Consider the following 72,089-nt stretch of genomic DNA (forward strand, 5'->3'; position numbering starts at 1 on the left):
ATATCTACTCGTTATAACGACCAAGCCAATTATTCCGGGACTTCAAGTTTGAATTATATCATTGTTTCATTATGACGAATAACCGCTTGTGCTGAAATAACGGGTCTATCTCGTCAGATTTTCATACTTTTAACACTATTTAGGGGCTGAATTTTAGGAATCGTAAGATGAAGAGATCCAACAGCCGTAACGTGTTCTACCAGTTCGTTTAACACTGAACCGAGTGTTACTGTATTAGTTTGCAAGCATGGACTAAAGACCTCTTGGAGCAAACACTGCTGAACTTTAGGGGAAACATATAAATACTTTGAAAGTTAAGAAACGCTAAAGCATCCATAATGTGCATAAATAACTAATATTAAATAAAATACCATGCATCAGAAGTAATAAAATGATTTTATACGGGTAGCGATAGCTGCTTTCTCGACGTATTGAACGAGATGCTTTACAGCACGAAATAATTATCACATTTTATTTCACCGTTCACATTTTACGCTGATTACAAGCGACAAAATTTAATTTCATAACCTACCATTCCATTTAAAAAGAACCATAGAAAAAATTAATTGAGGATAGGAGCACGATCTTGAGAAAATAAAGTGGGTTATCTTTATCTTTTTTTTAACGTTGCTGATAACTTTAGGGTTCATTATGTGAAACCATTTCGACTGTTGAATATAATAGTAAGGTTCACATGATGATTTGTAATATCATGTCTTTTGAACGCCACAAACTCGTAAAATGTGTGAAATCTCACTGAAAAAAGAAATGATTAGCCTTGTCCGAGATTCGAACCCGGATCACCGAATCCCGGATTGCTCGCGACTCCGTAAAGTTATCACCGTGAGTAGTCCCGGTGCCCTAGAATCGTACAAAGTATGGTTATTCTATTTTAATTGATTGCTTGCAATCCAATTTTATAAACTTTGTGATTCAGCATTTAAACAGAAATTAGTGAATATGCTTTTATTTGGTCCCAAAAACTGGTTTCAATTCACTTTACATTATCTTGAGGTCTTTCAGAATCACGAAGCGAATTGTTCATTGGGCGAAGTTCATTGGGCGAATCGCCAGCCAAAACGTTGGAAACAGCAGAAATTCTAGCATAGTGTAAGGCACGAATAGATCAAAGTGGGAATCATCTGGGTGAAATCATCTATTTTTTTCATGGATTTGGAAATTATACGTATTTTTTCGAATAATCAGCTTTATTTGAGATTATTTCAATCGCGCGATATCGGATAAACATCTATCAAATTCACAACTGAGTTCAATGCTCTATCCTTAATTCAAAATTCAAGTTCATAACCTGGAGATGCTCATATCTAGGAACCTTACTCTGCGTATGCACTTGTATTGATTTTGCAATATCTTTTACAAATTATTTATACTAAAAAAATTGGATTAAGTTTCCTTTGGTAAAGTCAATTGGATGGTCAAAATGTTGATGGATTCTGAAATTATTGAAATCTATTTCATGGAAATTATATGAAGTCTTTTACACAACAATATCCATTGTTTGCAATTTATGACGTTAGTGAAATTGTTATTTTATATAATGCATGGAATGCTTTTCCAAGTACCTATCAGTATTCAAGTCGTTATTTGGGATGTCAAAAATGTTTAAGTTACTTCAATTTCTAATGTTGCGATCTAAACTTCCTTTTGTCTGCATGAAAATACCCGCGAAAGGTTTTATATGTTTATATTCTTTCTCCTAATGTGTTCGGTAATGTTTTCTTGGATTCTTGTCCAAATATTGATTCTTACGTTTCAAATGTATCTTAATTTTAACTATCATTTACAAAAGTCTGTTTGTGGTTATATGATATGCATGCAGTGTTACTTACCGATGGTTAAGATATACTCGAATCAGGCTTTTATTCAATAAGAAAGTTGCACAAACAGATGGAAATATTGCAATTTTCCACAGATCTGACGCTTACCAGTTCTATATGCACGTTTATTTTAAAGATTCATGGAGGAATCTTCGATTTTACTTTCAAAGTGTCTGCTACAATACTTTAAACTAGAATAAATAGAATGCCTTGCTGTTTATAGACGATAACTCCAAAATATCTATAAAAACTAGTCATGAACCTAAAATCGGTATTTAAATTTGATCATAATAGCATGCTTATGCAGATGACTTATTACAGAAACATACCTTAGGAGTATGCCTTGGAGAAGTAACCGAGGCTTTGAAGGCCTGAAGGATTTCATTTATTCCTTCGGCAAAATGGGGATTTTGAGGGAAAATTGATATGGTAGCTAAAAAGTAAGAGGATATTTTCTTACATCTTTGCAATCCTTGTACAAAAAAGGAACCCTTGAGGAGTTGTGAATCATTAAGGTTTTCTAATAGATAACCTTGGCCTCTAGCTTGATAAGTTTATGGCCCGTATCGCGAAAAACATATGCTCCATTAGTTAGAGAATACATTGATATCTTGGAATAAAGACAGCTTAAAAGTTTCAACGTCACGATCAGGTGAGGGTAGAGCTTACCGCACACGAAGCCACAAATATGCGAATCCCATAAATTCACGGCAAGGGGGGCCAGGTCATTTGGCTGGACCTCCTCGCATGGCGAGTTTTGTTGCTGAGGACTCAGGACCCATTGGTCATCAGGCAAACGCCCTAACCACTAGGCTATCATGCCCCAATAGAATTGGATATGGATGACAGGAGGAGATATGAATTAGGAAGCTTTGGTGCATAATTTGATTTTGATTCAACAACAGCACAAGTTGCGCAGTGTAATGAATGGGTTATTTGCAAATTATCGCAGCAAATAATTCTTAGTAATTTTCATTAAAAAGAAGACGCGATATATTTTAAGCAAGCTAATTTCATATACCTCAACGGTATCGTTTTGAAATGAAAAGAAGAACTACTCGTATTTTTTTATTGCAAACATTCTCGGCGACTTAGACTTTGAAGATGATCATTTTAGTGCTCTTTGTAACCTAGGTCTCAGTGAATTTTTGCAATACACGCTTAAGAAAAAACTAAGTATAGTCTGAGGTTTCAGGCGAGATGGAGTGGAAACGTGACATAATGAAAATGAAAAAGCAGGAGCAATTTCCACAATTTTACATTTATTAATACTACCGGTTTCGCTTTTCAGCATCATCAGGTAACCGGTAGTATTAATAAATGTAAAATTGTGGAAATTGCTCCTGCTTTTTCATTTTCAAAAAACTAAGTTTTTATTATTATTTCAGAATAATTAGTTATTACGAGATTTTCGTGTCCAAAACAATACCCATTTTCACTAATGCACAGCTGAAATAGATCTTCTATCCGTAACTCAAAATTCAAATACATTATCTGGTAATGTTCTTGGAACACTTTTTTTACGTTCTTATTTTGAATTTGAAATAGCTTTATGCTTGTCTGTAAATATATATTACACCCTTACCACTTGGAAATCATGCTCCAAACGAAATTTATTTGAGTAGAGAGAGAACGACGAACCTTTTAGGAAAATTTGGATTTGTGTACAGCAAAAGTAAAGCATGACATTGCGAAATTACGTTGTCATTTCAATCGTTGCGTTATAAGCCAAGTAACAATGTAACTTCTTGCTTTTTGTTTACATGGGAAACGATCCCTAGGTCAGAGAATTAAAAACGGAAGCAACCAGCGTCGGGGCTTTCCCAATCCATTAGCAGACTATTTTTCCATATGTATATCCGGGCTCCTTAATTATCATCGCAGCCAAGTAATATTGATAGTAGTTATCTTATCCGTCTGTTTTGAGAGCGAGGAAGCCAAAGTATGAGGTTTCATTTTCGGTCTAGGTTTTTTTTTCCATTGGAAATTAATCTGAATTTCACCGTTGTCCACGCAGTTACCTCAGAATACCAGAAGCGCAGAAATTCTACGAATTTCAAAATATCAAGCACACTCGGCAGATATTTAAGTTTTCATGCTTATATTTGCGGAAATAATTCGTTTTCTTTTCTTTGATTGGATGATTTATAAATTAATATTCATCACATCTTCAACAGCGGTCAAAAATCCTGTGATCGGTAGTATGTAGTAGACCTCCCATCAGTTCCCGTATCAGCAAATCTTGTAAAATCTAAATGATTCTTATGATTTACTTCTATAATCATCTTCCCCAAGTATCTCATGCAGTGGCGTAACTATGAATAGGCTTTGGGAGGCATGGGATGTCCTGGGGTGGCGACCCTAGGCAACGAGGGGTCTGGGAAAGTTTTTGAAAATTACATGCCTGGAAATCCATTTGGCATCATTTTGGCACTTACAATTTTACGTTAAGCAGGTGCAGTTATTATATGCCAAAACTAGACAATAGTTTTTATTATTCCTTTGAGGCTTTGGGTGGGGAAATATCTCCATATCGCCACTGATCTCATGTGTGAACGAGAGTTTTCATTAGGCCATCGTGTCGTACGAAGTGGACGATGAGGTTGTGCTGTATTCTAACTAAGGATTTCAAAGGACACACCTTCTCTCCCACTCTTCTTACAAAGTAATATGACACATTGAAAAGCCGAGGTAATGGCTACAGTAGCTTTTAAGATGTGGAGAGAAAATCGTCTCTGCATTTCGATACCCAAGCAGCAATCATATCCCAACAACATTAAGACAACATTGTCGGTGTTAACGCAAGTTATCCTTGCAATATACATGTTAATCCAATTAATTTTGTATGGATATCTGTCTAATATCCAAAAGAACCGCCAAAAAACGTTGCAGCGATGTCCAACAGTGGGCATGTAGTTCCATATTACAACATCTTTTAGATATCTTCACAACATACAATGAATAGATAATGGGTGTGCTTATTATGGTTTTTGATAATCCCCAGACATACATACTAAAAATTTGTACTCTTTAACTCTTTACAGAGCAAATGCTACCTATGGATACTATTTGGAATAGCTATTTTATAATATCACGGATAATACAACTTGCATATCTATGTAGCATTATTTTTACAACTCGTCGTGGGTGTTACATAAAGGATATTAATGTAACGTTGTCAGAATGCCCATCATGTGATTACAACGTGTTTTTGGATATATCGACCTTATTTACATATTCGATTGATATTTTCTGATGCTTGGGTAAGTGTTCGCATTTTTGAATTCGCAGCTTCTATTGAATGAGTGTTTTACAAACATATGTAGTGTAGTTAAAACGAAAGAGGAAATGTTGCTTTAAACTTGAATTCGTTAAATAATCGGTGTTTCCAGGATCTTATGTGTTTAACACCGGCGTATACCATCAATGGAAGCAGTATTGTTGAGTATTGCACGGAAATATACCAATTATGCATCTCTTTAAAATTCTTAGCTGAAGGGGAAACTCATATTATTTTATCTTCATGCGATGCAGTTTTTGCAGAAGTAATATCTAATCATAGAGAGACAGTATGGGTTTATTTTTTTTTGTATCTCAGTAATCAAATGGTGATTCCTTTTAGCCTTTGAATGGAATTTCCCATTTGGGGTGCTCTTGTTTTATTTTCTGGGTCACATAAAAGTCTCCATGATATGTGAAAATTACCTTTCCCGTATACGTGACTGTAACTCGATTGCCTGTGGTAAAATTGAGGTGATCAGATAAATATCCTTAAGCTTCCCTTGGGAAATTAGACCGAGGTTCAGGCGTTTAAACCGATGAGAATTCATATGTCTATTCGTATATATTTATTTGGAAGTCTCATATCTTTCAAGGTAGAAGGTACACTAAAGGTTCAATTGAAGAGATATTAAGATTAATTATACCTACCTGGATAAATAGTAATTACAGTATTACAACTTGTACCGATGCTTTTTGATTAGAGTACCTTCTCGTATTACCCGGATAAATCCAATGCTTATCATGCTCACACTTAGATTATCATCAGCTAAACGATCTATTTTCCTCTTTTTTTCGCCCAAACAAATTCTATTTCTGACTGTGTGGTCTTTTTTGCTCTCGTGTAAGCTTCTGCTGTAGTTAAACACTTTTCTTTATCCACATTATCGTACGGAATTGGCGACAGTTCATATTTTGAAAAATATTAACGCAATAAAATCGATTATCAGTATATAACCATCAAAATTATTTCTTCTGTTACTCTTAGATATCTTTGTAGTTATCATATTTCATTTTTTATTTTTAGAAGTAAACTCTAAATTGATGGTATGTCAGTATGTGCATCACTTTATTTAATAATAAATGTATGTGCTTATAATGAAATTGAGTGTTTAACTCATCACTAATACACTTCATCTAAAAGATTCAATATTATTTTTTCGAAGCGTGAAAATGACGAATTAATGGCTATTTATGGTATCTATTAATTGCCTATTATAAAATCTCTAAAGCTTCTGTAGAAATGGCTACATTATAGGATAAATCTGAAAGCCCATTCTGCTCTGCGGAATATACTTTCAATAACCCTTACGGACAAGTTTACGAGGGTTACGGAGACCTATTATTCGAGGAATTCGTTTTTGTACAGATAATTTTTATTCTTCGAAGGTTATTGATGTACTGATTCTTATAGCTGCCTGGTACAATCCCTATTTCCAGTGCTCAAATGAATAAATCGAATTATAGTTGGAAATATGATTTATGATAGTTTATTTGAGGGTTTCGTGGGGGGGTCTGTAATGAGCAGATTGATGAAGATGTGCTAGAAAAACTCATGAATATATACGTTGACTTCCTCAGTCCATTAATACTCTCTCTCTTTCGATCTTCAGATCTTTTCCCTTTTTGCTTCTAAGCCATTAATCCTCGTTCCCATCTTGCTATTCCTTCACTTTCGCACGGGTATTCATCGTTCGCTTCAAAAACAAAGATACTTTCTTTCCTATCTTAAATTATCAAGTGCGAGTGATGTCCTATATCAAGTCACATCAAACTATATTGTGTATAATTAACGGTCGAAACTATAATCTTAGTGTACTATGAAATTTCAATGAGTGTTAATCACACCAAAGTATCTCCTTTAGTGAAATTTACCAAATTTCTTCTCAATTATGGTCATGTTACGACATCATGCAGTTTCCAGTATTTTGGCCACGATTCATTTATATAATAGTTTTACATTATTTATACTCTGCGCGATTGCTTATCGTTCAATTCAATACTCAGTAAACCTTAACATTTCTTCATTGACTCAGTAAACTAAGATATATAGCGGCATTGAGTCATATTTCTTAAATTTAAAATATGCCGTATCAATAGTCAATTTGATGCTGTTTAATCATTTAAGCAGTCTTAGCTTTAATTTTCAGACTATGTAATTGTGAATTGATGAATGGTAGTTATAGTTTAAAGGTTAAGCGTGTGAATGCTCTTTACGATAGATATGAAATAAAAGTTAAGTGTCCCAATTTTAGTTAAGACAACGAGCTATAATTGAAGTTATGCAGTGTTCTATTTGAAGTAGTATTCTGATGATATGATGACGTTTATTTATTTTTCCATTTATCGATTCCTGTCAAAAGTATTTAAAAACTAGGGTTTAAGCGGGCTGTATTGTGTAGAGGCGGCTAGTCAACCGTCTAAGTTGGGATCCTGTATTTTTGTGGATGGAATCATTGAAGCACGTATGGGTTGCTAGTTTAACACTCATTTGACCCAAAATTAAAATTTTACATGAATCATTTCTCATAGGTACTCGTATGCTATTTATTATTTGGTATGATTATGATTTATGTTCTTTGTTTTGTCTAAATACTCGTATAAGCTATCTTTCTGTCTTATTTTCGGATTGTTTCATAATATTTTTAAGGAGGCTAGGGAGAAAAATGAATATTGTAGGAGTCATCTGAGAAAGCAAAATTTTAACAGATGAGAGTAGCAGGGTAACACTATCTCATCATATAAGGAAATAATATCTGGTATATTGTGTCTCGATCACTACTTCATATCTCCTTTTTAATGAAAAATGTTGCGTCGACGTATACCTAGCGCGTATACATTCAATTTTGTGTGAAATTTACTCTTAATTCTTGCTTCTTAAGATCTAAATAAAATTCGTTCAAAACGTTACGCTTTCTCTACTCAGTAACAATCAATGTATTGGTCACTGACAGAAGCACACCAACGGCGTGATACATTTTTGTATATGTTTCTTCTATTTTTTTTGTAATTCATGTATTTGGTTATTAAATTGGATATTAAAAGTAGCAATGTTTTATCAGTTTTCGTTTCCGGTAAAAGTTTCATTGTTTTCTCAGCGTCAATCTGCTTGATAAATCTGTCCAGGAAAATGACATTTTGATGCAATGTGTGAATTTTTTTCATTCAGCAGGTAGCACACAAGCAAATGTTTGTATGATCCACAGATTTTTACCAATTAATCTATGTTTCATATGTGTAATCATCAATGCGGAAGGGGTCCAATAATTGTATAAATTATCTCGCATCATGTGTTGTTTCACCTTTACAATGGCAAAATTTGCGTAAACCTTGGTCAGTTGAGGAGAATCTATGAGAAACACAAACGTTGGTCTGTGATTATGCTACCTGTTGCATAGTTCCACAAAACATCGCTATATACGCTGTCATTTGGTTTACTTCTGCTATCTAGTATCTGTTATGGATACCAGTCATCGTTTGTGTGAAATTCACTCTGTAATTATTACTCTGTACACTGAAATTTACTCTGTACACATAAGTATTGCCTTGAATAACGGCGCGCTCGGAAAGGTTTCGTGAGATCATAAACTTACCTGCGATAGAGGTTATTTTTCGTCGATTTTTATCCACAATTATCTGGAGAACTAAACAACAAATCTAGAAACTTGATGGCATTATATGTTCTAAAAAAAACTCAATAATAAATAGTAATTTAAGGAAACGGTGAAAGAGCATATTTTTTATCAATCTAGTGTCGGTTATGGATACAAGTTTTGGTTTAAGTTTTGCCTCGATGCACGGGGTAGAGGAGGAGATGGTATTGTTTTGGTGTCGTAATGGCGATATGGCACCAGCAGTCTAGAGGTTGTCGTCGCCGGGCGTACGAACGGCCGCTGTTTGCTCTGGCTCGCATGTCACCCACTTGGATGTGTGGGGAGGGAGATTATTCTTCGGCGACGACGGGAAAAGATAAAGAGAATTTTGACCAACTGGCATCCTTTGCCCTCGCAGCTATAAACTATCGGATGAGGTGTCGCTTTCCAGGTTCACGGCCAGTCATCGAGGAGAATTATCTGCAAGAGAATGTTCTAATATTTAGTAGATAGAATGAGGTGACTCGAGAGAATGCAAACATATCCGTTATGGGATCGCTTTACATTTTTAAAATTTAATTGTTTATTTTCACTACCCCAGAAACAGCTAATTGGAGCCTATTACATCAAGTTCACAAATAGCAAAGTGCGATCACAATCATCCATGCCCTGGGAGGGTCCGTCAATCCAGATGGGACTCGAACCCATGACCTTCGAATTTTCGGGAAAGAACTTTATTTGTAGATAGGCACATTAAAAAAACCATAATCTTTAGAACATTTTGATCGCTTCCAAAAAGTTTTTCAATCGAAATGAAAAAAGAAGTAATATTTAAAAATTAAATTAGTCTGATTTTTTTCTGTTGAGGCACAATCGTGATTTGTCAATTTCGATTTTAAATTTAAAATGCTTTAAATGTCCTATTCTTGCTACTTGTTCACTTATATGAACTCCTGGAAAACCCCATTCACATGAATTAAATTCCCATATTTTTATAAACCCTATGATTTGCAATGCAAGGAAATCGTCACCACATCTTATCCTATATGTAAAGATGCCCTTGAATTATTATTTAAAAATGGTATCTACAAAATCTTGCTACTCTTAAACTTTTTCATTCTGATGTAATTTTCAAGGTGTAGGTACTCAAAATCCACAATTTGACTGTGTGTCATAATTTTTATGATGCTAAAATATATGGATATAAGGTTGTTTAGAATTTTACACGCTTTTCTCATTACTGTCTTCCTATAACAAGCAATTTCTCTACGCCACAAATATATCTTTAAGTTTCAAGCAAGCCTATACATAGATTGACTATTATAGTGGCATATCATTGAAACTGCCAATTCATCACTTACGAAGTGACGTTCCATTTGTTGAGGTTTCATTTAATGCTGATATTGAAATTGTCTTGAAAGTAGTAATTTGAATCTTTGTTTTAAAAGAGCATCGGTATTTCGATCACTTCTCTCGCTGGAACTTCCTTGTTCTCGATTTCAAATATTTTAGTTCGCTTTTTTCCGAATTGTGTTTATAGAATTTATAGTGAGAGTTTTCTTTTTGGGACACTTGGTGTAGTAAGGTTACGTGGCGAACATAAATTGATATCTTTGCTCTCTAACGGATAAAAAAATTCTATTATTCTTGATGTGCTCCTTAGTGTTAACATGCGGTCGGCGTGGTGCTCCAAGGGGAGAGATTTTGAACTACAAGGGCTTCCTTTTGTCTGAAAGTTCGGCGTGAACTCGGGTAAGCCGACTTTTTGGAAGTAGGTTTAGGAGCCTTCTTATTCCCTCAAAAGATTTTCGTTTTGAGTTTAAGCGGAAGATTTCCGTGAAAGAGATTAAACTTGGCCTAACACTTCCACTTCTAATCCAAGATAATGCGATTGTTTAACACAATTTTTATTGTTTGTACAGATTTAAATTCTTATTTCGGATTCATTAAGAGTTTAAATGAATTGATTGCTGTTTTATGTTGAAATTACTAATGACTAAACATATATTTAATGCTTAATAAGTGCCAGGATTTTGTTTCCTCGGATATATAGCTGACAAGATACAGGTGTAAGGTTGGTTAATATTATTGCTATAATTTCCTGAGACAGAAAAAGCAAATACACCATTCAGGGAAAAGATATGTCTAAAGAGTGTGTTTTCAGGTTTACTCTGGGTGAAGTCTTGCATATTAAAGCAACAGGCTGTCTTTTTTCCGCAAATAGTTTTCGATTATTATGGGTGTCGATTCAGGTATTATCAAACCTGACGATGATACGAGTTAATTGAAACCATTATTGCTTCGTTAAAACTTTTGTGTGGAAAATTCCCTGTCCGTTGTTTAATTACAAAAATCTTTGCCTCCGTTATTGATCTAAAAATTTTTCGAATGTTTGAAAATAAAATTAGTATTTTCAGCCCACCTCGAGCATGGTGAGAGACAAAAATACGGCTATTTTTAAGCTTGATGACCTCTTGACTTTACTTGACAGATTTCATGTGAATTAGTTTATCTTTAGTGTAAATTATTACCTACATTAGATATTTTTCTCTAAGCCAAATCCTCCGTTGCCTGAGATTGATTTTGCGTGATTATTTATTATAGCTCCGTGCTCTTTGTGCGTAATGAGGTGATGAAAAATACGTATTTTGGGTCATCAATGAATAGTATTTTTGGTATTTCAAATTCCCTATCCCTATTAACATTCCTTTTTCATGAATCACTGTGCCAAATTATTTAACTATATGTGTTCAAACGTGCTTGCTTTGCATCAAAATATTTTATGCCATGCTGTGTTCAAAGTCTTCCATAATATCCGGTCAGTAATTTCTGGAGATAAATCAGTTATAATTGATTTATATACAGAAATTATATTTTATCTGCATAAGTGATTTATCTGAATAAATTTTCGTACTTGAGGTAACTGCTATTGCAGTCAAGTGTATGTGCCGTGAAAGAAAGGATTGTTGGATCCATGTTAAATATATTGCCGGTGACGTAGAATGTAGTAAAATGCAGTATTTAAGTATGCTTTTACGGTTGTGGCGTTTCAGTGCAAAGTGCTACCATTGCGTTTCGTTTGTTACAATATATTGTTTCGCCTATCGCTCGTTACGCGCCAAATCACCTGTAATCTTATATGTTTCTGCTAGATTGGGTTAACAGATCCTAACCAAGTCACGCATTGAGAAATGAGAAAACTTCTGGCACCATCTCAATATTCGGGGACATTTGATAATTTTGCATTATAATCAAGGACTTTTTATTATAATAATTACTTTTATGTCCACATTATAATAATAATTTGGACATAAAAATTTTCAAGTTGGGAACTAGATGTGAATCAAATATTTTCATGCCATGTGGGATGATTGCGCCCAAGATTGCCTACTGGCGGCAAATTGGTTTACATTTATTTCTTCTCCTAGTACAGGCTATAATTGCAGGCCATGGATGCAGACGTTAACTGCAAAGTTTTAATCAAATTCTTACCAGGTAAAAAAATCATTGTAGACTCAAAAATGCCAGTGGAATCACAAAATAAAATATCTATTTTTTTCGTTCATGGAGAGTTTGCAGCTATATTTCACAAAAAAATTATCGTACTAAATATTTGTTGGTGCTTTACGGAGTACGGCTTAGTCGCTAGTCAAAAGTAAAGACTGTATAGAATGAAATCATTAAAACTATTTGCAGGTTAAGAATAATTTTGATTAGTTTGTGCTAGATCTTAGAGAACGGCGGCGTTGTTGGACTCTTTTAATTAACAGTTTAACTGTTTTCTCAGTCCACTGTTATTTATCTTTCGAATTTTTTCTTGTTAGTGAAGGAGTTATCTTTTATTGTTTTCGACAACTGATTCCTGCGCGTGTATGATACTAGAGTGGAACAGGGATTTGAAAAAATAACGTCTCAGAACAAATTTTATCCCTTGTCCAAGCAAATGCTTCGCGTTTGAGGCCGATCCATGGACACCTTGATAAACAGAAATCGATCTTGGAAAATTTTGGGAGTAGATTTAAAAAACCAGGGAAATTTAGCTGGGTATTGAAGTAGCCACACTGGTTTCAGGGCCTGATTCAGTATGAAATTTGGGGGGAAGGTTCATGACCTTGGTCCGTGAAGTATGGAATATCCTCGGGAGAGAGGGGCATTTAATCAAAAGGGAATGCTAAACTCTGCAATAAATGCAATTAAAGTTTCTATTACGTTTGGAAATTGTATCCATTCATTCGCATATGCACTCCTTTTACTCCTATACAAGGATAAGAACTAGTAAACTGATCAAAATGAAAAATATTTGATAAAATTTGGGTGGGGAGTGTCATAACCCTTTTTACATTCCTGCGCGCTCACAACATTTTATAAGATGAGCAGCCCACATTGAGTGATGCATGGATAGGAGTAAAGAGCCAATAGTACAGTTAAGGTGTTGTTTAATGTTGTTTAAACTAAAAAATTAAGTCTAGTTTTTATTTTTTCCGCCTAATATGATGTGTTTTGGACTTTGGACTGAATCCGAATCTAAGGTTTTATAATTGTATCGAAACATTGCAAAAATGGCAAAAAATACTAAAATGTCACCTACTGGTCCTGTCCTTACTGTTAAAAAGCGCTCCTCTCTGGCGTAAGGATGGGCAGGAGTCTCCTTTTTTAGTCCTGCCTGGGGTGGTATCGCAAATCTCCGCCAGCCTGGTAGGCCATCCCCTTTCATCGACTATTCATCCTAGCCATATTCCCCGTCATCATCCATCCCCCTTAAGGCTGGGACACAATCAACGCTAACGTGAGACGCGAGCCGTTAACGGGAGTCGGTAAAAAGATGGCGGAAGGGAAAGCTTATGGAAGGGACACAACCACCGTTTACGGGGGTACGTAAACGCGAGAGATGGGCAACTTTCATCTCTTCCCGTGTCCCGTACACGGAAAGCCAATCAGAAGAGCCGGAGGAACCCGAAAATGGGAGCCACCTGTTGGCAGAGAAAGGTATCTACGGCATCACACAGCGATACAGCATTTTCAACACTATGCTATGCGTTTTTTTATAATTAAAAAATAAACTTCCAGCATTGCTGGGTGCCTGTATGGCAATATGCTTGCCGTCAATAGCACCAACGCAATTGGGGAGGTTCCATTTTGAATGAAAGCCGTCTGCAATGCGTCGCCAGTCTTCCTCCTGAGGTCTCTTCAAATACTTTGGAGAGAGAGCTCTCCAAATGGCTTGGCATGTCTCCTTCAGCACCTTTTGTGCAGTCGACTTAGCCACGTAGTACTCCCACCCCAGTGCACTTGTGCTACCTCCATGTGCCAAGTATCTGTCAATGTTAAAATTAACACGGTATAAATATAAACATCACAATTATAGGTACGAGAAGACTGCCACGTAATAACGCAAATACTTACTTAAGAGTCATCGCCAGTCTCTGACCAACGGAAAGAGCTTTCCTCTGGCTTCTTTTCTTGAGCAACGGAGTCAAGAGTTTCACTAATGTGTCGAATTGCCTTCGACTCATCCTTGTGTATTTAAAAAACTCCTCCTCGTCCATGGTCCGCATAGCCGCGAAAATGTTGGAATATGCCCCTCGTTGCTCCCGATCTTGATTAATCGGCCTAACCCACCACCTCCTGTTGTACCACCGTTTTCTTCTTTTGTACAGCATGTACCCTGATGTCATTAACATGATACCAAGGTACATGGCCGTATCCTCGTCAATTTCGAACATTCTTCAAAAACTCTTCCTACACACAAACGAAAAGACTGAAGACCACAAACAAAACCACTGCGCGGGCGTTAGTCAATTTTCTTTCCGGCCACGGGAACGTCAATTGTGACCGCTCAGTGGCGTTCCCCGTCTCACGTTCTCCCGGTTCCCGTAACCGTTTCACGTTAGCGTTGATTGTGTCCCAGCCTTTAGAGCCCCAATCGACATTCACGGGACCCCACACGATTCTCCACCCGCAAGGTGTCCCCACTTGCCCTTTCCACACAACGCCGCCCACCGGGGGCGCTGGCACCTAGGCAGCCATTGGCGAATGGACCAAGGGTCTTCGAAAGGCCGTCTATCCCGCTTCATATATTTTTCTCCTCTTTCTCAAGGGGCGCAAAGGGGGCGTCGCGAGGTGAAAGTTGGCTTCATCGCGTTCCGCGGTGGGTTCGAAGAACGTTTGGATTGGCAGGGCTCACGAAAATGAATCACGGTTAGAGTAAAACTAGCAGTGTTCCCACTCAACCGTGAAAACCTTAACACCATGAATAAGCCGTGAATTTCTCCTACTGTGAAAAAACTTGGAAATAGCCGTGAATTTCTTCATAAAACCTTAAAAAATCTCTCAAACTTGATTGTAGAACTAGGATTGACAGAACAAAAGAAAAATCGATACGTCGATAATGTTTTAAAGTCAGTCACGCGCAGACACTGTCCACTAGGCCGGCCATTATTTTTCAGAATTGCGAAAAGTTATGTTTTCCTGGTCTCAAAATGATCCAAATGAGGTTCATATTCACGTGTTAAAATTTGGTTACTTTAAAATAACGGCAACCCGTGCCCCAAGGGCCCTAAGTGCTGAGGGGAAGTGTCCAGTAAATGGCGCGGGCCGTACCTCAGCGGAGCCGCGGTGCGGGGTGGCGCCCTGGGGGGTGGATTGCATTACGACGGACGATATCTCGTAAACGCTTAGAGATAGGTCAAAACAAGCAGAAAATCGGTCCTGAAGGACTTTACTTTTACGTTTTACATAGAAGTAGCACTTTTTCTGCTCCAAAAAACTCAATTGAGGGTCCTCTTTCATTGCTGCATTCAAGCACTTTCATTGCTGCGTTTGCATTCACGGTGTCCGTTGCGTTTGATAAATTTTTAGTTAACGTGCGGCCGGTGATTGTTGCGTCATCAATATTTCTGCCTACAATGGCTTATTAACTGACCGTGAATTTGACGACATTTAGACCGTGAAAACCTGGAAAAAAACCGTGAATTTTATAATTTAGTTAGAGTGGGAACCCTGACTAGAGATAAGGATATCATGTACCTTTCTCTCTAATCAGTCTATATATCAATTCTTTTAGTCCAGTGAAGATGTCCTCAAATGAGCGTCCGGAGGATAGTTTCAGGGTAGTTTTGATTTTTCTGTTCTACAGTTCTGGACATTTATAGGTTATTAACTTTTTGTCTTTTAGCAAAATTTTAAATTTGCGATTTGCAAAGTATTTGGTATGCTGAAGAAAAGGAAGGTTGTATTTGGGTTCATAACCAAAAAACAAGTAGGAATCAATTTTTTAAATCTAAAAATGAGATAAGCAAAATACGTCAATTTTCTAATGAATCTGGAGCGTAAGTGGTTTGTCGGAGAAACAATCTTGGCGATAAAATTTTCAGGAAATTATATGTACTTTAACTTTGACCAAAAATTTATTGCTTGAGTGCTGATAGATTACGCGTTAAAACACAAACATTAAAAAAAATTAACGGTTTTTTGCCCTGTTTTGCAATGTTCCGACGCTAAATTTTGTTAAAATAACCTCAGATTCGGATTTAAAAACCTATAATACATTTAAGAAAGAAGAATCAAAACTACTGTGAAACGTTTCCAGTGAAAACTACATTTTAACTGGACAATTTCCATTTAAGGTATATTTATTCATCTCTTGATATGCGGCCTTCAGCTTTTAGAAATCTTACTCGCAAAACATGGCAAATTTGTTCGCTGATAACAAAGATATTTTAAAATATGGAAATTTCAACAATTTAGATTAGCTTTTAGATAGTGCTCAGCTCTTAAAATTGTTAGGAGGTTTAAATGGAAAAACTTGATAAGATATCTATAGTAGATAGATGTATGAATAAATAACAACTTTTAACTTACTCTCAGTGTTAATTAATAGATTAATTGCACTGCTTGAAATTGTGGTAAAATATAACTGTGGTAAATAAATGTGGTGATATATAAAAATATACTTTCAGTATTGCTAAGCTGGTCAGTGAATCAGCAGGAAAGCAACTATCGCCACTTGCCCGTCCCATACGCAACTGAGGCGTTGCTGCTCTGACAGATGCGGCCATTTGCGGATGAACCAAGGGCCTTCCCAAGGTTGTCTGTCCTGCCATATTATATATTTCTCTCCCCTTTCTCACGAGGCATCAGGGACACCTCATGGTGAAAGTCGATTCGATAGTGTTCAGTGGTGAGGTTGAGGGTCGCTTGGAGTGACTGGGACCTTGACAATAAATCGCGTTGGGTGGGGTAGCTCGAGGTTGTGGAGAATATAGGTTATTGATTGTAAGGAAAAAAATGACCGATATGTTATGTTTAAATAGTTGCACTTTTTCGTACGGTCTACGCATGTCACGCTTTCCCACCCTATTGCACTTTTATCGGGAGGTATTCATAACACACGCGATAAGTAATCTATCCTACATTGCCGCAACCCCCATTGCACAGAGGAAAGTTTGATTTTCATTTGTGCGTCGTTCACTGAAATTCAACCCAAAGGATAGGTTATATGCTGACATAGGTGAGGATAGACCTCACAACACACATTTCCGATGAGGTGAAAATCAACATTCAGGGAAAGGCGGGGGAGGGGAAATTTCCTCTCCGTGTGTCACCTAGAACTTTTTTTCTACCGGTGGTGATTCACTAACTGCTACGATAATGCTAGACTGATAAAGGACTTTAAAACATCATATAATTCTCGTGCGCCTTTTTGGACAAGGATTATGTGAGAAGATTGTTGTGTAACGAATATTTAAGCCAATAACTCACGTATCGCAAATGTTGGTTGAAACGACCAATTGTGACCATATGCAGTGATGGATAGAATGGGGACAAGGGGGGGCTGAGTGGAGTGTAATCTCCCAGCAGTAGTGCGGTTCCGAACTAAATTACCGTTCTATATAGTGTAAATTTGATTCCCAAAAAGGGGGCGTTTTAGTCCCCACTAGCCCCTCTCCGGATCTGCCAGTGGATTATAACATACCAAAAGCTTGTTACATAGACCGTAGGTTTAGAGATAATTTGTATTTCAATTCTTTAAAGTAGGTAAAGATTTATGAAAATATAACTAAATACTTTGGTACAAAGTAATAACTTAAAAAACATTTTTTTTATTGTATCAAGTGTGTGCTTAGACCCAATGGGAGGGGAGACATATTTATTCCTCACCTCTGGCCTTATGTGTATATTGATAAGACGAAAATATTCATAGATGGTATGCTGGCCCTCCCTTTTCCTTCGTTTACTCCACCGACCAGTGGCTGCTGTCAATTGCATCCCATTTCCGATGAAGTGCATCATAATTAAATTGCGTAGATTAGTTGTTGCGAATGGTTCTCTTTTGATAAGATTTGTCATCTGTCTATATGTTCTTTAGAATGTTTCTTTGGATGAGGCTTTTAGTTCAAGCTGCTGTAATATACCACGGATCAGTACCGCTTCTCAAATGTTTTTGTCTTAATTATATCCATCGCTACGGGGAAAATTAGAAGGGTACAGTAGGGCTGCTATAAACATCGTTTATTTTTCCTGTCACTTTGCTCTTTTTATCACAAGATCCACTCGAAGCATTCGGTGGTGTGAAGAAGGTATTTTATTCGTCTGTTATGTATTCAGTAGGGTATTTTATTTCACTGTAAATTGAGCTTTAGCATCTCTTATGCCCGATCATAAGAAGTTTATTGGTCGTTAGAAGTTTTGAAGACAGTGCTTCAAGTTGACCTCTTGGGTCCAATTTAGCAATCTGACGCCTAACGCCTTCTGGCTAAAAAAGTAGCGGAAAAAGGTCGATTTTTTTATTGAAAGGGTACCATCTTAAGCGTTTCATCTGTCATAAAACTTAATTCTTCCTTTCCTTCCTCTCCCTTTCCCGAAAATCTTACGATCGAGGTTAACGATCCATTTTTCCCTCGTGAGTCGAATCCTTGTGATGGGGTACGGATAAGATTCCTCGATAAGTTCCAGATGTTGCCGCATCTGACGCCGTGGTTGTTCGGGACGGAAAGTGTCCCTCATTTGTTTTCTTTTCTCCTCTGAAAGCTGTGAAGAGATGTGCGTTTTTGGGGAGGAAAGGATGTGCAGGGATAGAGATGAATCGGAGAGAGGAAGGCACAGATTGACGCAATGTAGCGCATCATCTGGCATATAGAGCTCGAAACAGATGAATCGCTAATTGATTTTGCTAGGAAACCAATGAATCGTCCAGAGAAAGCCCTTCATTGTAACTCGTGTAGTAAAAATAACGGATGTATTAGGAATTTCTTATTTAAATTTACGCTGTGAAAAACAGACGAATTTTTCTTAAACGGCTAGGTTAAATTTGTCGTTTGAAAAAGGCATGTAAATTTAGGTTTCAATTGTATTGGTGCAGACTGGATGGATTGTTCTTAATATCATGATCAAGTATGGAAAGGGATAACAACCATGAATAATAGTTTTGACTCAAGGTGCCTGTAAGATGAAGGTTGTTTGAAAATATAATACGAGGAATGGGGCAATGCAAGTAACTAATCGATTTATAATGGTTTGAGTGAGAGATTGGAACTCAAGATTGAAATTAAAAATAAGGTAATACCTCCTTTTTTCACCCAAAGGTGTGAGCGGTGTGAGAATTAGTTTAGTTGTTGACGGCAAAGCTGAAATTTTACGACATAATATCGTTCACTCCAGGCCAAAATTTGAATTGGAACAGCGAGATTTTATCACCACCGAAGACAAAGGAACTTAATTTGCCGAATTAAGCCCTCCTATTAGCTAATTGCTTTCAATTTTACGCTGCGTTTATGCCTCCTTTAAAACGCCTTGTTGCTGCTTGACATGCTGCATGTTTTTAATATAAACCAATTTATTCCATGTTAGCCTCCTTTACTATCATATATATATGTCAAACATAGGTCGATCTCAACAGGAGCTGCAAAAAATAATGTCAAATCAGGAGTGTTATTATTATTATAACAATTAAACAAAATAATATGGATAATTTTTCCCTGCGGATCTTTCCCGTGTATGGCTTTCATTCTTTCATTGAAATTTTATGTAACTACCTAGCATAATTTGTCATTTCCCTGGACACCTTGCCATTTTCATTAATCTTTATGTTAGAGCAAAGAACATTATTATTTCTTAATTGTCTTAAATGTTATAGTAGCTTCCGCCAGTGGCGTAGCGGGGAGTTGGGGCTTGGAGGATAAAACCCCCCCAGAGCTCAGAGAAATTTTTAAGTTTCATCCATTTCACCTGATTGGATTTATACCACTTATAGAATTGTGTAATGATTAATAAAATATCCCCCAGACAGTCGTAAAACCCACTATTGTGGAACACTTACCTCAAAAAGTTTTTGGGGGAGAGCCCTTGCCCCTCCTGCTTAACCTGCCGGGTACTCCATACCTCCCAACCCCCCACTATTAGTTGCGCCTAAAACCCCCCCTAGTCATATTTTCTACTTGCGCCCCTGGCTTCCACACCGGTGACTTAACTATTGAAGCAACCTAAGTCTCCTTCATTTTTGTTGCTTAAATTGTACACTTAAGAAAGTTGGAGCGATGAATTTATTGTTAATATTATTGTTGTTATTAATTGCAGGCCACACGAGTTCTTTAATAAAATTCAACGTCCTTGTGAGTTGAAATCGGATACTTGATTTAGATTTGAATGTATATGTCGGATTAATTGAACCTTAACGTATTTTGCAGGGATTATAGCTCTTCCCTTTTGTTTATTTTTTCACATGGCACTGACAGCGATGCGCTTCGCTTAAGCAAATTAACTGTTCATTAAATTTTTCTCGCTTGTAATGGAATTTTAATAGCCTGAAATGTATTAATGCCAAGTTTTGTAGTGTTCATCAATTTTCCGTTCAATAGCGTACCATTGGAACATAACAAAAATTTAAAACAGTATTTAATGGATTAATCTGCCTACATAATAGGAACGTAGCTATTAGAAAAACCTAATCACATTATGAATAATTAAAGAATCATTTATAAAATTGTACGGTTATGTTATTCAAGTCGTACCAATCAGAATTTGCGAGTCAAGTCTTAGATTTTTAATATGCATTATCGAATTCATGATTTGTTTATTTGGGACTCAACGTTTCGTTTAAATTCAATAAAATATTGAACGTAAAATTGTTAGTTATTTGAATATATGCATTTTATGCTTTAATATTCAGTTATGTGACCGCGCTGCGTTTTCATAAATTAAGTATCACACAAAATTCTCCTACATATCTTTGTTTATTTCCACCACCGTTTTCAGCTGTAACCCAGTTGAAATCACAACTGTGCAAACAACACACCATATTTGTTACTCACTAAGTTCATTAAAGGTTTTTCAAAAAAATTCATGATTAGATTTTATGAATTTAATATGAACTGTTGTCGTAAATTCTGCATGGATTTGTGAACCTATGATAGGGAATGAATGAAAAATGCCATTCACCGAAATTTTGCTCAAGTATTTGCCTAGCCAGTGTAGGTCTCCGCTGTCCAATTTTTCGTATGAAATGTGAAATATATTTGCGGCTGTCATGAAATTGTACTGCTCAGTATATCGAGTGGCTACTACCGCAAATCATGTCCATATTTGTGAGGTTGCTAATGTTAAATACCTCGGGTATTTCTATTTAACCTATCTCTCGTATCCTTTTTATTCTGTGTGTTACGTTTACAACATTTTTGCTTGAAGGATTCATGTGGTGCAAAGTAAACACTAAGGGTGTGCAGCAGGACGGATCGTCAACTTCTCGAAATTTTCGCAGTATTGGGTAGTAAATGTGAAAAATCTATAGGAAATTGCCATAAGTAATATATTAAATTCTTCAACTTATGACCTTCCTCTCTAAATGGCCAATGAGCGAGGGTCAGGAGTTCACCTAAAGGTCTCAAATTTTTGGATCTATTTTTGATCAATTGAAGCGTCGACATGAGAAAGTAAGTCACTAAATGTGAATTTTACAGGAAGCGAAAGGAAGAGGTTTGCTGACATTGTAAAACTTATATTAGTGTACAACGTTCGTCAATCGTAGCAACTGATATTTTGTACCAATTGGCTTCCTACCTTGTCCATGCCATTAGCATATGCATGAACTACCTTCTCCGTGAATAAATGAAATTTCGATTTTTTCTGACTTGCTACATTTCCCATGTCAACGCTTCAATTCTGAATCTTTATTTCATTGGGCCAGATTTTCTTGAAAAAAAAAAGATTTTTCCGATCCGCCCAAGTGCACAGTGAAAACTTCGCGAACGGCACCTTCTATTCTGCAGCTACCTCTATTCTCATAGTGCCAAAAATTCTGTGATTGGTTTACTGCACCCCTCCATTTCTCCTTTTCAGTTCGTACAAAATCGTTTCAGAATTGATTTGGTGGAAGTTCAATAAATCCATGATGAAAGAACGCAAATGGTAATTTCCACAGTTTTTAATTCCAAAACTTAAAAATGACACAATGTATTGAAACCAAGGTCGGTTGTTGAGTTTTGGAATAAAAAAGTGTGGAAATTACCATTTGTGTTCTTTCATCAGTGGCTAGTTCCTTCATTTCCTTGATGTTCTCCTTCCTTGCATCCTTCTTCAATTGTACCGAGTACTTATCTCAATCTGGGTCTTCCTCAGGCGGCTATTTCTTCAATAGGGTAGTTTCCTTCATCAAAGAAAACGAAAGGCATTGATTGCGATTCGTTACCCATCATTAGTGTATTCATGATATACAAATTATTTGGTTTTAGAAATCCCAGTTTAGACGAAAGGCAATGATCCATTTTTATCCTCATTTGAAAAAGGCCAGATTGGCGCCCAGGCGATGCCACTCCGCATGACGTCACAGGGACCTAGTTTCTATACGAGTAGATAGGAGTTATACATCACCTGAGATTACCAATGCATGCATGAGGCGCAGAGCTCAGGGAAACATGTCTTAATAATCACCTATTAAAACTGGCTAAGGTCGGAAAGTTTTCTTCGTTTGATAAGGTATTAATAATCCTTATTTAAGCCTAGCGCTACCAGCTAGCAGGGTACTCAGCTACCCGCTAGCAGCCTGCGTCGTATCAGCGCTCAAGCCTCCCTCAAGGTCACCTCGCAGGGCGGCAGCGGGAACGAGAAATACGTCACACGGAGAGATTTCCCGGCATTCATACTTACCCGTCGCGTTTTCGCGCGCTTGAAAATTTTCACTTTTCATTTAATCGCGAAAAATATATAGTCATAATCTTTCGATTTTGACAATAAAAAAATAATAGGAAACCACCCTATTTTCTTTCCATTATACTGCGTGGAGAAATATTATCTCACGATTAAAAAAAAATATTGAAGTGATTCGACATGAAGGTTGTTTTGGGTAGGTGAGAGCAGAACTCATCCTTAATTAAGCCACAGGCGTGTGAATTATAAACAGTCAGGGCAGGGGGGGAGTCACTCCCTTTCCCTAGGCCTACTCTCACTACTTCCTGAGTAGGGCATGTCATAGAACGTAGAAATTACGTGATTAACAGGTAGAAAACTTGTGTACGAAATATTAATACTGGATAGTTGATGCCATTATAAAAAAAGTACTAATAATTTTTAGGTCGAAAACGCACCATTTTTAAACTGCAGAAACTTTGACCCAAGCACTCTGATTGGCCGCGATTTTTCCCTGTTGCCGGATGCGTTGGATATATCACCATCTCCGGTAGGCAAAGCATTCGAAGTCATGAGTTTTCCAGAGCATCTGGCAAAGGGTGAACTCGCGGCCAATCAGAGCGCTGGGCACAATGTTCCTATAGCTTAAAAATATTGCGTTTTCAACCTTAATTCATAATTAATTTTGTTTCTACTGGCATATTAGCACAATTTTTATGCATCGTATTTTTAACACGTAATTTCTATGTTGCATGACATGACCTATCCGGATAGGTGTGGGAGGATGTCCAGGGGAAGGAATTCACCTCCCTGCCCTGACGGTATGAAATTCACCACCCTGTGGCTTACTTAAGGGCGAGCTCTACCCTTAAATACTCAAACCAACCTTCTTGTCGAATCTTTTGGTGAGTCATGTCGATAATCATGTCAGTTTTAGGTTTAAAGATAATTAATGGGCCATTTTATTCCAATTTATATCTGAGAACCATATAAATTCAATTAATCAGCTTTTAAACCTGTAAATAGTGAAAAGGTGTCATTGCGGAAAGATAACTGCGCAAGTGTGCCCATATTTTACTGGAAAGAATGTCAACTACATCGAGAAGAAGGTTAGCTAGACACTCAAAAAAAAACAAAAAAACACCATAAGTGTCAGTGAGTTCGCCGTTGTGCAATACACACGTAGTTACTCTGAGTATAGTTTACTAACAATAAAAGCACTTTTATCCTCACTCTACTGCTATGAAATCTTTCGTTGCGATTGGAATCATACACATATTTTCAGTGTAAAATAAGAGCGAAATGGTGCAACGCATGCGATGCAAAAACCCAACGTTTGTTGTTTCAACGAAAAAGGAAAAATGAGGGGCAAAACCCCTTTCCACCAATTTTCACATATATATAGTTTTCCAATATTTCCCTATTTTGCGGTTGATAATTTAAAATCGTGTCGAGGCGGGTTAAGCAAACTATGTCTGGGTGATTTAGCTTTACCATTACCTTTTATATTTTATCATTTTCTTTCTAATATAAATATTTTTTGGGCACTCATGCCTTTTTCCCTATTCATATTTGTCCTTGAATATTTGTACGGGACGGCTCATTTCTGCGGTGTTGGCTAAATTTCGTTCCTTTTTTTCTTTTTATAGAATTCCAGTTTGAATCGGGAACCTTTTTACCTCTCTTTCTCCCTCGGTGCAAAGCGGTGGAAAGGAATGTGGATAAGGTCGTGTCCATCCATTGGTCCCTTGTAACCCGTATTGGGCCATCCTCATCCCTTTCTCCCTTTACCTAGGTTCCCAATATACGCTCTCCCTAATTCGAAACGTCCTGCGTCATCAGAATATTAAACGAATTCGTAAAATTCCGACCTCTTGCTCGCTCGCCGGACCTCACGCCGCGCCGTTATCGCTCCCAACGAAATGATTGCTTTTTTCGTTTGACTTTTGACTTTGAGCGTTCGGATTGTTGACGTGTAAGTGAGGGACTTGAATGAAAGAATTTTAATTCTGGAATTCCGAGAAAAAGTAACGCTGTGCCTGAGGATTAGAATATTTTATGATTAAATCTATCGAACGAATGAAAACTCACTATCTATCTCACAATTGTTAATGCGTAAATTTTAGTTTTAAAATGATATGCAATTTTTACGAGAATTATACATATTATCTTTAGATTTGGTGAAGATTCAAAACGTTGTACCTTATTTTGCGTTAAGTGGTTGTTCTCTGAAATAATACGTAGATTTTTAAATTTTAACTAAAAAACTAAATTTTAATTAAAAAACTTTGTAAATTTCACGTGAGACTTAACTAACGACCAGTTTCGTCGCTGTGTGACGTCATCAGAGAGAGTATGGCCTTATATACATTGTTACCCTCCTTCCTATCATCCCCACCTTGGCTACTCCTACCGACTCAATTTATGTGGGTCAATATAAAAAAAAACATACATTTTCTATAGGCAAAATTGAAAAAAAAATTTTTGTTCATATGAGAACCAAAATTGTGTAATTTCAGTTTTTCAATCATAAAATCTAATGTCGTAAGTGGCAGAGATCGCTAGTATTATTTATAGTTTTTTTTTAATTTTACTTTTGTGCTGTCTACGGACATGATATACGCGGCAGAAGAGTAATATTGTGTTTAATCACTAGAAAATGTTTGTTTTATTTGTCATTGGACATTCTGTAACTATCCATAGTGTTTCATCTTGTCAATTACCATCTGTCAGGTCTATGGACTGCAGAGTTTACGAGCATGATGACATGACGATTTCGTTTAAATTAAGTTATAGTTGGGACTGACAATAACTTAGCACACTATCCTTACTACATTGAACTTGCATCTTATAGCTGTAAAAAACATCTCAATTGTAATTAGTAAAAGATTTTACTTTTACTAATTTTTTACTTGTACTGTTTACTCACTTTTTTACAATTTTTTACTCACTATTGTTTACTTGTCCACGGACATGACTGATGATCTTGGCTCTATAAAAAAACTGAGCTAAAATTTTTCTTCCAGCGTTATAACATCAAGTTTAAACTCAAACAACCCAATATAGCTGATAATCTCCTTCTCTACACACTGGTTGTTCAGGGCTGCCACCATCTCCTGTGAATAATTCCCCCTTTTCCCTGTGTGTCCGCGGACATTGCTTTTTTTGGGTAGGACAAATGATTTTTTATTTTATAATAAATATTATGAAATAAATGCAACCCAAAAAGACTATTTTGGAATATTTATGATGTTTTAACTTGTTTAATGATAGATTTTATAATAAATTGTGTGGTAAAGGTTGTTAATGTAAAAAACACCTCGTGAAAATATTTGTGGGACTGTCCACGGACATGACGAATTATAGTCTGTGGACATTAAATTTGGGGAACTTAACTTTTTTCTTTACTAATTTAACGCTAAAATTAGTAAAAGGGTATATAAAATAATAAGCCAGTTTAGTTTTCATTTAAAAGTTTTTTTTTTTGTGGCTGTCCATTTTGTGTGGTTATGGGAGAATGACCCATATTAAGGCCACACTCTTCCTGTATTTGAACCTGAGGATGTCGCAGAGCGCGACGAAACTGGTCATTAGTAAAGTCACTTGTGAAATTTACAAAGTTTTTTACTTGAAATGAAGAAATTTCACCGAGTCATGGCTCAAACCATAAATTTTCGATTTTCATGGGGAGCCTGAAAATTGAAATAATATTACTCTCTGATACATGAAAAAAGCTTTTATTTTAAAGAAAGATATTAAGATATCCCTCATGAAAACGTTAACAAGAAGACGGAGCAACCTCATAGGCCACATCTTGAGACATGATGGCCTGATGAAGACAATCGTCGAGGGACGATTGTCTTCATCAGGCCATTGAGAGGGACGAAGTGGAAGGCAAGAACGGAAAAGGAAGACCTCGAACAAAATATATGGAACAAGTAAAGAAAGATGTGAAAGAGAAGAAATACCTAGGTGTGAAAAGGTTAGCAGATAGGAGAATTGAGTGGAGAGCTGCGTCAAACCAATCCTAGGATTGTTGACCAGTGATGATGATGGTGATTAAGATATCAGAGATGTATGATATCAAAATATATAGTTTATGTAATCTTCTTCTCAACGGCTAGTTCCGCGTCTACATTTTCATGTAATACGCTCATGCTGCTGGATGAATATGAGGCTAATGATGTTGGCACAAGTGATATGGGCACTTCCTTCTTTTTTAGACTCTTTTTCTCTGCAAAAAAGGCTGTCATATATTATGTGATTTATCAAAAAAGTTTTAATAAAAAAGGTTTTTTGTGAATCAAAAAAAGATGACATTATAGGTATTTATGATAATTAAATGCGTTATAAATATAGTGGAAGCTTAAAAAACCTCAAGCATTTGTGGTATATGCGATTAATAATTTAATTTTGAATTAGCATTGAGCTCATTTGAAAGCGTTTGATTTTGATAAGCTCAATGATTTGTCGAAAATATATATTTTATATAAGCTTATTTTACGTTTGTTTGACTTTGAACGGGAATAATGACTTTCAAAAGATTTTGTGTTTCTCGAATAATCATTTTTCATGTGCTAAATCCGTAAGGCCGATTCCATTTTCATTTGTCACAATCGATCCCCGCTGTAGGCTCATGTGAGTACCCGAAGATAGGTGTTTTGCATGATAGTTATAGTTTGGGCTTCCCACTCTATGGGTCCGGGTTCAAATCCCGATATTGTAGATTTTTTAGACTACCGGATCCTTGCTTGAATTATGTAGAGGGCAGTTCAAGTGCAGAGCCCCGCCCTTCGGATGGGACGTTAGTTTGGATAGGTGAGGTGGGCGAAGGATTCCGTGGAGTGTTGTAGTAGGCGCAGACAGGTTACTGGGTTATTTTTCGCGTCCATTCATCTTCGTGATGACAGTTTTGCCGTCGTTGTATCCGGCGTTATCCGGTTTCAAGCTTGAGCAAGAGAAAACTCTCTATCTATTAGAAAATAAATGAGAGACTTTTAAGTTTAAAATTATATGCAATTTAAATAAGAATCTGAAGAAAAGGTGTAAAATTCAAACCTGAAGACTTATGATGCAATGAAGGAGAAATTGTCATCTGAATCTTCGTACTGCCGTGCAAGCCGCCTAAAAAGGCGTGTGGCAGGGGATGTTATGACATCAGCCATATGCATATAAAAAGCAAATGCTAAAACAAAATTAAGACCAGCATTTATTATTAAAGTCCTTTCTGGTTCGGGGGAAAACGAATTCCCATCTCTATCCGTTTAGCAAAATAGCTCTATTACGCTTGATCGCTTCTGTCGGACCTGAAAATATAGTGGGGCTCTGATATGATTTTCTCCGTGTTTGTCTTAAAGATGTCTATTCTCAATAGTTTAAGTAATCTAAGTCAAGTGCACACCCCGGTGATGAATCGAGTCGGAGGACCACCCGGAGGTATAGCTGCGCCGACTGGATAGGCGAGGGTAGAGCTTACCCGCGTCAAGCCACATGAGTGAATATCTCACATTTAGGATTGGGGAGTCAGTTCTTTTCCTTGCGCCTCCTCGCACCTTTAGGATTTCATTTGGTTTGTCCGAATACTTCACCCGGGATCTTTAGATCAGCAGCTTAGTGATCTATCCTTCTGCATATTACCCGCTAACTACTAATCCCATTTCCTTCTAATATTTGCTTATCTCTACCTACGCGTCTGTGAGTCCTAATTTATTGAATCAGGAAAGTGAGCAATGTGAAAAGTATTTAAATATAAGATAGTTTCTCAGGGCAGATCACTGATTGCGAACTACGCACAAAATAATTATGTAGAATTGCAACCATCTTTTATTCTAATTTTTTTTACATTGCTCAGTTTCCTGGTTCAACAAATGAGGACCCAAAAACGCGTAGAGTAGAGATAGTTGTACTTTTTCACAATCATTTAATGCTTACTACGCATTGAATAGTTGTTGAAAAGTTCAACTAACTTTTATTTCAATATGTCTTACTTCCACTAAATCATGCCAGGATCGGATGAATTTAATGCGAAGCATTATTTTTAACAAACAATTTTTAATATACCACCTATTCTTATTGTTATATTTGATGACCATAAGCAGGAAGGAAATGAAGATTTCTTGGACAGTGTACGTTAGATGGTGATTTATTAATGGTATTAGGATCAGGGTAGCTTTAGCGAAGACGGATATGAGCTATCAGGAAAGGGGTTGTTCATGTGTCACTGAGGTGATAGACGTTAATCGTTATTTGTAATGCGGATCTGTCATATCATCTTCATTTGCATCCCTGGCTCAGCACGCACCTGTGCACGGTTTTGAATGCAGTAGGGTTGCATAGTAATCAGAATCGTTCATCTTCATCGACTGTGTTAGCTTTCACGTCGTTTTGATAGTGGATTTATCGAATTCTCGTTTGGTTTGCTTGATGGTATCTGAGAGATACCATGGGTAATTTATTAAAGTTATTCTACCCTTAAAGGCAGGATTACATCGTTAATTTAGCGATACACCCCGTCTGTGTCCTATTAAAAAATTGAACTTCATTTTCGATTACCCCAAGTACTACGGCCACACTCCGAAACTTGTATCATGAAATTTAAGTTGCTATTATCTTCAGCACGTACTGGTTGAATGTAGGCACCCATTTTTCTTTAGAATGAATGACTCAAGCTTAAAGGTCTTACCTCATGTTCTAATATCTCAGCCAGCAAAGGAAGCTTAGACTTCCGGTAAAGCCTTTTTCCTATTTTTCCATCCATAAATTATTTTCCCTTCCTCCTCGATTCCCGCATACCTAAAATGCTTCGATAATCACGCATTATTTGTCTCAATTAAGTAATCGAGATACGTAATCACTGAAGAGAATAGGCCTGCTTTAATCGTATCCTATGAATGCTGTTGACCGGCCCTTCAAGGCAAATATATCATGCAGATGCCGTAGACAAATAGTTTTTTTTTATTATTGGCGACATCTATCTCTGCTGCAAAGCAAAATTAGGGTGCATAGGTTGTAGCTCATTCATTCCTTATAATAATAGGTTAATTATGCAACCATTTGAGCAGACTGAAATGCCTTTTTCTGGTAATATTCATGATTGACTTCAATTACTGCATTTATTTGCATCCACGATTTAAAGACTATGCAAGATACAAAGCTTAATTTTTCTCATGGCTCTAGGTGAATGACGGACAAATATCAGACATGTCATGACAGCGAATATACTGTGTATACATATACATCTAGCATTACATTTACACAATAATAAATATCTTAAATGTCTTCGTTGACTGATGGCATTTAAATTTTGTTGATGTTAATTACAATTTCGTTATGCACTCAGAAACGGAATATCAGCTCCTGGATCCTGGTTCACGTATGGATGCATCTCGTTTGTGGCTTTCTAACTTCACAACGGATTGTAATATCCAAATTTCCTTCGCACATGCTGTAGCTTAAAGAATTCGCAGAATTTATGCGACGCGTCATGTAGTTACGGAATTCAACGTTAATGCTATTTGATGAAAATGTAAAAAAAAGATCTTTATCGCTGCGAAAACCAGAAGAATACGCTGAAATTCCGATTACGTGCTCATAGTAAAATTTTTATTGGAATTAAAATATTTTGAACGCCATAGGAAAGTATAGTTACGAAAAAATGCTTGTAAATTCGGGGGGGGGGGGGGGGAGGGTCTGGCGACTCTGGTTCTCACACCATAGAAAATGTGTAGCTCAGGCGTCCTTATCACGTCAAACCTGCTTGAGTTCTGAATCTAATCGAACACTTCCATTTACTCCTCAAATGAGTTCTATAAGATCGAATTCCCGGGCCCTTTAATCCGGCTTAGGGAGCTTCACTTGCGTATACTTACTTTCCTGCACGCTTGGAAAAAATTAAGTCCCTCATTCTGGTAATGCGATTAGAGCAAATTGAAATTTATAATGGAATAAAAAAAGTCACTTCCTTCTCGTGCCAATATCCTCGTGAGGAAGCATTAGAAAAGAAGTTTTCTAAAATTTTTTTTTCGGAATAGTTCTTTCTCTGTCGAATGTGTTGAGTAATATAACTGGGTGGAAAAACACTCTCTTCATTTATTTTATTAATTTATATTTTTACAGGGTTCTCCACTGATAGTTGAAAAAGATTTTGACTACTCGAAGCCCCGTATTCTGAGTCTTCTTTTGAACGTCATTTTTTATTTTTAAAAAATTTAAATTATAGATAATGGTGGTGAAAAATTGTTGGAGACAAACAATGTAGATTTCAGCTGAGTATCAAAAGGAAGGTATGTAATAAGATATACGGTCTGTATCTTCGATCTCGTTAGCAATAGATGCGTTGGTAGGTCGATGCTATTGATGCAGATGAAAAAAATCATGATCGTAAATTGTGGCAATAACAACTAACTATTAGGCTCAGCATCAAAAACATTTCATGAGGAGCTTGTGCTGGGCCACCAACGTCACACGCCGCTTGAGTCGCCTGACTAATTCGCAACACGAAGCAAATGCCTAAAAACCATGCTACGAATGCTTTGGTGGGATTATGATTAGGATGAGTTGCTGAGAATATGGTGTGACGTCAATGGTCTGGGCTGACATTGGAATCAAGAGCCGAAATGGTGAAGTGTATAAAGGAGCATATCTGTCAAGGTATAGAATGAACACGTTTGAGCATGACCACTTGCAAAGAAAGAATTTAAATAACTGTTGCGATAATGCCTCCCTTTTCCATTCTCAACGTTTAATTTCAACCCCAGTGAAATGTATCTCCTCTATTTAAATTTGCTGTCTATTTCAAGCCCGTGACCTTGAAATATAAAGTTGCTCTAGTGTAACTAATTGCTGTTGGCTCAGCTCCAAATTTCACGAATGAATGTTTACGGAAGTTATACCTCAAGGGAACAGGTTGAGGCAGAGCTCAAAGTTTACCAATGGGAATCGACCCTCACATGAAAAGCGGCTTGAGTAACCACAGATTTGCTTGTCTATGATATTTCCATTGATTAAGATGTATCTGCCCGGGTTGGTAACTTCATAAATGGCACCGCATGTGTACAGAAGCTGGATTGAAGTGCTAGTGCAAGGGTACTGCATGGAGGAGGCCCAATTCAATCCCAAAGAAGGCTGATTTCTGTTGCTACTTCGGTCGCATTTTAATCAGTTTTCAAAAATGTCCGCGGCGCGGTGATGAGTTCAATGCGATCCCTTTTTTCCCAATATTTTGCAGTACAATATGTGTAAATGCGAGGAATGTCATTGAGGTTTTATAAATTTGGTAGATCACATCATCGTGTGCTTAAATTTTGGTTAATATCCCTAATCAAACCTTATATCTCCGTGAAACGTGGATGAACTTAAAGCAAACAGGTGCCATTTTTTAGTGGCGAGGTAATTTCCAATAGTTTGCTGTACACTGTTTGTCATTGCGAGGAATAGCATTGAAAAGTAATAAAGATAGATCGTATTATTATAAATTTTTGTTTAACACCCCTAATTATATCTTATTTCCCCGTGAAACTCAGATCAATTTCGGCCCGTGAGCGACACGAATGGCGACTTTTGCAAACCCATCTAAATTCGCGGTGGTTGACAACACTTTTGGAGGCCGACTTGAGGATCCTCTTTTGTTGCTACTGCTTGGTACCTCCAATTTGACGCGTTTCTGCCTTTGGACCTGGCTAGACGCAGGGAGAGCAAGTGAAACTAAATGAAAATGTTTCGTTTCGACCCGGAGGGAAACGAAAATACGAGGCCTGGGTTTAGTTTCGTTCCCGTACGAAATTAAAATCAACAAGGAGTTCAGTTTCGATCCAGGACGAAACTTAACTCCCAGGAACGAAACTAAATTCATCGAAACTCCGCTGCTCATAGTTAAGTTTCGATCCCAGAAGTAGAGTGGAGGGGGATAAGAGAGAATGATTTCGACCAATTACGTTTGGCATACGTGTAGAGAGGTTAAAACATTGAGCTAAAAAATCGAATGGCCAGTTTGCCTTCACCGTTCTCCTTTGGTGGTAAAAATATGAGTGCCCCATGCATCTAATGGCGGTAGGCCGAACCTCAACTTCATTCAACCATACTTCGTACTCGTTTTGTGGGTCGAAACCAAACTGTTCCAAGATGAAGCACGTGGTCCCTCCGGTGTGAAACATTATCTGTGTTTTGTTTCGTTCCCGAGTTACAGTTAAGTTTCGACCCGAAGTAGTTTAGACTCCGATTTCGTTTCAAGCTGGAGTTTAGCATTCCGGGATTAATTATTTTTCGTTTCGTTTCTAAATTTCGCTTCGGGGAACGAAACTATTGAAATATTACTGGTTTTGACTTTCGTTTAGTTTTCATCGCCATCCCTGTCTAGAAGATTCTCAATACCATTTACTCTTATACCCAATCATGTGGCGACAGTGCTATTCACTGTCCAGTTCACAAGATCAGTAAGCTACTCCTAAGTAGGTCAGTATTATTCCCTTCGGGGACCGACTTGATTTAGTCCCAATCGGTCATCGGCAAAGCTTTCTCTCAGATTGGACCCTCGGGGAGTTCTGGTGACCCTTTTGAATCCTCGGCTTCGAAGGTAAACCGTATCCCTCACCCAATCACTTTAGCTGAGCCTCAATCCTTGCAATGAAGTCAATAGTAGGTTAACTCACTTTGTAAAAGTTATGCATTGTAATTATAAAAGGTAATTTTTACTTTCCACACTTTTTTCTCAACATTTTTACTGTTTTATTTTCACTTTCCAATCAGTGTACAATGATCAAAGTGCCTTTTGTTATTATTTCATAGCTGTGCCTGTTCGACTGAGGTTGAAGGATTTTTTAATGTCCCTTGGCATCGTTCTAATGTTGGTACCAGGGGGGATCCAAGATTTTTTCTAGAGGGGTGGGGTCAAGGATCTGACAGGTCTTCTCATTTTTGAGATTAAAAACAAAATATAACAATTACGGCAGAAATTATTCTCATTATTTTGATATTAAGGTTATCAATATTAAATTGAATGATTGAGGCTCCGTAATACACAAAATAAAACGAAGGCAATGATAACCGTATTAAAAGTCTTGCCTGATATTTAAGCCTCTGGGGGGATTCTGAATAGTAGTTAATATCAACTAATGAAGTCATGTAGGTTTACAGCAATCTATATACGTGCCCCCCCTTAACCCGTCTCTGGTTGGTACCTATGTATTTCCCTGGCAACGCATGTTCTATTGTTTCCAGAAGTCTTTGTGCAGCTAAGCTCCTCTCAACGATTGAATGGATGGGGAAAATTTCTTTAAAAAATACTCTTAAGGGTTGACACGAAACGTAATAGAACTTAGGCTCTTGCTGAAAGAGCCATGCGTTTTAGAGAGCCTATGAGGGCGACTGGGCTAGAATCTTTCAAGTCAAACAGGAGGACAAGTGGCCCTAGTGGAGGATCGGTTCTTCAGCTCTACAGAGTTGAGGATCTTTATGTCCTCGCTCGTACCGATCCGAATATTATCTTCCAGACTCCCACTTTCGTCGCAGCAGCAATATTAACGCCGCAGATTAGATTACTGGCATAACTTTTCGTAAGAAGTTAGCATGAGATTAACCAAGGGGGCAGTGACGGATCCACGATAGTGAGGAAGGGGGGCTAATAGGAGGGTAACCTCCCAGCAGTAGTGGGGTCTGAACAAAATTATTATTATTATTATATTGTACAAGTTACAAGTTGGCTATTTGCCAGGTGGTAACAGTTTATACAAAATAAAAAGAAAAACAAAAACATTGTAAATGAGAAATACATTTCCAAAATGAAACTAGATAGTGAATACTTAAAATTCAATGATATTAATTTTCCAATATAAATCCTCTACACCTCTTCTTGAAAATCCTTACGTTGTTAGGGTAGGTAGGGCTTAAACAGTTCTGCAGGGAGTCTATTTCATTCCGTAATCGTCCTGTTAAGGTACGAGAATTTCTTTACGTTAGTTCTTTGCGGCCGGCATTTCATCCTGTATTGGTGATCATGCCTACCAATATAGCTGGGGTATTCAATCTTCTTCAAAATTACAATGAAACATCCCTGGTAGGGTTCGAACCCACGACCTTAGAATTAGAAGTCCAAAATTACCATTCTATCTAGTGTAAATTGGACACCAAAAGGGGGGGTATAGCCCTCATAACCAGTTAGATTCTTAACGAAAAGTTTTAGAAAGCACTGGTTTGGTGTAAGTGAAAAATATGACTTCAACTCAAGACTCTTTCAGACAAACATCAAATCAGAAGATTATAGTTGCACAGAGTAAACATAAATAAATATATTTGGTCGCTAACCAACAAACATCTGAAAATTAGTAATAACAAGATAGTTTTGCTCAGTGTCGTTGATATAAAGATTACTTATGTAATTTATTGTGAATTACCTTTGGCACATCTCCAATTATGGGGGGCTGTTGTTATGTCTAATTTTCAGATGATCGTTGGTTGGCGATCAAATATATTTATTCATGTTTACTCTTCTGTGCAACAATGCTCTTCCCTTCTCATCCACCTCTACAAAGGGGGGCAATACTTCACCTTCAATGACCTTGACTTAATACTATCCCTACCAGTCATATTTTCTTGCTGATGCTTACATAAACATGGTGAAAATTTCGGAGTTCAGTGTAGAATTATGTCAGCGTTAGACAGGATCTGATGCATATAAATTTTAGATTCACGAAATAATTTGGTATCTTGTTAACTTCCACCCGACTGACTTCTGCGTTTCCTTGCATCCCAAATATGAAAGTTTTTTCAGTATTTTCTCAAATGTAAAATTTTTATATTAGAAATGTAGGAAAGCTAACTGGGATTACCTTAAATAACCGCAATATTCCGAGATGAAAGTTAACTTTTAATCGAGTCGTTCTCCGTTAACTTTTTTTAATTGTTGATTTTTGACAGTTTTTGGCGCTAGCGTAGCCAAAACAGAATAATTTCCATTCCGTTAGATTTTCGCTCGAAGGACGTTGAGGTTTTAAATTTTTTTTAACATACTTTTTGGGTGAATCCATTTTTTCCATATTACGGTTGCGGTTAAAAATGACCTGAACGATGTTTTCGTAAATTTTGGTGTCATCACTTCATGTGCGAAATAGAAAAAAAACCTTGTTCTTGAAATTTCGTTTTGAATTTCATTACCTAGACATTATTTTTCGCGACTATCATTGTGCAAAACTCATTACGTAATGCCATTTTATATAGATGGTCATTTTATATCAATTTTGAAAACGGCGTTGACTTAAATAATCGATTCATTATACAGCCGTATGTAATGATTGTGAATAGCATACTAAATATCAATTAATGAAATCATGTTGGTGCATGACAATCTATATATATGAAAAAAGGATTTCTTCTGTTTGTGTATCCGCTATTCGTTTCCATACTGCTGCACCGGCCAAAGTTAGTACGTAGCTGCATCTACTGCTCCCAAACCCTTTGTGCTACATTCAGTTTCGTCCACTGGGCCTCTTGCTTCGCTTTCCCATTATCGTTTGTTACGTCAGGTTGTTCAACTTCTGCGGTTGGATATCCTGCAGGGGTGGCACACATCCTGACACGCTCAAAGAGGAAAACATAAATATCCTACATGATCAGGAAATCCAAGCTCCAGGTATCCCACTTCTATGGCTAAGCGCTTTAAAATGAAAGGAAACATTGCAATAAACTAAAGAAGATAATGCAAGGACCACAGTTAAACCACACGTACGGAATCATTCTCTGCACATCAATCCAAAAAAGTAACATTTTCAACCAGAATTTCTGCTACTCCTTTCACATTTAGCACATTAAGTGACCCTTTCAATAAAAAAATTGCGCATTTGCAAAGTTTTACAGTGGCTAAAAACAAGACTACATGGCAACGCAGTGAGCACATTTTGGGGAATTTGAGTTGGTCCATTTGGTTGGTCCAAGGGGTATGGCTTACGTAAATTCGTTCCGGTTCGAGAACTTTGGAGTTGAGGCAATAGCAATTAGTTAAACTAAAACAACTTTATATTTCAAGGTCACATGCTTGGAATAGACAGCAAATTTAAATAGAGGAGAGGCATTTCGCTGGGGTTGAAATTAAACGTCGAGAATGTAAAAGGGAGGCATTATAGCAACAGTTATTTAATATCTTTTTTGCAAGTGGTCATGCTCAAACATGTTCATACTGTACCTTGGCATTATCCTTCCCGACCAAAGCCGGGTGGTCTGCCAGTGATGTAGAAAATTGAACAAAATTTGGGCCTGTTTTCACTTCTTCCTATCTTTTGTTGGGCACGTATTTATCCTTATTGGATGTATAGGTACTTCGGCACATTAAGACACATGAGACATCTCCCAAAAATAATTTATTTCTACGCCTGCTTTAATTATGCATCATATCTTCTCTCTGAATTTTAATAAAACAACTCATAGTTTACCATATCGAACTCTATTACCTTTAGAGAACTATCCAAAATTTAATAAATCTTGGAGAGTGTATAGTAGTAAGTATGCTATTTCTCTGCCGATGAATGTTTGTCTTGTCCACGATATCAGTTTAATATTTTTGGTTCATCCACTTGTAGTTATTATCCCTAGATGTCCTTTCTCACTACATGGTACTTAAAATACTTTGTCCCAATATGAGCTCGAACCCATCCATAAAGTTAGAAGGTCTAGCGATATGCTTCCTAGGCATCAATCCTTCCTAGGTGAATGTTTTCTAAATTTCGCCAAGCCCATCTGCAGATAATTATTCCAAATTTTGGATGCATAGGTACTTCGGCACAAAAAGAAGTGTTTGTTTCTGTCACCCTACAAACATCTTTCCCACAAGGAAATCCCTTGTCTTATGTACCTCCTCATTTATTCCCCAATACCGCTGAATTTTCCGTGGGATAATTTAGGGTGACATCTAATTCTAACAGTAAAATGTTGGTTATGGCTGCAAAAAAATATTCTTCCGATCCATTTATTCCTGATTTTGATGTACCGAATCTTTTTTCACTCATTTTCTCAATGTGGAATGATATCCGTGGAATTTTTTTACTCTTTCATCAATTTTTTTAATAAATATTCATTAGGGGTACGTTTATGTTATGATTCTAGGTGTGGCCCTCCTAGTTGTTTTTAACACTCATAGTTTATTCATGGTTTGTTTTGTAGGGAATAACGTCCTCAACCACAAGGCGATCGCCAATAGCTCCGAAAGAACTCAGCTTGGGGTAGAAAGTGACTGAGATACCATTTGAAAGCTGAGGGAGCAATCTGTCTCCACAGAAAATTAATAGTTGGTGTTTTAAGTACGTAAGTACAGCTAATAAAAGAGTTGTTTGGTGTTGCCTGCAGTCTATCAGTTAAATTCTCCTACATTAAATCCGGAAATAACATATAAATCCCGCTTGCGTATAAAAAAATCAATAATTTGCACTAAATTTACCATTAAAACTTTTAAAAAGCTATTGAAACAATAAAATCATTCCCAATGAGCTTCCTTCACCATCGCTTGTGTCCTATTAAATCCCATTTAGAATTCTATGTTCAATAAATGTGCCGCTTGTAACGTCTCCCGTTGTTCCTCTTCCAAATTTACCGCTCCTAAAAAATAACCACTCGTATTGGATGACTTAACAGTATTTTACTCACTAGAGTTAATGTCCTCAGTTTAGTTTATATTGCCATACAATCTCTTTTATCTCCTCTTTTAATATGTTAGAGCTTCCAAATTTTTTTCGTCCTGGGTTCAAATCCCGGATGCCGAGGTAATTTTTCGGAAAGATCATCTCCCACATTTCTTTTGCAATATCAATATTGCTGCGATTTCAGAAATATGCCCATCTTAGACGATCTTTGGACCTAGCTTTCCTCTTACTTCTCCTGGCTAAATCTAGGATTCTCTGTATTCTTCCTTTAACTCAAAAACAGTATAAAAATTACAACCTCTTCCGGTGGTAATTAAAGTTACCATATCACGTTATTTATTAGGATTTTCTCATCATCACTTTTTGATTTTCATGAATACCTTTCCGACAGTAATTTCTAAACTTATTCTCACCTCTTGATTATTGCCCCTCAAACATTAATTCTTGCCCTTAAATGACTTTGTGTCTCCCTCTAAATTTTATTTCATGCTGTCTTTTTTGGCGAAAAGGCACAAAAAACTGCTTCAGGCTTTTCATTTATTTATCTTTCGAAGCCTCTCCTTTCCAGCCAATTAATTTCTTTCACTGTGTTTAATAAATGTTCATTCAAAAAATTTACCCTTGCTGTTTTACCTTCTCGGAATGGATGTTCTAACATATTTACATCTTTTAATACACTTTATTTATTTTTTCAAATTTTCAATGTCTTTTGCTCGATTAATATTAAACGATATTTATTTCATTTCTTTAGTCGATTATTAGATACCATTGTCCTGAGGAATTTTTTTGGACAGTTATGCGAGGATAAGTTTGACCAAATTAGGTATTTCAGCGGAAATGTGTAATTAATTATAAAATGCAGAAAGCGATAGCACTATGTGATCAAATAAAATGCTGTATAGCACGCCGTGACTGCAAGCAATGTTTTATTTTTTTCATGTCATCCTTACCTTGTTACGACAATAACCGTTTGTTGAATCCATATCAATATGTATTGAGGTGAAAATACATTAAATAAAAATAAAGGTATTTGTTTTTGCTTGTCTTATTTACCTTGATATCCTTACCTTCTACGTGGCGTGATTCTCATCCCCTATCCTAAAAAATGGATCCCACTACGCTGGACTTATTAGGAAAGGAATTCCCTTAAATCCTCGCAAAATTTGAAGAAGCTAAAATTTAGCTGTTATTATAAAAACAACAAACAAAATAGGATAAGATGGAAACAAGGATTAAATTCGTGCATTGTTCAAAATTTACAGGCTGTGGTTCATGGAACACAATAAGTTTTATTTTGCTCTGCATTATAAAAAGTCATGTTTAATTTATTTTTAAGTGCGTAAATATGCCATTTCATTTCCTTTAGATTATTTTAATAACCAAATTGAACAATAGGAATGATGAAAATCTTGATTTTGAAAGGATTTAAAAGTGTTTTAAGTATCATTTACCTTATCATGACAACAATTAAAATAAAACGATGCATACGATTAGCATAATTTGGCTTCTAATATATTATTTTTTTCCTTAAGCTTCGGAATTGGTGGTCCCGGTATTTGCCCCGCCCCGATAGCGACAGCGAATGTGCTGGAAAAATGTTTTTTTTTTTTTAATTGAAGAGCAAGTACATTTTTTGGTGTAGTTGGTAAATAAATTTTTTTTAAATAAGCCAAAATGTTACTTCCATTGTTTAAAATAGAATTGAATCTGCGTAAAAGTTGAAAATAGAATCAACTTTAAAGCTGCGTGGCGCGTTTCAATGCATTTTTTTTAGCAATCTCGCTTCATATTTTTTCGAAAACAAAAAAGTCAGAGTTTTCATAAACATCCAATGTCAACGTTTTAAGTCAAAGATCTCTGGTTAGAAAATTCGCTCTACATCAATTTACCAATTTTCATCAATGCATGTTGCTACTGAACATTTATTTAAATAGCTATTACCTCCGTGAATGGACCAACTCAAATTCCGCAAAATGTGCTCACTGCGTTGACATACAGTCTTCTTTTTAGCCACTGTAAAACTCTAAAAATGAGAAAAGTTTTTCATTGAAAGGATCACTAAATGTGCTAAATGTGAAAGGAATAGCAGAAATTCTGGTTGAAAATGTTACTTTTTTGGATTTATGTACAGAGAATGATTCCATACGTGGGGTTTAACCAACGTGTGGTCCTTGCATTATCTCCTTTAGTTTTATTGCAGTGTTTCCTTTCGTTTTAAAGCGCTTAGTTTAATTTTAACCGTTTGCCTTTTGCTTTCACACTTTTTTGAGCTTAGGCCAGTCAGCCAGCCTTCTATTTGAGTCGGCTCACAATGCGCGCGCTAGCGTAAACGGCTTAGCGTTGGAAATTTAATCCGATGAGAGAACAAAATCACCGTCAGTAAGCGGATTAGAGACCGAATGAGAAAGTACTGCGTAATTTACGTTGCGATTTTACGGTTACTCATTGGTTAATGCGGATTACTCGTCAATTTCGATGCTCACTTGTGACAAGAGTGGAGGATCTGTGCCAGAATACCGAACTTGTAAGTTGGGACTATTTTGGTGGGGTGATAAATGTGGAATTTTTCCTCTATTTTCGCTAGAAGTGCAAGCTTTGTGTAGCAGTTGTTTGGTCCTAAGTTATGCCACAATATCTCCCCAATCTTTTGTTTCCTTTTACTGCTATTGCTGAAATATTTCAACTATCGATAAACTCCGCAATAAGCCAAGCTACACGGAAGTAATTTTGGCTAGTGAAATTTTTAAATTAATAGTATTTTTAATTCACCCAAAATGAAAACACAATAATATGGTAAACTATTTTCACAGTTAATCACAATTAAAATCATATTACAAAAGGAGCTATTACACTGATATTACAATATTTATCAAAATAGTCGAGGCCAGCTGAATGCCACATGAAAAATTCTGTACAAGTTTATAAAGTCAGTAACATCGATGATATCTGTCCGCGAAAATTTCTTCAGGTAAATTTATAATTAACTCACTTGAAATTCCTTTGAATAAATTACATATTCTATTCATAAGTACATTTAAACAATAATTTGTGTTTACACTTCTTGTATAGAAGTTCCTTTTTAGCCTTACGAGTAGATATGGCGATATAGTACAGCAATGGCTACTTAATGGCCATTAAAATTATTGAATACTCCCTGCAATGAACGGTGTTCCGACCTGTGATCGGTGATGTACTTTCTTTGATGATTTAGGTGACAACAGGCCATGTCACACCAAATTTTATTCATGTGAGAAAGGATTTAATTTTGAAATGACTTCCTGTTAAACAAAGCTTACTCTTGTTGGTGGTTGCTTTCGGGAAATACTGCGTAGGTAACATTATCTGCTCGACGTTTCACTCCTCCCACTGGGAGCACTTTCAAGAGAATGGGGAAACGCTCCCAGTAGGAGGAGTGAAACGTTATAATAGCATTTCCCGAAAGCAACCACCTACATTGAAAAAAGAAGCTGTGAAAATCTTCATACAAAAAAAAGCTTTCTCTTAATTAAATAATTTTTCAAGGGAGAAAAAAATTTATACTGCTAAATATTATCGATAGTCTTCTAATATAAATTTCGAGACCGATGAGTGATTTTAGCTGTGATTAGGATAATATTTCCTTTATTGATTCGGGATAAAATGAGCCATATTAAACAGAGGTAATTGATTCGCTAGGATGTAGCGGAGTATAAGTAGGCTCATATAACTAAGCTACCTCCTCTCTTAATTTCATCTTTGAGTGTCCAGAATTCCCTCCTTTCGTCTTCGTAGGGCCTTATGAGCGTATCCAGACAGAAATAATAGGTTTCTATCGTATTGTATTTTTGTAAGTCGTGGGAGAAATAAATGGCCACGGTTTTCACAATTCATAAGTAAAACTTTGATGTCCACCTTCAGATAGCTTGGATTTTATTCGGTTAAATGGAAACATTAGCGGTTTATTAATAATTTTTGCTGTGTACGTTTTTCAAGAAGTTGCGATGCAATACAAAACTTAATTTAGCATATTATCCGTTATCTATTTGCTCACATTACAGCAATTTGACTTTTAGATTAAGTGCCTAAATGATATCGTAATGGTCATTTCATCGAATAAATAAACTTATTTATCTTTTTAAGCCTGGCGCATGACTGATTGCATTGATTTAATCTTCTTGTATTTTATCTTATAAAATTGGCAGCATATTCATATCGTATGTGTGTCTGAATAATTTTCAAGCAAATAACCATGCATTAAGTGCTCATAGAGCTCAGAATCTGGCATGAGGTAAATTCAGTGAAAAAGAAATTGAAAAATGAGTGAAGTATATTGAGACGGAAGTGTTGTATTTCTTCTTCGGTGAAAATTCTTTCTCTGAGTCATATCACCAGAGCTCTGAATTGAGTAAATACGTGTTCTTCATATGCCAAGGGATTGGGAAACTATTGAATATAGTGACGCATCGCATTATTGTTTCCATTCATGTGGGTGTATGTGTTACGCACCCATAGTTAAACGACACTAACGTCATCAAACGACTCTCAAATTGATATTTTATTGAAACCCGGGTCGCGCTCTTTCAAAAATAAGTGGTATAAGTAATTGTGTGACATCCAGCAAAACTTATAATGGAATACCACAATGTTAATCAAGAGTTAGTGAATTTTTAAAATAAATAATTAACGATATTTTCTGTGGACGCAAGATTTGAAATTTAACTTTTCCGGCTGGCACAGGTTTTTTTAAGCGGTTTCCCTAGAAAACGAAATGCTTTATTCTCTTATTTTGATTTTGGATCTGGGTGAATAGTTGAGATCCGTGCTGTGGGGGAATTCTCACTGTAGTGCCTTGATTATGCAACACTTTTTTCGCCCTTGTTAATGTCTCCAGATTATCTCATCCACCACATCCCTGGACGTTAATGCGAATGTTTGCGTTCGCCACATTTTTGTAGCTCATACATTCTCTTTCAGAGTTCGGGGTCGAGGTACGATTAAACCCATAAACTATGGAATTGGGTGGTTGGCTCTCGTCCTTCGGTCGAAAAAGGGTTTTTCCGGCGAAAAACAGAGGCACTAATTAGGACACAGATGTCTTTGGCCTACCCCCGTACACTTTCTCGTTTCAACCCTTTTTCCACCATTCCTCGCGAACTAAGGGTTCCTTTCTTCTTCCTCACCCTCGTAGGCGATAAATTCTATTTTTTTTAATGTCTAAAGTAATTTTGGCAGGTAATGATTAAACGGTGTACAACAAGTTTATCTAATTTGGCAACCAACTCCGCAATTTTTATCTTCATTTCTTGGTCGGGTACAAGACAGCATCCATTTCTGTTTTTTTTCGACAATGTTATGAAAATTTATTAGTGTTTAAGAAGTAAAAATTGATAGATTAATATGAACTGAATTTGCTAAGTCACCAACAATAAAATTGCAAAAAGGTATACCAAAATTCCACTGTTAAAAAAAATTAATTTACAACTATTTTTTTCTTTTTTATTTCTTTGGTGTTCAATATCCTCGACTCTACCTTTTTATAGGACTTAGCAGCAGGTAATGAAACGAAACTGAGAGAATGCGTGACTCAAGCATTTTTTACTTGAATATGGACTGAGGTATTCTACCTGATTACTGTCGTCTAGATTAGAGTCTTAAGAATTAGTCTCTTCGTGAAGTATTGTGAAAGTTGTCACTTTTTTCGGGAGTCCAAAAAGGTTTGGGTGACTGTCATATGGTTCTATTTTATACCACTGATGTTCCTCGCCTCTTGGCTGGTGGCTGTTGGTTTGTTCTTCAAAACATGTTTAAAAAAACGTTCCATGCTGAAAAATAAGGGTACTAGTTTTCATACAATATATAGTAATTAGGACGCATGTCTCCGGCCTACCCCCTTCGCCGTCCTTTCCAACCCTTTTTCCTCGTGAACGAAGGGTCCCTTCCTTCTTTCCTACCTTTATTGGCGATAAATTTGATTCGTAAAAAATCTCTCACCTCCGTTTCCCCTTTAGGGAGGAGTTACTGATGAAGAAAAAGGAAATGAAATCAGCCGGCGAAGAGTCTAATGTATAAATGTCGTGACGAAAATTTCGCGGAAGAGGCTTCGAACATTTCTACTTTAGAAACGGTCCATTCCAATGGTATTTTTTGGACTGTGATGGAGAGGGATATAGATTGACTTTGTGGGTTGGCCAATCGTGACCCTTCCAGACGCGTGGGTCATAGGTGAACTCGGAGGTCCCGGATTCTCGGAATCCGTATGGTGCCGGAAGAATAGCCTAAAATGAAAAAAACCTATATTTTTAATCTCTAATGCTCCGGATTCTTGTGAGTTTATTTTTTACCGTGGTTGAGCCTGAACTTCGTTGTCTATGGTTCTAATTTTTCAGAGTAATAAGTGTCCTACTCGCACAAGTTATTATTTGGGTAAAAACGCATCGAGATTGTGCAAAAGCGTGTGGCGTAATATAGGTGTGATGAGCACATGGTATAGAAGTTGTTTTTCCTATGATTTGTTATTTTTAATTTTATTCAAGTGAAGGCCGTTGATATCGAGCCCAAATTCCGTGGATGAATGGTGTGACGAGGTAATCTTACATGAAAAAGAATTTGATTATTGTTAGAAGCATATTCTTACAAAAAATGTTATGTTAATATAAAATCTGATGTACATAGCGGAAATACTACTATGATTTTTTCTTGGGATGTGCGAGTAGTACTTTTTGACCTCGAGTCGAGTTGAAAACTACTTGCGAGAATCGAGTCGAGTATGGTAATTAATGAACTAGGCAATACAGCATTGCATGATCCAATATATTCAATCCCCTTGCGAATTATCTATTTTGAATGCTTAGCTTGATGAAAAGAGGGAAAGATAACGAGGAACTTTGATGGTAATTGAGTCACAATCAGGAGATGAATTAAAATTAATGTGTCTTAAACAGTTCCATGAGCACAATAGAAATTAATTAACCTCTAGTAATGTCTTCAATGTATGTATTCAAACCGCTCAGAAGAGCCCTCAAAAAAATTGTTTGTACTATTGTAAATAAGATTGTATGCGTAAATATATCATGCAATATTTGATCCTTTGAAATACTCATGCAGAAAAACCAATTGTTCTATATTCGTAGGCTGCAGGTTTTGACATCTTCACGTTACAGTATTACTGCCTGCAGAAAAAGTTCTTCCGAAACACACTTTTGCAGCTGGATAAGTACTTTCTCTCCGAAGTTGCATGGTTTGGGAACCTTGGGAGGTATTATTAAAAGTTATATGAACGATTTATATGGATCTTGAATATTCATGGAGTTTTAGTGGACGAAGCAAGCGTACTACAGAACTTAGCTTTAACTTTGTAAATAAATATCTTCATAAAAAGCTTAGATAGCTTCAGAAAAAGAATTTTTTCCTTATTTCTTACTTCGTTTAATCAACCATAGGCTCTATTTTCTGTTAGTTAAAGAGGGAAACTAAACACAACAAAGGAATAAACGAAAATTAGCATTGGACATACTTAGTGATCAAAAAGGCTGAAAGGTGTGACGTCAAACATAGGGAAAAACCTGCCCTGCCCGCTTAAACGTAAAATTTGTATTTTTACCGTAGAAATCCCAAGAATTTTTACGTATTCCCTCCGCGCTTGAATAAAAGAAGCATGTTATTGTACAAAAGTATCGAATAAGAAAGTATTAGCGGTGCTGTGGTCCACTCCGAAAACGCCGCCGGGGCGGAAGACGGTCGGACGCCGAGGGTGACGAAAAGGTATTCGGCACCAATGGCGACTACTATAGTGATCGACTGCTGCGTGCAAAAAAGCTAAAACTCCTTGGCCAAGGCATTAGAACAACATTATAAACGATATTACTACACGAGTTTCATGATAGCGCCTTCTGTCGGCAGAATGCTGAACTTACTTGCCTCGACAGCTCTGTAATCAAAACTACTTGACTCCACTCGACATTTGTAATACTATTCAAATCACTCGAGTCGAGTACCAACTACTCGACTCTACTCGAATTTTCGAGTACTCGCACATACTTAATCATTTCTTGAAGAAAAATCATTTGAAGTAAAATGCAGCAGTCTAGCTGATGGTGGTAAATCCCATTCACGCTTAAGAATAGACATAAATTCTCATAGGACCAGTTGCACCTTGTGATCGACGCCAAGCATGTGTTGTTGGGTTTGATGTCAAACTCTTCACCGTTTAGCTCTTCGGATGAAGGTTGTTGATGAAGAACCACAATCATGGAGAAGAAAACTAAAATTGGAAAACAGCGGAAAGATAAATACTATCAGTTAGCTAAGGAAACTGGGTTTAGGTCCCGTGCTGCGTTTAAGTTGATACAGCTGAATAGGAAATTCGAATTTCTTCAAAAGTCTCGTGTATGTATTGATTTGTGTGCCGCTCCAGGAGGTTGGATGCAAGTCGCCAAGCAGAATATGCCCGTATCAAGCATCGTCGTTGGTGTGGATTTATTCGCCATCAAACCTGTTCCCGGTTGTATCAGTATCACTGAAGACATAACATCTGATAAATGCCGGGTTCAGTTGCAAAAAGAGCTTAAAACGTGGAAAGCAGGTGTTGTGTTGAATGACGGAGCCCCTAACGTTGGTAAGAATTGGCTACATGATGCCTGTCAGCAATCTTTTCTTTTTTATAGGCAAATTAGGCTGGGAGCCATAGGAGGCTCGGAGGCTGCGTGATAGGCTTAGATTGCTTGAACAATTGAGAATGGATATCTTTAAGAGAGACACAGAGAACATAATATTAGAGCCACACTATATTTCCAGGTCCGATAGAAGCGATAAATTAAGAGAGATGTTTTGCCAAACGGATTGATATGGGAATTCGTTTTTCCCCCGAACCATAAAGGACTTTAATAAACGCTAGTCCCAGCCTCGTTAGAGCACTTCATTTTTTTTTGTAAACGGCTGGTGTCTTAACACCCCCTCCCACGCGCTTTTTAGGCGGCTTGCGGGGTATTATATAGATGTAGATGTGATTTTTACGAGTGTTGAGAATGCATGTCATTCTGTAAGGTTGTTATTTTTCAGCGAGCAGTATGTTTACTGGGAATAGATAAAAGGCGAGAGCACTACTTTTAAATACTCACAAACATATGTTGCTCGAATGAAACGTTCTTAAATTAAACGTCAGTAAGGCAACGTAAAATGGAGGGACATAATAACGTTGCCGAGAAACTCTTGTCCGATCGCAATTTATTTGCATCGACATTATTATTATAGTATTTTGCCTATAAGGAAGGTTTCCATGGAGTACTAAAGAAAAATCTGGGAGCCTTCCATTCCTCTCCGCACTGCCTTCTTCAATGCACTGTCAGGACTACTCCCTTTTAATCCATCAACAAATCATATTCTCTTCCTACGCCTCTCTCGTTTATCTAAAATTCTACCCTCTTAACACCGTTTTCAACATCCCCTCCCCGCTAAGTACTCCCTCCATCCAAACCTTCTGTCTCTTCAGTATCTCATCTGTAAGTTGCCTCTCCTCACCCACCATGTCCAGCACCTCGTCGTTTTTTCTCCTCTCTGTCCATTTCACCTTCTCCATCCTTTTCCATACCCACATCTCGATGGCTTCCAATCTTCTCTCGTCCTCCTTCCTTAGTGTCCACGTTTCCGCAACATGAAGAGCTATACTCCAGATTAGACGGTTCACTACCTTTTTCTTTCAACTCTTACATAACGATCCTCTCACAAGCTCCCTCCTGTTCATGAACGCCTCCTTTGCTAATGCAATTCGCATCCTGATGTCCTTACTACTGTATCCGTTTTCTTCTAATGTGCTGCCCAAATAGCTGAATTGCTCTACCTGCTCAAGCATCTCCCTACCTACTTTTATCTTGAGTCTCACATTCCTCGCTAGCGATGCTTTACAAAACCGCATTATCTTCGTCTTTTTGTGATTAATCCTCATCCCATACTCCTCACACCGCTCGTCTAACGCATCCACTAGAGCCTGCAGTACCTTCGCTGACTGGCTGATGAGCGTCTGATCTTCCGCTGACCTTACCGATTTAAACATCATTCCTCCCACTTTCCATCCATCTTCTAACTCGTCCCGCACTTCTCTTACCATCTCCTTAGTGTATACGTGAAAAAGCAGCGGCGATAAAAGACAACCTAGACTCACTCCCCTTACGTAATATTTAGTTATTTCAACCGAAGATATGGTTTAATAAAACAAAGCATCTGCTAAAAAATAAAATGGTTTGCTTCCTCATTTCACAGGAAAAATGTCGGTTATTTTTTTGACATTTATTCCTTATCTGTTATGTTGCTGACGAAAAGAGTATGGGCTAACGTAGCGTAGCGCGAAATGGACGAACAAAAAGTTGTATAATAAGGTTGATTACGGAAGACGTATTGGTATTTTAATGAAAATATTTCCCTTGATGCAACACGAGGAAGAATGTTTACGTATGCATAATTTTAGTCGTCATTGCGTGTGGTATATTATAGCAAATAATTCTTGATTGATTCATTCTTGCGAAATATCATGATTTTTGAGTTTTAAGAAAAGAATTGGCAATATCGGAGATTATTCTTAATCATACCTTAGTTAATAATCTTATCTAATGGACTAACCTGAGGACTACGAAAATATAGATAAAGAAATCATTCATCACCATAATGCTAATAAGTTACTAATGTGGTATACTAATTCAGAACATTTGTCCAATAGAAAGCAGTTTTTATTTTACCCATGTCTTTCTCTCCACATTACTATTAGTATTCTCTTTCCAATGATAAAAATTCCGATTTTCGATTAACTTTCCAATACATTAGTCCAAAATAGGGCAGGAGGCTGCAAAATATTAAAAGTCATTGCATTAAACTGCTGCTTGTGCTTTTAATCGAACATGAACGTGGAGATGATAGCAATAGGAAGAAAATTGCCGGTAAGTGCCTAGTACTTTACGAAAGTTGACACCATTATAGCGTCTAGCGGCAGAGCATAGGGCTTTTTTTCCGCTTGCAATACGATTTTATCGTCATTTGGAAAAAAATTGATGCCTGTTTACGTGCACCAAAATGCCTACCATCTCCTATTCCGTTTTATCGCTAGCGTGGGCACTAATCGCCTTTATCTGTCGCGGCTCGGTGTGTGTAGGTATGTGTTCCGCCGAATGGCGACGCCACCGTCTAGTCTACCGAACGGCATTTCCCAATTGAACGACCTTCCCCTCAAAAAGGCCTCGCTCCCTCCATTTATCCCACCGTTCGTATCGCGCGACGCCAAGGGTTCCTATGAAAGGGGGTATTTAAGTACCTCAGGATGATCCTCACCCGTGTGGGTCACGGTCGCTTTTTATCGGAAAGACTCCTCTCCACTTATGCCGCGAGGCCAGTCTCTTCCTGCTATTTGGTGTTTCAAATGGCGTCCAGTCGGTCTCGTACCCTCTCTACTCCTCTTGTTGCAATTAACCGCGAGATTGCTGGACCGCTGTGCTGACTGTAGTTGTGTCGAATGGGAAATTGGAATAAAGATATTATGAAATTATTATTACAGAAAGATATTTTTCTGCCATTACGTATTTTCTGATGATGCTGCACCTATAATGATAAATGAAGTATCATTATAAACGTTGCATCACGGGTTCTGAAGAAAAATACATTTTTTTTGCAAATTTCAATATTTGTAATAAAAGTTTGTCTAAATAATGTAATAAAAGTTTGTATACTTTCCCATTCAATATCCACCATTTTGTCCCTCACAGTCATTCTGGAAATAGCGGCATGCAAATCACTTTCTTTAAGATCCAAAAATATGCAAAAGCAAACAGATTAAAGACCATTTGACAAGCCCATAGAAAATTCTCTTGGTACGGAAATTCAACATCAATAACAGAATCCAATTAAATATTATATATCCCCAATTTTATTACTCCTCGTGAGTTTAACAGGGATAACCTCTCCCCATTGACCTATTCTTTCATAAAAAGTTGCCTGTTTAAAACAAATTTTATGGACTTTTTTACAAATAATATTTTTTTTTCAAAATTTGCTTGTGACTCAAATTTTAATATTAATGAACGACATTATGTTTTCCATGAAACTCTTGTATGAGAAATATTGAGACTACTTAAATAATTTAGAAGATGACTTTATTTGTGTGACGTTTCTGAAGGTAATGAAAAACAGAGGATTCTAATGATTGTTCTCTTTAATGTAATACCGCGGTCTATTTCCTTCAAGGTTCGCGTAGACGCGAGGGCTGATTAAATGGCTCCCAGCCAAAACAAAGGTTGCCCATTTCGTCCGCAAAGAATTATGGGAAGGTCCCAAAAAAACAAACCTACTGCCAAAAAGAATTCAGCAACCGCAAAAAAATAGCCTATATCTTAACTCCGCTTCCTTCAGCACTGCTTTCAGAACGTTGTACGTCATCATCCGCTAGAAAGTCTACTTTTCTCATTTCAACAGTGGTTTTTCGTGCATTGGTAATTCATAAATTCTTCAATTAGTACTTATTCTTAGCTTTTATTTTCACATCCATTGAATATTTTATTTCACAGCTTAAGTTCAAATTTAAGGAATAATAATGAAGTCCTGAAAATTAAAAAAAAAACATTGTGATGCTGAATGCATGCATAAAATTATTTTGTACTTGGAACCAATAAAAGGAACTCTATTTCAATATAAAAGAACTATCAAATCCCACTGTTGAAACTCCAAATAGAACTTTAAATACTAGAAATAAGATATTAAAGTAATTAAGTAGCAATCATGATGAGGTCCAAATTACGCATATTTATTTCTCAAAATACGGTTTCGAATGATATATTTAAAAATAAAATTTCATCATACTATTAATGTGTTGCTTCATTTCTTCTGGTTATAAAGCTAACGTTCGTGAATGGAAATATAGCTATATAATATAATAGATAATGGGGCGTTGACATCTTTATATTTATATGTACTTTTTAAAGGATTAAGGGATACTGAAGTCTATGTCAGAGGTTTTACTAAAAAATGAAAAGGACTGCTCACAACAAGGATGTGAATATCCCTCTAATACTGCCCCAATAACCGGGATGTTCAATTATGCTATCTGACGCAAGCGAGGTGATTCACACAATGCTGCATGTAAACCTATATAAAATGCCAGATGCGTTTAGTAATAATAACATTAATAGTAAAAGTAAACTCATAATATGGTGAAAATTGGATTGACACAGTTTCAAATTTTCATTTCGCAGCGAGATTAACGCGAAACGAAGAATAATTTGTGTTCCGCGCGAAACCTTTATGCATTCACATGACTGAGCAGAACTAATTTCAGTGAATTTTCCAAAAGAGAGAATACAACTCCACGAGAAACGTAAAAAAGTATTCTGCATCCGAACCAACATTTGTATAATGAGAGTAAGAATAAAAATTTTAAGTTTGGGACCTGATGTAAAAGAAACGACGAATAGCAACACTATTTCTATTAAAGTCAGATTGACCACTATTTAATTAAGAACGAGGTTCCCATTAGATTATTATTGCAATTATTGTCTGGGAAAAATCGTGATACTGGAAAAATTGGATCCTTACAGTTTCATTTTAATTGTTTATATACGGCAAGGTCACCAGCTACTGAAGTATAATTTTGAGACATATCTCGAAAATAATTTATATATTTACATCAATGAACATAACGATTCCATTGGGTGTACAAAAAAATAGAAAAAAAATGCCACAATATGATCAAATAAAAAGAATGCACTCATCACGTAGGTACATTTACTTTACGTTGATTACTCGAATGAGTAATCGACGGAGAGCGAGACAGAGATGTCTAATTTTTTATAATAAAAAAAATAGTAAATGTTAAAATAAAATGAACATTGACTTATTGAATGATTTGTGAACTATCAGCATCTAATGGTGTCATTAACCTTAGACACTTTTCGCTAGAGATAGGAGGAGCATGATGGCGCTTCCCGTATCTCTTCCCGCACGGCTGAAATAGTAATAATGAGCGCTCAAAAATGGTATTGTTTTTTTAATGGGATGCTATATGTTTTGGACTAACTATTGACTAATTTTTGGGACGCAATAATACACTCGCATATTATTCCTTGTTACTCATAGGCATACAGAGATTTCCTTTTTAAGGTTTGAAGAAGTTTAACTATTATCTCATATTTGGGACGCAATAATACGTTCACATATTCTTCGTAGTGTATTTTTGCAATCATATCTTCATAAATGTGGTCCACATGTAACGGGCCGAGTCCCCTTAGGGTACGCTTCTCCTGCGGGATAAGAGTGCTGGAGTGGTGGGGAGGAGAGAACTCTCCGTTTCCTTTTGTGTTTGGTGGAGCGACGGCGAAAACGTGCGGTTATCCCATTCCTGTTGACTTTTTCGGCGATTAGTTTGATGAAAAGAGCCTCTGCGCTTTTGTTCGCGGTCGCGAGATTGAAGGCTTGCGGGGTCGGCCATATTCTCCACGTCTTCCGGACGCCATTATTCGCTCGCCGGGCGGTTTGTGTGTCCGACTCTATGCTCCGCTTACTCTATGTACAGTTTCCTCCCGCTTCTATCCCTCCCACCACCAACCTATTGCTCGCGCGAATATGTATGTGCACTTTTGAATGTATAATTTGCTGACTCGGGGAGGTCCAAGTGTGAAACTGAACTTCCCAAAGAGTAGGAAATAATAGAAAAAATAACGAGAATCTTCATCTGGACTCCTTTTGTCTCTCCATCTCCTCTCCGCAGGAAAATCTATCTATCCCCAATTTCGTAGAAAAAAGACAGAAAGGGAAGATTTCCGTTTGCCAATTAAATTTCAATTTCCTATCGTATCATATACTTACATATGCAGCCGTTGATAGCATTGTGGTGATAGAAGTGAGAAATAGAATCTCAGTTTTACCCTCAAATAGATAATAACAGAAATTCATGCACGAAATCAAGATTTGTCTCCACGAGGAAGATTGCTGTTCATCATTTCGAAGTAATCTCTTTGAAAGATAAATCTTTCTTCAAATCAAATTTGTTTGTCAAGATATATGCATCCTTAACCCATATCTTACGAAACAAGAATCGGGGGTTAAATTTTGTCATGATTCATTGTACGGTATTCTCGGTTACCGCGAGCAATGAAAATCCTAGGCCTTTTTACCGGATATTTCTTTGATAGTACCTACAACCCCGGCCATTTGTATCATCTGTTATCTGTGAAATGAAGAAATGATCATTCGGAAACATCTTATTTCTGGAATTAGAATGCCTAACGCTTCAGGAGCATGGACATTTTTCCGCCTCAAATTTATTTTTTCCATAAATTGGTAGATATATGGGTCAGGCTGTTTTTATGGAGGCCGAGTAAGTGAAACGAGGTGCTGCTCGACCGTATATATTTTACGTACTTTCAGCGATTTAATATAGTTATGAATTGGATTGTTTTTATGACGTCTGATATGAGGTGCGAAGGGGATATTCGGGATGGAATTCCGGTCAAGGCAAACCATACTTCCTGTATAAGTATATACTACTATTCCTTCCATACTCCCACTTACTGTGCTCTTGTGTGTGACAGCTCACAGCGTTGCGTCACTATTCTGGCCGAGGAACGAAATGGTCACGTAATAACTCCGACGGGAACCTGGTTAAGGGGCCCTAATAGGCAAATTACCTCACATAAGAAGTTAATGAAAACATGTAGGTAAGTTTTTTTAATAACTCCAACTTAACAGTTCAATTCAGTTTAAGTTGGCAATTTGAATTCAAACGACAATCTTACTGCTTAAACGATACTCGGGCCCTTTGGAGATGGCTTATTAAGTATCAAATTTCTCAATACGATATTATTATGTTAGGCTGATGCAGATGGCTTACTGAATAGATATCCACGTTTATGACATATATATCTTCCTGCTTTTTGTCCGCTACAATCTCAATCACCTTCTTCGTTACATAAACTTAAGCCACAAAAACATTATAAAGGAATCGGCCCTGGGGCCTTGCAGGGCTCAGGTGGGGATTCCAGCCCGCCTCCCCCGACAAGTCCTACCCAGGGGCCCCCAGGGCCCGGCGTTCTGGGCGATCGCATTTCGAATCTGTTTGTGGTCGAAAAAAATTCCGATGATAACGATTACGCTATGTGAAGTAAATAAACGCTCCATTTCTGTGTTCATGGTAAAGGTGTATCCTCACCAGCTCCCTATTGGTGAACGGAATATCGTTCGGAAGGAAAAGAGTTTTTTGCGGTTAGAAGCCAAGGGATTGGGCCTCACCTCATTATGGACGCTGCGGGCTATCTCGTGAAGTGAGCGGAACATTGCACGGCTCTCTCTCTCTCCCAAGGATCCTTTATTCTCCTCTCCCCTCGCGAAAACCCCCCTCCCTCAAAATACGATTCCAACTCCCTCCGCCCTCCCCCCGCTTGCCTTCCAGGCGCCTCCGCTGCTGAGCATATTGTAGTCTCCCTTTCGCTGAGAATAGTGGGCGTTCATCGCTGTTAAAACAACGTAGTTTTAAGGAGTGACTTCCTTTCATCACCCCTGGGAGACTGGTTCTAACTATATTCATTTTCTCCCACATTTACGTATATGTGGATAGTAATTTTGTACAGCGGCTCGTGAAAAGATTTTCCGCAACCTCAACAAAAGAAATATGGTGGCTATTTTATCACTTTTCGCGATTGCAATGGTTAGTTTAGTATTCGACTTCTGAATGCATTGTTATTATGTAAATCTGTGGAGATGTTTTATTGAAGAGATTTCCATGTTTATTACATATTGTCATTTAAGCCTTTTTTATGCCTGCTACAATCGCAATACCCTCCTTCTTTAAATAAGCATAAACAAGCCCTCCTTAGCAACATTATCAAATATGAAAATTGTACTATTTATAGTTTTACATTGGCCACTAGGTATTATTTAAGGTAGGATCACGTGTAGAATTTTTCCGATCACCCCATTTATCATCCATTCTCAAATTGAACTTCATCTTTTCTATTTCCTAGCACGGCCTATCCCTTTCATTTTAAGTAGAGGTAAATAATTTTCTCCCTGCCATCCCATCTTACTTCTTGATCCATTCAAACCCTCTGTTTCTTCCGTATCTATTATGTAAGCTACCTCTGAGATGGGACATTCATTTTTTAAATACTTTTCAAACTTAAAATAACTCATGGATGTACAAGTGCATCAGTCTAGCGTCGTCAAGATAATTTTCACATTTGAACTTCAATTGAAATGACTTCCGACCGCACTCTACACTTAATATAATTTGTTCCTAATATTGTTCTTCGCAAGCGGTGACATATAGGTAAGGGCTCACCATTGTCACTTTTGCTCGTAAATTTCCATCATATCAGTATCATCCTGCGAGTTCTTGGTAGAAGTTCCGAAATGATTTTAGAGCTGTTAATTTGAGCCATGATTAAGCTTGAATGTATGCGACTTGAAAAACTGATGAATTTTAGAAAACTTGACTAAAAAGCACTATCAGTGTCTTAAATGTCAAAATGACGTTTGATTATGACGATCAATGTTATGGGTATCGCCTTCAACCATTTGTACTGAAAGAAATGTGGAAAATTTATGCTTACGATAAGTTAGATGCAATTATACGTATTAGAAACGGAAGCGGATATTAGGGTCTGTCTATTTCTTTTTTCCCCCTGGTCCCTTTGCCTGCGATAATGGATGGTGCCCGACGTATTTATTCCTATTTAAGCTGGAGAAATCGTGGGAATTCTCTCAATCGATAAAGCCCCGATTCAAGAGAAATCTAATGCTATTTTGAGCAGAGAAGAACCTGTAATTCTTCTTTTCCGAATGCTACGTAAGCTTCTATTCCACGACTTCTCTTTCTTCTCCCATTTAATGACCGACATAATGGTAAGTGTAGCTTATCCGATCCAAAATCCCGTTTACACTGATCGTAACAAAGAAATAATGGGAATAGTCGTTAATTATTTTATTTCATAAAGAAAGAATTCTTATATGAAATATTCCATGTGCCCAATCTCCCAATGGTAAGGTAACAAAAGTGCTGACGCGTGAATGATTGCAGAAGTATTGCAAAAATATAATATGTTCCAACTAATAGATGTGTGCAATAAACTAGAGAACGTTTTGAGTGGATACTTATTTCTAATAAGTTTTAATCTTTTATCTTTCCCAGAGTTTATCTCCAAAGAAAATTGGGTGAATATTATAGCCCTGGAGTACATCGTTGTTGTTGAGAGTCTGTGAGTCTCGCTTCATTCTCCATGCGAAAGATTTGATTATTCTTTCACGCTTACTAAAGGTTAACAATAATTTAAAAGGGAAAATTTACAGGGAATTGGAAAGTCTTGCCTAGTAAATTTTCCTATTCCCTGATTTTCTAACCTACCTAAAGGAGGTATATATGGTAAGTGGGGTACATATATTTTTGGGAGGATTTATATAGAGAGATTATCAAAGGCAGTTGATTTCATGGTGATATTAACCTTCCGTCGGGCGCAATGGATCGGATAGGCACCACTATGCGGCATAGACCCTTGAGGCTTATGTAGCTTTATGTATTGACACACTCTATGCAGCCTTTAATTTTTCGCATTTATGCCGACAGATCGGTGGCGTATTATTCAGAATGATTGAGCAAAATAATGGCACAATAAAGAAAATTAAAGCGTTATTAGATAAATAAGATAGCAAAATAAAAAAAAGTGATCTTAAAGAATTCACATGCTAAGATACGTTACATATGACAATACTTACTAGCCTAAGAGCTCGTTTAATCGCACTTTGCTGGATCGTTCCGGGGCAGGATGATGGCATGTAAAGGGTCTATGCATAGCACGAAAGACGCCATGTAAGTATTAAAATACATTAATAATGGTGATTTAAACTTCAAAGGTATACCAGTGAGCCATGCTAAGAGTTTATAATGTTTTTTCATACGTTTGCCTGTCCGGCACATTTCGCCTGAACTCAGCAGCTCCAATATTGCGCCTGACGAAAGGTTACAAGGAAGTCCAATTTGTGAGGGGTGACAGTCGGGGGTGAAACGCATAACCATAGTTTTAAACCTATTATTACCGATAGAATACCAATTCTTCGTTAAAAATTTCGCGGGTACTCGTCATGCTAAATAAAGACTTTTAGGCTATTTTGCCAAGTGAGTTTTCGGGTGGCCTCAACGTTTCACCACCGATGCTGGTCGCTTTTTCAGATTTCGATTCAAATACAGATTTCCTTAGTAAAAAGCGACCAGCATCAGTCTGGAAACGTTGGGGCACTCGAAAATTGACGTGTCGACATAGGCCAAGAGTTTTTATTTGAAACGATGGAATAATTTTACAAATAAATATATATTAAGTTATACTATCATAGAAGTCCCCCAAGCTGGTCTTCTTCACGGAAATCCTTCGTTATGGAAACTCGAGTTATTCCAAAGAAATATCACTGATAACGAAAGTCGGCAATAGTTTACGCTTTGGCTGGTGGAATTAAAATGGTCCCTCAAAGTCTGGCATGAACTCGGCAAATGGTATATTCCTGTAGATGTAGATGGATTCCAGCGCGTATCTCAAATGGTTTCCCACCTTTTGTTTGTGGCACTTTGTTTCTCCTTTTTTATTGATTTTATACTATACTAATTTTGTCATTATGTTTTTAACTATCTAAAGTTTTACAAAGTTTTAAACAACGCTTCATTCTTTTCTTCTAACTTTTTTAATGTTTTCAAACGCATTATTTATTTATTTGAGTATTTATATGTTCAAATATTTGTATATTTATTTATTTACTACTAATGTATTTATTCACATATGGTCAAAACTGGGGCTTTCCGGTGACGGCAACACCACGTTTCCCGAAAGGCTTGACAGCTAATCGCCGGTTGATCCAGAGATGAACTGAAATCCAAATTATTGTTGAAAGCAAAACATTTTACCGGCCTGGGACTCAACCCTTTTTCATGAAATGAAACTCTACACAGAGAGCCCTGGGTTGGGGGAAGATTGGGCCACCTGGCCTCACCCAACCCAGGTTAAATACACTAAAGTCAAGTCACCCACGACTTGACTTACGGAGAGCGAAATACATAACCAGGAACGCAATAACGAGAAATGATAACGCTTCCCTCTCACCACGACACCCAGGAACCATAGTTCCTCCGCTACACTCCTCCCCCGGCGATCGCTCATGAATATTCAATACAGTGCCTGGAAGGGGATGGAGAATACTTTTTAACTTAGCTCGTGCGGGCGAGGGTTGTTTACTGTTTGCCGACACCCATTTTCCGACGTTTTCATTGCCTTTCTCATTATTATTAATAACAATTATCATATAAAAAACAAGATACCACGGAAATCAGCGTTTGCAGCTGCCTATTACGCAAAAATGTTTGCGTTAGCTTTACGAATGGAGGAGGAAGAATATCGCATCGGAATACACAATTAAAGTCTCCTGTGGTTGACGTCAAAAATATAATTGCAAATGAGCATTACCCGGCCACTTGCACTTTTTGTGCGAAGAAATCTGTTAATTATAATTTCATGAATTTACACCTCCTCTGGATATTCCCGTTGTCAAAACTGCCGCTTGTATTGGTCTGAAATGGAAATGAGCTACTGACCAAAACATATTCAATTACAAATTGGGTTTGAATTGGTTTCAATCGGTGAACTAATTGCTAGAATTTTGCGCTTTTTCAAGCAGTGGATAATAAATAAATATTTTATCTAAAAGACATTACATAGAAAAAAATGTGCTCAAAGTATGCAATAAGATAAATTGAACTTTTGTACAAACCCAAAGCTAATTTTTTAACAGTTAGTGTTATGAGAGAGAGTAAGTGTTTCAGTTGTGCGGATAATACAATCTAAAAAATGTAAATTTATGAGGGGTACATTAAATCAATTTACCTTTAACACGACAATGTATCCGTGTATGTACCTTTGTGGCTACCATTATTTCTGGCATAGTTCAGTCACATTTTGAGAGAATGGCACTCCATTTATTTGAATGATAACTATAATAATGCATTGCATAAGCCGTAAATACCCAAATTTTTGTGTCTATGGACCATAGGTTCTATGATAGCTAACAATAAAAACGCATTAATGTTTTCGTGCATTGCTAATGATGAATAGCTTTAACTACATTGCGCACATCTCCCTCACTTATTTACAATATCTCAATGCCATTGTATTCTAATTTTCTATCATTTAATGACGTATTCGTATATGCTATTCTTGGGAGCGAAAAATTGATCTTATAGCGATCTGTATTTTTCTTCAAAAATCCCAAAATATGGAGCTTGTGAGTGTGAAAATCCCAATTATCTCTATCATTGAATAAAGACTTACAAATCTTGAAACATGAGATGACGTCTGTTTTGAAAGACTTTAATATGACGGGAAGTTATCATTCAACAGAATAATGCTGTAGTTGTTTTAAAGGTTAGAAAAATTTGAATCCTGAAGGAATAAATGTTTGGATAGAATAAGTGGCTATATCAGGTGAGGAGTGCAGAATCCTGAGGTGGAATATCATAAGACATTTTTTAAAGTCATCCCTAAATGTTTGCATGACATTGTTAACATAATAAGTAATAACCAACGCATTACTATCACCTTAATGGATCGCTACAACTATGTAATTTTCGTGAATGACTCAAAACATATCCCCTATCCGTACACATCAGATTGCCATTTTTAAAAAAATTGTGCCTCTCATGCTATAGTTGCATGGCATTTGAAAATTTGAAATATTTCAATGGGATCTTGTATCGACCAGAGCCCGTGTATTCCAAAATTAGATATTTTACCTGGAACGTAGACGTATTTGACAAAATATTCTTTTCTTGACTGACTTCACTGCTTGTCTTGAAACCTTTTTGTACTACCCACCATCATTGAAGGGCACTGAAAAATATTTCTCGGCTTATTCTTTTTGCCGAGGTTGTCATCTTTCTTTTACGATTTCTGAAGTCTAGTAATAAGACAAACAATCGAAATGGCATTGATTTGATGGGCTTTGCAAAATAAACGTTTAACTTTTAACTATTCCCTTGAATATTCTGTCAACGACTGAAAAACATGCACTTATTCATAAATTACTAGGAAACTTTTTAACGCTTATTTTAACATTTAATTTTTGCATTCATATTATATTCCATCATTACCAATTTTCCGATTTATTTTGATCCAAAATACATTTTTGCAATCCGAGTGATGCAATTATAATATTCCTCCCGTGATAGTGTAATGCATTTTGAAAATACTTACATCCGCAATAACTTTACAGCCTGCCATTTTTTGTCTTTAGCCTTTAACGTCTTTATAATACGGAATCACTTGCGTAGGTTGTAGGATGTGTCAAGGGACATCATCATGCTTTTATATCTTTTAGACATTCCTTCAATTCCAAGATCAATCCTATGGCCATCAATTCTTCCCAACATTATTCTTAATAACGCAAACTAGTGCAGTTGCCTTACATATTTCCCAAGTGTTCCTGTGAAGCTCTGGACAAAATTGAGGGTTCTGATGCTTGTAGTTCCTTTAAAACGTTACACTTTTCAAATCGCGACTATTAAACGATACAGTTGTGCCTACCATCGTTCAGATTCACTATTTAGTCACAGTCAAAAGACCGCATTGTTAAGGATACTGCCGCGTCAACAGTCATAAATATTTTGTAGCTGGAGTGGCCACAATTAATATGCGTCATTCAAATGAGGAATTTTGAATATGTAAAAATTATAACACGCTACTTCTGCTAGTCTGTAAAAATATATTTTTAAAAGGTTAAAAAAAATTATAGCAAGCACGTAGTAATTTTTCTGCCACGAATTTGTGGACCAGAAGTCATACACGAGAAAGGTATCTCACTCGTGTGCGGTTTAAATAACTGGAAGCTATTTATTTTCAAGCAAAAAAAAATACATGCGAAGTCACGATGATGCATCCCGTACAGAATAAGGTACTCACTTTTTTTTTGCTCAAGGGTTTTCGCATTTCGCCACCAGGGGAATGCAAAAAAATACGAGACGCGAGGTATATGAATACACCGTTGTAAAAAGTTTTTTTTCCTTTTTTTAGTTTATTTTTTTCATCTCTCTCGAGGACGACAACGTGACTGTCGGCGCGGAAATATAAATGTCAACCCGGGCGGTGAGTTTGTGAATGGCGAGTAGAATTTGAAGAGGAAAAGGGTACGTATGTATGGCGACAATGAAAGCATAGCTGAAATTCGCAGTGAAGGGGAAGGGAGCGACATTCGGCATTATCGCGACGAATTTTAATCGACGCGACGTATCTCCCTGAACCTACATGTGTGTATTTTTATCTTATCACAGCTTTCATGTAGACAATTTTTATTACTCGTTCAAAGGAGAATCTGTAACTTTGTTTTCAGTGTATTAATCGAAAGATTTACCGCAGATTGTATGGAAGTAGGCCCACTACTGCTATATTCGAAATGTAACTTAACATGTATGCCACCACAGAAACTTTATGCCACCATGGAGACGTCATCCGTCAAACTTCTAAAATAAAATTATGGAGCTTTGAATATAGAAATTTCTGTATTTATATTTTAACGGTAATAATATCTCAGTCATTAAACTGGCTATTGCACCATGAGGATATACATAACATTAATTAACTTCAAATACGTCATTCATTTACCAAAAGTTTAAATAGCAGCACGGGGAAGAGACTATGCTTTATGGGAAATCTAACGTTATAACAGACATACGTTTTAGCTGATGAAGTTTCGCTCTTAACATTAATCATGTTTTTTTCTAAGGCTAAATAAGTGCCACCGCTCTGTGGGCTTAAATCGGATAAAGCTGGTCGATTTAAAAATTTTGATGTGATTTTTACTCCTACAGGAGTTTCTCTGTGTAACAGCTTTTTTACACAGAGGCCGTGCTACAAGAAATCGAAATTAGTATATTTTTGAGGCCTTTTTCAAGACCAGAATAGACCGATAACGTTGACCAAGAATGATAAAATTTTATTTAATCATTAATATTAAAGTGTATTCACGTGACCATTGGGGAAATATGAAAGCCGTTACGGTAATTTAAAAAAACATAATTAAAAAATTAAACTTTCAGAAGGACATCATTCATATACCGTTATTTCTCTTACCAGCTTTCTCTGGTGGTTATTGAAATTTTAAATAAACTCCGTTATTTTCCTCATTTTCACTTTATGTCAGAAAAAAAATGTTGAGAGAAATAAAAGGAACGGAAAGCATTTATACAACCATAAAGAAAGCTATATTTTAGTAAAATACAACCTTGATCCAATTTCCCTATGCTCCATTGCGGAGGACATTTGTTCAACGAATCGGAGACGTCCAGCTCCAAAACTAGCGTTTGGTGCAAGTATTTTGTTTCAGCGTACATGTGCTGGAAATTCTATTCCTTCGCACTCGAAATTTAGTTTAAAAATAAAATTGACGACCATGTAGAAAATTTGTCCCAGTTAATTGCTCAAATTAACATCTTGTAACACCTGACTGCTTCTTCTCCAATTTCACTTTATTTTGAATTTCAGGAGCAACAACTATCCTCATCCGGTTCTTAATGCACGAATTTTCAAAGTTCTCCGATCATAATCCACCCCATTTCTCGAAAATGCTTTGGAAAAAAAACCTTTTTATTTATTTCAACACGTTTGCGAAAGAATAAATCACTTCCGTTAACATTGATGAAAAGTTCTCATCACGCACATTTCACTAGGTTCTTTTTCATGGACATTTCATTGAAAGGGCAGTAATGCATCAAATTGGGCTATCTGAAGATGTCTGAGTCAATGCATGTACGCATTCGGAGGTACTGAGAAATTTCTATAGAAAAGTTTACACGGCAGATGAAATAGAGGAAAACTTCATTCGATAGCTAATTCAATCCGACCTAAAAATTTCTGCGAGAGATGTAAGGGATGGAAGAAAAAAATTATCGCGAGATGTAAGGAATCTGTTTGTAATTGACTAGTGTACTAATTTTGATGAGGCAGCATTGCTACACATTCAGGGAGGGATATGCTGTAGTGTACTATTATTTCTGTATGGAAAAAGTATTAAAGTAAATTTTTAAATGGATTATTATGTATTATTTCCTCTTAACCCTTGGAATCCTTTGAAATCGTTTCCTTCGCTTTAACTTAAGTTTATAATTTACAAAAATACTTTTACCGAAAGTTCTCGAATAAATCGATACAAATAAAAAGCATGTATAAAAAGTGATTGTTTAATTTTTTCAGCTCTCTTTTCATTTTTTTCCATAGATAAAGGATTTTAATGAATATTTGTGCATTTACATAAGACGCGCATTTTCACCAACTTATTTTTAAGTTGTTTGCAATGGGCTCACAAGGTTGCGATTTTGAACTTGGATTTAAGACTTCAAAGCGGGATTAATGTAAAATTTCATTGCTCTGGTCGCACAAGCATTGAAAACATGGATTTTGGCCAGCTTTTTTCAATTTCAGCCCATTTCGTGCCATCAGAACCTGTTTTAATAATGGGGTTATCATGTACAAAATTTAAAAAAAATATGGCGTGACTTTCGAAAGATTCAAAAATTATGTGTTTTGCGGTTAGTTAGACAAGTAAGCATATTTATTGAAGCTTATTTTGAAAATTTACACGAATACAATTATCTAATTTTTTCCACCATATCTCGCTAAACTAGATAAAATAAGTAACTCAATGCCTGAAAAATTATGGTTTGATATAAAAATGAAACAAATATGCGAAAAAACACCGATATAGCATGAAGTCAATAAAAAAACCAGTGGTCAAGATATAGCCTATCTCCCTTCTGTTCAGTTGTTTATATACTGAGTGATTAAAAAATAATTTTTATGAAGATCACTTCTGTTGGTTATGCTCCCATGAAATGGGAATGAGGCGATCATCGGTCATATTGATCCAATTTGTATCACACAAATTCCTAAAAATGTTTAAAATAATGAAGCTGTAGAGGTTTTCCCAATTTGTTTGTAATTGTCGCCATGTCGTCGTTTTCTCCGTATCATAAACTCAAATTACGTCGGAGACCGTTTGGTTTTTATGATTTTGGTAATCATTTTTACGTTCCCTCGTAGCCTCCATAATTTATTCAGTTTTAACTTTTTTCCACTTTTCCACATTATTTTTTCTAAAAAAATTGGGAAAATATTTTCCTAAAGGCGTGACTTGATTAAAATACTCCATTCCTTACTGCACACCACAATAAACCTGAATGCTTTCTTCAATTCCTTTTTAAATGAATTCATAATTTTTATGAATTAGTCATACAGAGAGCAAACAATACTTCCCTCGTGTATCTTTACAAGGCCTCGAGGTGTCTGTACCCACGGATGTTGCTCCTGTCAATGACATTGTAAGCCAGAGGAGTTATTGGCTCCATCCCGTGTTTTGGGTGTATCAAAAGCTAAAGCTACCAATCCTTTAATGATCAGAATTTCAATCAGGTTTTCAATGGATGTACCTGTTATTTCATGCATCATTTGGTAAGGGCATAAATCCATCAGCTGTCAACTGCAATCAATGGAGTGATTATCAGAACATGCAGATGTAATCCTCTCGTATCGCGCGTTGTTTGACCGGTCAGAGCTCTTGTTTTGACCACCTGAGTCCGGCCTTTGGATTTTTTCCTGCGCCGTTGATCGATGAGAGCAAAGTTGTTCATTCAGATCAATGCTGACATGTTAAATGCGCGTTTATACTCTGTAGTTTTTGACCGCCCAACAATCGGTTGTGGTGTACTCCAGTCTACGTCCTAAACTTCACCCTGAATGTTTTTATGCCTTTATTTACACGTGATAGAAATCGCGGTTGAGCACTTGATGTAAATAGCACTTGATGAAAATCGTGGTTGAAACAAGAAGAAAACTGCAGTAATGAGGAAATATTTAAATGAACACCTGAAGATGTAAAGTAGCTACGTAACCCGGCTTGTGTCAACTAAAAGTAAAGACTGAACCTTACCTACATTTTTGTTTTACAAAATAGAAAGATATCGCAAAGTCAAGCCCGAAGTTCTTAGTAATTCCGGAAAATTTTTATCCAGGAATAAAGCACTCAGTTTTAAACAAGGAAATGCCTTCAGAATCAAAGCAGATACGTTATGGGAATAATTATGTAAGCATAAATATTTACGAATGGGACAAAGAAATGGGCTAAAAAGGAAAAAGAGTACATTTCAATTCAAGTAAGCGAAGGAATACTCGAACGAGGAAAGGAAATAAAGACGAGAAGAGACCGAGTGAGAAAAACAGATATTAGGTCATATGTGTCCTTGATTTTACAGTGTAAGTGTTTCATTTACCCGTGACGATCTAATTTTCTGTTTCCCGGAATGTTGAGAGTCGCAAAAGCTGTATCTACACGAGAGTGTTGCAAGATAAATATAAAGAAATAAGGATATTGAGTGAAAGTGTGGCTGTTGGCTTAAGTGCCTAGTACTGAGTAATATGCTGCGCGCTAGGCTTAGATTGCTTGAACAATTGAGAATGGATATCTTTAAGAGCGACACATAGAACATAATATTAGAGCCACACTATATTTCCAGGCCCGATAGAAGCGATAAATTAAGAGAGATGTTTTGCCGAACGGATAGATATGGGAATTCGTTTTTCCCCCGAACCATAAAGGACTTTAATAAGCGCTAGTCCCAACCTCGTTAGAGCACTTCATTTTTTTTGTAAACGGCTGGTGCCCTAAAGCCCCCTGCCACACGCCTTTTAGGCGGCTTGCGGGGTATTATATAGATGTAGATGTAGAATATAGCCGTTGCCGTCCAAACTTGTCTCAGATCACTCCCAATAGAAGTGGCGCAGCATGGGGTGGGTACAGGGTGTCTGCCCCCCCCCCCCCCCGAAATATAAAAACACAATTGCTAAAGAAAACAAAATATTGAAATATCAAGTACTCATAAAAGATTTCAATTAAAAATTAAGTTTTTTTAATTGATTATGGAAATTGGTAAAATTAGTTTAAAACCCTCTACTTAGTACCATGTTTTCCAAAAATTTTTCCCCGGCCCCCACTGGTTTTTCCCTCCCACATCCCGAACGAAATTCCTAGATACGCCACTGCCCAATAGGATCAATACTTAATAGATACTATGAGGCCACCCGGGATTGCTCGTGAAGGGTAGTACGCAGACAGTAGGAATATTGGAATTTATTGTCACATGGCAGGATTTTTCAGGAAATTCGGGATTTTAGGTAAAGGAGCAAATTAGGTTTGATGATGGTACATATATGTAACAGCAAATATTTGAAAAACTATTTCCGTACATTGCGCACGTGGTCAGCTTATACCCTGCTCCTGCTTATATATGCATAGACTGAAAAGGTCGTGTGAACCCGTACCCCAGCTTAAATGTTTGTAGCAAGAGAATTACGAGTTAAGTGTAGAGTATTTTGAATAATGTTTTCCCTTTGAGTGTGTCAAGAGGTAAGCCTACCTTACAGAAGTTGTAAGACGTGACATAAAAAATGGTATTGAGGAAACGACGCAAAGGACATGCCAGGAACAGCTAAAAGTAGAACTATAGAGTTTAAGAGCATGAGATGCACCCATGTACTAACTTTTGTCGCAATCGGTGCAGCCGTACGGAAATGCATAGCGGACAGACAAACAGACATCCCCTTCTATATATGTAGATTGATTTAGAATCATTCCATCAATCTGGATGCTGGACGTACGGAAACTACTATAGAATTCAATTGGAAGAAATTTTGATATGTTCTCTTTAAAAAAAGAAAGATTCACGATGGCATCAATTTATGTGGTCGTATATATTTCACGGATATTCTCAAGAAAATGGGCATGGATTGGAGGGATAATTAATTATTAAGGCCTGGTTACACGATACATTAACACGTACGGGTTATTATCTAAATATATGAACGCCAAAATGCACCGTGTAACCACCCAACTTGTGCGAATGCATGAACGGAAAATAGAACCTGTTCTAATTTGGTTCATGCATTCGTACATGTTCCGTTCCGGTCCACCAAAATCATTCACGCAAACGTACATTAACTTGTACGTGTTAATGTACCGTGTAACCAGGCTTTTAGGAAGGAGGACTAAAGAAGAGTGGAGGCGTTCAAGGTGTGGGTCTGGAGAAAAATGTAGAAGGTGAAGTGGACGGAGAGGAAGAGGACCGACGAAGTTCTGGACATGGTGGGTGAGGAGGAGGAGCTTTTAGATTAGATGCAGAGGAGACAGAAGGTATGGATGGAGGGAGGAGATGTTGAACACATGGTTAGAGGGTAGATAGTTAGGTAAACGAGGGAGAGGAAGGAAGAGTATAGGATTCCAGATATAATGATTGGGAGTAGGTCTTATTGTGAATTGAAGAGGGAAGTGCTTGAGGGAAAGGGAGGCTAACAGAATGCTTCGAAAATTATCCATGGAAACGTACCTTACTCGATAATCACTTTAAAAATAATTAAAATGAAGTGTACCTTTTTTAATTATTAAAATGTTTCTAAAATTTGAAACATCCACCTGTCTAATTCGTGAGGAGTAAATTTTTATGTTGAAATTGCAGTGAAATGTTGACAGTATCGAGTAATTTAAGACGGCCGGATTTAGCACGGCCGGTCGTCAGGGAGTGATTAGTACTCTATGAAGACAATAATAAAATATAAACTAAACAATAAAAATGCTTTTCTTCCCTGAATATTCAATAATGCTTCCTTTATAGTGCCTCTATCTAGCCAACTTTTTACGTGCAGGACATTCAAGTGCGATAGCATATGGACAAAGGACATTTTCTCAGGACCCATATTTTCAGCGTAGCTATAAGAATCAAAGAATTCGAAGGAAATGTGAGCTCTTTTCCCTTAATGCAAGTTTCCTTTAAGAGCTATGCAGTTCTGTTGGCTTTATTGATGCCCTCCAGTAAGGGGGTCGAAGCATCACTCTGGGAGCAAGGAATACATTTGGACGCTGGCCAGTTCACATTCTATCGGAGGCGTGTTTTTCGCGCAGAGTTTTTTGCTCATATCTTCTCGTTGGAAACGGCACATCTAGGAGAACTCATTTCTGAGTTATGGTCTCAGTGTATGTGGCTTCCTTTGGATGGTCGTTTATGGAATGGGTAACCGGCGGAAAGAAGAGCACTGCCTTCTGACCTATCTTAAGCTCGCTAAACGCTAGTCCTAGCGAATTGTATTTTCATCAATATCCTCCCCACTTTTTTGTTCCAAAGATAGCCGGTATCTACTTAAAACTGTACCTGTTTCCTGTGGCGTAAAAATTCAATTTGCGTAACATACATTAAATTGTTTCCAATTCCTCATCAGGAAGCATACATTTTAGTGTATTTTTTACGTACGATTCAACGCAACAACATTGAATTCGGAACAATTATTTCATTAGTACCTACATGCACCTTATGTATCCTGGAAATGCAATTTTTTATTAAAAAATACGTTCTCCGAACGCATGTACTCGAGGAGCATCTATAAAATTTATTCAGAGTTGTTTATTTTTTTAATTTTGTCATCAGAAATTTAATTTTTAGTCATCTACTTCAAAACTATTTCCTCAGACAAACCTCTTAATAGAATATGTTACAGAGAAAGATGCCACTTACTTTTGTAACGAACTTCGCGTTTCGATGCTCTTCTATTGTTCATTCAATTTACAACATATCTCCGATCAAGATATCTAAGCTAGTTTTTAAATATTATAGTTCAATAACGACGATTTTATTTCCTTGGATCATTGTTAAGGCTCATTTAGCTCCATAAAAACTGAGAATGTTGTCAATAGCATGTTAAATTTTTATTATCCAAGACAAATTGTGGTGAAAGCTTTGTTGAATTTTTATCTACCCTATAGGCATTTAATACACACATTTTTACTGTCAACATACATTACGAAGCCTGAGTTGATTAATAGTAAAGTTTTGTATTGTGCGCTGATAGATTATTTATTATTATTATAAATAGTGTATATTCTCGTGCATTTACCTCGCGCCCTCGTGTAAGACGTGTAGGTACCTTGTTTTTTACACAATGGATTTAGGAAACTGATATTATCGAACCGTTGCGTTGGGCCCAAGATAACGTGTATAGGAAAAACAGCAGGATTTACATTACTATTCACACCTCATTAAAATGCCTGTGTAACATGCATATAAGATGAATGGGGACTACTGTGGTGGTCTACTTCTGGAGGCCGGAACCGACAAGGAAAGATTAAAGAAACAAAGTAATTGCTCGGCTGGAACTTTTTGATCGAATAGCCGGTATGTGTTCATCGTAATAATACTACTAAAAATTGCAATATTTACTCAGGTGACCAGTGCATACTTTGAAGCGGCTGAAAAAGAAAAATAGGTGCACGTGCTCAATGTAAAAAAGGGGTAACAAGGTAATCATAGTACATCATGCTCCAAATATGGCAATTATGGGTAACCAATGTGATAAAGAATACTGACTTCTGACCTATCTTAAGCTTATTAGTCGTGGTGAATTGTATATTCGTCAAAATTTTCCCCAATTCTTCGTTCCGAAGGTTGCCGACGTTTAATATACCTACTTTTTCTCTAACGTAAAAATCAATATGCGATCCCGGTGTTCCTACAAACTGCTCTGTAAGAACTATTAATGATGTACAGATAACGTCGCACCTTGCTGGTATTTGAATCGCTAACCGCTAAATTATGATAATAAACATATAATCGATCAAAGTTCAAGCAATCAGAAATGAATCGCTAACCGAAGAAAGGTATTCTTTCCAAGTTGGATGATTTGTTACCCTTTTTCTTTAAGTCGTTGCTTGGTGCAAGACTCAACGTTTCCTGCTAAAAGTAAACATGTAAAGCTAATAACACCGAGCTGATATGTTTTCTTTTTGTGGGAAACGTTCAGCCTTGCACATAGCAACGATAAAAAAAAGAAAAATCGTCCAACTTGAGCATGGTGCCTTTCTGCAGTGAGTGATTCATTTCTGTTTGCTTGAATTTTGATCGATTATAGGTGTATTCTTGCTATGTATTGTGCTTCCTTTAATTAATTCTGATGAAAGACTTCTCCGTCAAACAATAGGTAGCTTGAATTCACAAATTTTGAAATTATAATATAATTGTAATACATTATTTCCAATTTTAGGGTATCAATTTGTCTGCAGAATAAATGAAATTTCTGCGGTACGTACTTGTAAAGTCTCGGGTCCACCTTGCGTCTTATCAAATACATTTCCATTTCATAATACTTTAGAATGTACGAAAGACTGGCTGCGAGTTTGGTGGCCACAGAATATCGATTTTTATAATCGATCCTTTCATCTTCCCCCCCCCCCCCCCCCCCCCATAGCTTATCCCGTCGTTTTTTGCCATCATCCACTTCCGTCTGACTTGAGGAGGCGATGACGAGCTAGTCCCAAAGCGCCTTGTGATGCCTGCGACAACTATCGAACTTAGTCAGCGATTTTCGACGCGAGACCATTTTTGTGTCTCGGAAGACGTTTTTATTTTTTTTTCCTCTCACGCCTCCCCCGCCCCCTGCAGGCTGACTCAATCGCTTTGGGGAAAAAACACACTGTCAACTGGGGTAATCGATGAACTGGGTGCATCTATGCTCGCCATCTGTGCACAGTTTACTCGGCTGAGAAAGCTCTCTGCGACTTCTGCTTCAGCTTACCGATTGAATCCCACCGTGCGTGAATAGAATCTTAAAGTAGCATAATTTACTTGAAATCATTATTCACTGAGTCTCGTTGTTGCCGCTTGGTTTGGTGTACTCTATTCATATGCCAAAGTTTTAAAATCAAAGCGTAAGTTATTCATGATGCCGTTTAATAATAAACTTTGTCTCTTCCTCAAGATTTTATTTAAAAACGACAGTCCTGACAAGCCAGACATTCAATTAATGGAGGACAATCAGTAATGAAAATCCATATCGATGCCTGTCTCCAAAATATTTATCGGTCCAATAATAACTCAAAAGTATATCTATATCCTGACAAGTCAATAAATAAGTTTTTAAATTAAATATTTTAGAAGTAACTATTTTTTTTCTTTTGTAGACATCACAAAAATCGTACCTGTACCAAATATGAAATCTGACTGAAAATAAGAGCTATCATTGGAAAACAATACGGTTATTTTAATAATATGCTGTAAATGTGTATTTTCATGGTATTTTTTTATGAAGAAATGTTATGACATTAAGTACATATGGATATTAAGATGAATTTATACCTCTATACATTTCTATCTTTAATTTCTCCTGATTTTAATCTTGGAATTTTATGAGATAAAAATTAGTGAAGGGTGTATGTTATGTTCAGCTTTGGTTATCAGTGTTTAGATATTTATGTGGAATATATAAATTATACTACCCTTTTCTTCGGAGAATTTTTTCCCTGAAGTGTTCCGTTACAGAATGAGACGATATTCCTATCTCGTAGTTCAACACAACTACAATTGAAATCATTGATATCACACTTTTGAAATCACACTTTTGAGTTCTAATTGGACCGCTGAATGTTTCGGAAAAAGGCATCGTTATAGGTTTTCAATACTGACTGTCCTCCAACGATGGTTGTGGTACTACTGTTTGATTTGATACTATTGTACACTACATACGGTTTGGGGCTCACATTCTGTGTGCTTAGATTTCTAATTCTTTCTTTGGTACATAGTTCTC

The 72,089-nt window shown here is 36.9% G+C and overlaps 1 protein-coding gene across 1 annotated transcript; it reads right to left on the bottom strand.

Moving 5' to 3' along the window:
* Positions 1-13,700: 13,700 nt before the first annotated feature.
* Positions 13,701-14,491, bottom strand: LOC124161382 (protein ANTAGONIST OF LIKE HETEROCHROMATIN PROTEIN 1-like). Its single transcript, XM_046537697.1, has 2 exons — positions 14,114-14,491; positions 13,701-14,025 (listed from the first exon to the last, which is right to left on the bottom strand). The coding sequence occupies exons 1-2, from the start codon at positions 14,431-14,433 to the stop codon at positions 13,701-13,703; spliced, it is 645 nt and encodes a 214-aa protein (XP_046393653.1). The 5' UTR covers positions 14,434-14,491.
* Positions 14,492-72,089: the final 57,598 nt, after the last annotated feature.

The sequence above is a fragment of the Ischnura elegans genome, chromosome 6, assembly GCF_921293095.1.
Source record: "Ischnura elegans chromosome 6, ioIscEleg1.1, whole genome shotgun sequence".
In the NCBI taxonomy this organism is placed as follows: Eukaryota; Metazoa; Arthropoda; class Insecta; order Odonata; family Coenagrionidae; genus Ischnura; species Ischnura elegans.

Coding starts and splice junctions, on each gene's coding strand:
- LOC124161382 (XM_046537697.1), bottom strand. CDS start 14,433: ATGTTCGAAATTGACGAGGATACGGCCATGTACCTTGGTATCATGTTA. Junction 14,026..14,113: donor AGACTGGCGATGACTCTTAA/GTAAGTATTTGC, acceptor TAACATTGACAG/ATACTTGGCACATGGAGGTA.